Below are 72,089 nucleotides of genomic sequence, written 5' to 3'. Positions count from 1 at the left end.
TGCCACAGGACTGGAGAATATCACACAGAGGAAACCAGAAGGCTGGGATTGAGCTGGAGGGAATGCCAACATGTAAATAGGTCAGGAAGAAGGGGAGAGCCCAGAAAAAGACAGGGAAGATCCAAATTGGGAGGAGGGAAAGAAAACATGTGGTATGGCCCAAAAGCCAAGGGGAAAGAGTGTTTCACAAAGAGAAGAATCGATGGTGTCACTGCTACTGAGATCCTAAGATGAGAATTAAAATCCACTGTTGGATTTGGCCAGATGCACACACTGGTGACTTTGACATGTCATTGGAGACCTGGGGGTGAAAGCTGTATTGGAATGGGTGGGGAAGAGTACACTTGTCCTTCTGATTCAAAGACTAGCTCCTCCATTGGTTTACTACATAGAATGGAAGGTTCTCATGTACAGAATGGAGTTGTCTAAAATGTTAGGGGATTAAAGAATTTGTACCTTATTCTTTGAGTCACTTAGCATGGAGAAACAACTCCCTAAAAACTTTAATACAACCACCTGCACATAACTGGTTCACTGCCTTTTCTTCTGTGAGTATGTGGAAGAAATGTTTGTAGAAATCTCTCTGTTTCTCTCCATCCAGGCTCCAGGCCAAGTCTTCACAAATGATGGGGCACATTATAAATGATAGTCCCCTTCACCATGGAGACACAAGGCATGGGGGGTGGGCAGAGAAGTAGGATTGGGAAAAACAGAAGCATCTTGCTTACTGTCCAGCATCAAGTACAGGAAATAAAACCTGCTTCCAAGAGCAATACATTGAATTAAATGAGGTAATTTTGCTTCTGAACAATACTCCAAGGGGCATTCCAAAGTAATAAACCCGAAAGCAAAAACTATGAAACCAAGGGAGAAAAGGGGGGATATGCGCAGGAAAAGGAAGTATGCACATGTTACCACATGCATTTTTGTTCAGTCTGTGGGGCATGCCTGCTGAAAACTGTTTCTGGTTGTGCATGAAATTCACCACGGACACATGGGAGGACCAGATGTCACTTCTGTGCCTTGGCCTCAGGTACTGATACATCCAAAGCAAGCCAGGTTGGTAAGGCCAGGAAAGCAAGGCTGGGGGGTATTTTCTATAAACTTGAAACACTTCCAACATTTTCCGAAGTTGGTTGTGATGCTTACATCTTATGATTGTGTGCTCCCAGTCAAGGGCAGTCTTCCAAATATTTAATATCTGGTAAAGAATAAACCTTGACTAATTGGAACAAACAACAGACAAATCAGAATAGAGGCTGTCTGTACCCAACATTTTAGCTGAATACTTGGCTAGTTCTCCGTGTTTAGTGAAAAGAACAGGGGCCCTGTATCTGGTCAAAGCTGAGTTAGATCTTGGTTGTTTCTTAGAATCCCTTGTAGCTCCCTGTCTTTGAGCAAGTTCAAGCTTTGCTAAGGCTGATTTTCCTTGTATGTGAAAAAAAGAGAAGACGATTTCCTTGTGTGGTTATTTTGAAAATGAAATGAAATGCGTTTCAACGGTCTTTTGCTACCTATCCCATCATCCAAAAACCGAGGGGCTTAAACCAACAATGATTTATTATTTCTCGTGACTGGGTGGGTCAAGAATCCAGGCAGGGCTTGGCTCGGAGGTCCTTCTGCTCCACGTGGTGTGGGCTGGGGGTTGCTCACTCAGTTGCATCCATCTGGCACCTGGGTGGGGCTGGAAGGTCTAGGAAGGCCTCACACACACATACATGACTGGCTCCTCTACCTGGCCTCTTTCTTCCCACGAAAGAAGCTCCCTCTCATCTAGGGAGCTGAGCTTCTCTACAAATGATAGTTGGCTTCTCAGGGCCAGAGAGGAAGCTGTCTTGGTATCTTTTAATTTAACCCCAGAACTGGAAGGCATCGCTTCTGCCATACTCTACAGGACAAGGCAAATCATGAAACTGGGCAAGATTCAAGGGGGAGGGAGGTCGACCCCACCTCTTTGTGGGGAGTACATCATGTGTGCACACAGAGGCAAGGAATTACTGGTGATCATCATTGGAAGCTCTCAGCCTCAAGATGAATTACATGAAGGGACCTACTGCAGAATTTAAAGCCCCCTGCTTGAAATCCCTCATGGGTCCCCACGGTTTCAGGCTACTCCCTAGCATGGCATTCAAGGCCTTTGCTGGCCTGCCCCTGCCTATCTGGCTAGCCTCATTTCTCAGAGCTCCATTCCTTACAGCCCCTGCGCTGGCTGCACAAACCTCTTGCCATAATTTCTTCCACTTTCGTGTCTGTATAGGCTGCTCTCTGAGTGAAAACCCTCCCCGCCCAACTCCGGTCTAACTCCTGACTGTACTTCAAAACTCTGTTCAGTGATGCCTCGTCTGGGATGCCCTTCCACCTCCCTATCTCAGCCTCAGTGTAGGGAAGAAAGGTGGCAGATGAGGGACAGAGAAACAGGCATGGGAGGGTTTGCTAGAAACTCCAGATGGCTTTTTTAGTCTTCTCATAGCAGAAGCAACTCTTGTCCAGAGTGTGCTCTTGGAGAACACAGCCTTTCAGAGAAGCCCATCCTCGTCATGGCACCTGGTGTGCGTGGAAAACAACAGGGGGCAGTGTCTCCACAGATGACTGGGGTCTGCAGCCCTGGTTCTCTGTGGCCTGTGAATAGGGCAAAGGGAGATTTACTAGCTCTCAGGTAGCCTTTGGAAAGCACAATGGGTGGAATTGTGGCCCCCGGAAGATATGTCCAAGTCCTAGCCTTTGTGTCTGTGAATGGGACCTCATTTGGAAACAGCGTCTTTGCAGATATAATCAAGTTAAAGATGTAGAGATTAGATCATATTGGATTTAGGGTGGGCCAGTGATTGGTGTTCTTGTAAGAGAAAGCAGAGGGAGGTTTGAGACAAATAGAGAAGTCCACTTGAGAAGGGAGGGAGAGATGGAGGGATGCAGTCACAGGCCCAGGAGGCCAATGGTACCTGAAGCTAAAAGAGGCAAGGAAGGATTCTTCCCTCTGAGCCTAGAGCTTCGGAAGGAGTGCGGTCCTTGATTTCAGACTTCTGGCATCTAGAACTATGAGAGCATAAACCTCATTGTTTGAAGCCACCTGGTTTGCCCTAGGAAACTAACAGGGCAGGGGAGAAGTGGAGCCTGAAATAACTGTGGGCCCAGCAGAGGCCTGGATTCAGGACCAATGACCTAGAGACTTCTCAACTGGAGGCAAAGGGCCATGATCACAGACTTCAGGACATTGTGGCACCTTAATGCCTCAAAGGATGGTCAGGGACTCCTGTGCCCGAGGACATATCTATGCTGGGCTCCAGGGTTCCAGCCTAGCCCAGAAGTTCCCCTAGGGAAGATGTGCATGTTCCTTTCCAGTCAGGATGAGATGGCATCCACCAGGGAGGAAGCCTGTGAGACCCAGCATTGCCCTCCAGGGGCTCAGGTCGGAAGATGCTATTTTCAACTGGAGGAGTTTGAGAAGCCTTCAGCTGGTGAGTTCCTCCACCCTTGTAGAATGAGGCTTATGAATAAATTAAGTCAGGTATAGAAAATAAAATGATGGCCATTTGGGGACCACAATTAAACATATATATAGTGATATAATTATCTATCTATCTATCTATCTGTCTATCTATCTATCTCACGATCTCAACCCCTTAATGTAGTGACGAGAAGCAAAAGGAATTTTGTTTTGGAGCTATGTTGCAATCTCCCAGCATGTGAAGAAAGCATCCTCAGCTGCCCAAAGGTTATGCATGGGCTTGGTTCTAGGCTGTGGAATTACTTTCTGGGGCTTGCTAGGGAAAAGGACACAAGGGAAGAAGCGAATAGTCATGTGGCATTTCTGTGCTGGGACTTAGGCAAATTATGTAATCGTCTTTTGCATTAAAATCTGCTCCACTTCCATCTGATATTTTGCTGAGAGGACAAGTGAGATTCCAAAGCTCATTTTGCTGGAGTGCAAAATGCTAATCAGCTTCATGGCCAGCAGAGTGGCAGAGGGGGTGTGCCTCTCTGGAGAAGAGAGGGTGAGGAGCCCAGACTGGGGAGGGACAGGAGTCGTCTAGCTGACTCAGTGAACTCTGTCAAACATGCCTCCCTCCTTGCTCCTTTCCCCTGTGACCTCTTCTCAGTGGGCAAGGAGAGGACTCTGAACTGTGTTCTCTTTTACCAAGAAAGACAGTGTGCAAAAGGGTCATTAACAATAGGATCAAGGGTTTGGCTATGAGATGGCATGTGCGAGATACTGATTTGGGGAAACGTGTCCTTATCTCTATAGATGTGCCATTTCAAATTCCCGGTTAGATTTGAAAAAGACCTTGGAGATTGTCTAATTCCCCCTTCCTCTCCTGCACAGTGGCTCTGAAACTGGTCTAGCAGATGCTTAGCAAATATGTGTTGAATGAAAGAATAAATAAATGAATGAATTTAGTTCAAGTGCTCAGTTTATAGGTGAGGGAATCAAGGCTCTGAGAAATCAAGAGATTGGTCAAGGTCATGCATCAAGCTAATGGTAGCTTCAAGCCTCTGAGATCTAGTACTCTGACCACTTGGCTGAGAATTTTCTTTCCATTCCATCTCGCTCCTAGGACAACTGTAGCCACCAGAAGGACGCTTCAATACTCTTGGAAGTTCTCTGGCTGAATGTTGCTATGATACAGTCTTGCAAAGAGCTGATTGCTCAGTCGCAAGGGCAAGTGCTATTTATGTTGGGTGAGTTAGAAGAATTGTTGCCTTGCAGATATCATTTGTTAACTGCCTCTTTAATATTTGTGAGGAGGATGCCTCCATAACATTTTCTGTGTGCGCATATTAACTGGTAAATTTTACCTTTTATGGGCTGTGATATCCTTTTGCTATTTGATTTAGAAATCTTTCCCTTCCTTCCTCTCTACCTACATGAAGGAAAAAAAAGCCAGCAGAGGGGAATATTTAGAGGGTGACATTTCAACTTTGCCACTCATTATGATAATTGTGACTGCTTTGCTTTTAATACTTCAACATTGCCACATGACCTCTGTTTTTCAAGACTCAGTCAAATTTATTTTATTTTATTTATTTTTTGGCAGTTAAGGGGTCTGTCGCAGCGTCAGTCATGACCCATAGAGGATAATCACTATCGAGCTTCCCGGCAATGCTGGTGCCCTGCCCCACATACTTCTTATTGCTTTGGTAAATGAGGTGTCTTCTGGGTCCTCCTATGGGACATCACTGGCTGTGAGTTTCCCAGCCTTGAGTGTATTAGTAATCTATTGCTGCACAACAACACCACAAACTGAATAGCTTAGGACAACCTACATTTATTATCTCAGAGTTTCTGAGGGGCAGGAGTCCGAATATGGCTTCACTGGGTCCTTGGTTCCAGGTTCCACAAGGCTGCAGGCAAGCTGTCGGCCTCTTCTAGGACATTTGGTAGTGGGCAGAATTCAAGTCTTGGCAGCTGTGGGACCGAGGTCCCTATTTTCTCGCTGGCGGTCATCTGGGCCTGCTTCCAATTCCTGGAGGTCTGCACTTCCTTGCTGCCCGGGCAGCTCCCTTTGTCAAGCCAGCAGCGGCACCTCTCCCTTCGAGACGCTGAGACGATGTTATATGATCAGAATCTGTTATATGTTAACAGAATCACTGGAGTGACTGTCCCATCACCTCTGCCAGCCATACACTGTTGGCTAGAAGCAAGGTGAAGTTTCTGCTTGTACTTAGGGGAGGGGATTATACAAGGGTGTGCCTCACTGGGGTCACCTTAGGGCGTGCCACCGTAAGCAGTAGAACTGCCCCCCCCCCCACATGCCTGATTCTCTGAGCCTTTTATGCCTTCCTCTGCTCGCTGCTGCGGAGTTCTGGCATTTGTGCCGCACTACCTCACTTTCCCCAGGTTCACAAGAGCCATCCAAGATGCACCTCTGTGCCATCCCCTACCGCTCTTGCCAGGGTGTTAAACCATCTCACCATGTCAATAAACTCTTCCTTATCCAGCTCTGTACCCCGTCCCCTTCGGACATATTCAGTGTTCCAATCCTCTGCCTACCTTCCTGGCTTGTGTTGGTGCGTTTTGGCCACTTCCGGCATCTTCTTTGGTGTGTGCGCCTCTTGTAGCAGGCTCAGCCCTTCCCTGGGCTGACAGTATGGTGGCTGGATGCCACTTATTGTTCTGGTGGCCAGCAGAGGAGGTGGGGTGAGATCGGGGAAGGCATGTGTTGTCTTGCAAGTGAAGGCCTCTGTATTCAAGCTGCCTTGTAGCAAGGGCTGGGGGTGTGTAATGAGGGATGGGCTACTTCTTCAGGCCCAGAGGCTTCAGGAGGATATGATGGTTCAGGGTTTCTGGGTGCACTGGTCCAGCTGTCACCACCCAAGTGTAAGGTCCCATTCCTTCCCAGTCAGAGCACAAACCTGGACGCAGCAGCCTTGCTGCGGTTGGGATTCCAACCTTATAATTAAGTCCTGGGCCTGATGCTCAGTTTTTTTCTGCCCTCTGCAGAAAGAGGGCAGGAGATGAGATTCCTTTTACTTGATGCCAGGGAGGCACTATGACCCTCACTCCTTACCTTTTCATGATGATGAGTCACCTCAGCCTTTCCTTGTCTCTCCCTAATGCATTTTTAGCAAGGAGCAGCAGCCATCTGAATCCACTGTACTTAGAATGACTACTTTTCTGGCCCTGTGCAGGCTGAATGCTTTATATATTCACCAGCCAGCACATTCCCTTCTGGAGGGATCCCATCCAGTTTGGAGCAATTACATGTTTAACAACTGCAATTCCAACATGCTGGGGCTCCCAGTACTCTCCACTGATGACTGCTGATGGGGTACTTTTTGTCAGCTAGCTAGAAGGGGGTCCAGCTCCCCAAATTTCATTTTAGAATCAACTTCCTAGGACACCTCCTGACAATAAGTTTCAGTTCATGTTCCCCAGAAATAGACTCTGATGTGGAGATATGCATGCAGAAGTTTTATTGGAAAATGCATTTGGGAATAGCACCTGTAGAAAAGCTAGGGAGCAGAACTGGGCACAGGGAGAGCATCAGCTATGATGTAGATGTACTAGAGTACCTCCTGATCATACAGCACTCCGGAGCTGGGGTGGCATTTATGATTGTCCTGCCTTGGAGAAAGGGAGTCAGGCCTTTGCACCCTTGCATTGACCAGTCATAGGATATAGGCTGGCCCTGGGGAGTGGGTATAAGGGGGAAGGGTGAGGCAGGTCTTTTGACCAAGGACAATCTCTAGAGGGGGGTGCCTTTGTCAGCAGTCAGCATCCAACATTCCCAGCTGCTGGGGTAATGGGTCCTGAAGGGGTGATCTGGGCCATATGCCGTATTAACCACCATACCCGTGGTTCTCACTGCGGGTGATTTTGTCTCGTAGGAGATTAGTTTAGCGTTGTCTGGAGACTTTTTGGTTATTACAACTAGAGGGGTGTTTGCTACCAGCATCTTGTGGGTAGAGACCAGGGATGCTGCTAAACATTCGATAGGGCTCAATTAAGGCTGTCCCCCACCATAAAGAATGATGTGGCCCCAAATGTCGATAGTGCCAAAATTGAGAAACTCATGCTATGCCATGCTTCCTTGGATTCGCTCTCAAATAAATTACTTGCACCAAAATCCTTGTTTGGGGTTTCTGTTTGGAGGACAATGGGAGGATATTAAAACTAGGGCAATGGAGGATATTAGAGCTCTAAGAGACAAAGTGATTTGAGGGGGTTGCACATCTTGGGCAGGGGAGGACAAAGATGGGAAATCCCAGACTTTCTGTGCCCTGAGCCCACATTCTTCTCTACGTACCATGCTACGTACCATGGAGCTGGTGGGAGGACCAGTCTGCAGGTCTTATAGCACGTGTAGGAGTTGGTGATGGGGGATTTCAGCATGTCCCTGGGCTTATCAGCAAATTCTGGTTCCTTGAGAAATTTGTTGGCTATTCAACAATCCTAAAGCCTTTCTCAACTGGACTACAGAATGTGGACAATGACGTGAATGACTATTTCTCAATTCTCCCAAAGTTGGTACGTAGTTAGCACCATTATAGATGGAGAAGTTAATATAGAGAAATTAATTCACTGCTACAGTGGACGCCTTAGGACATTAAGCCTTAATTCTCTTACAGAAACCTGATGGAGAATGACTATGTGGGCAGAGATATTCTTCTCAAGTTACTGAGCTTCCATTTAGTAAGGTATTTGTTCCTCCAATCATTCTTCCTTTCACCTATTCATTATTTCATTTAACTAGTAGTTATACTCAGTGAGAGACAACCCTATCTCATGTCTTTTAAAAAATATATTAGAATAGAAAGACTTGAGCTATCATTGTCAGAGAGATTCTATAAATGGTAGAAATGAGAAATCCAGAGAGGCTGAGCAATTTGCCCAAAGGTTTTGGAACTAATTCAAGACACAGTCATGGTTAGAACCAGGTTCCAGAAGGGGACAAGTATGCCGAGAGAAGATTGCGTGCGGTATGGTCTTTCACCATAAGGACAGAAATATGTGACTCACTTTAATTTGCACTTTATTAATATGTAGTCATATTAATTCTCTCAGCACACTGCCTGAAGGTACAAGGGTGTAGACTTCCCCTCTGTGTGTAATTCTCTAGAAAGCTGTGTGCCACAGGGAGCTTTCTAACTAGTAGGTGTCACAGGCCTGGATTGATTTAATTTGAGCCAGGGAGCAATGTAAATCCCAGAAGTTCCTCTTCCAGCTAGAATTGAAAGTACCGGAATGTGAATGCTACCAAATCTCTGGGAAATGAAAGCTCTAGCTTGCCATTTAAGCGAACAATCTGTGAAACTACCTGCTTTCCCCAAACATTGAACCAAGCCAACATTAACTTTTGCCAACCTTAATTGTAAGCAGAGAAGCCATTGTCATGAGTCCATAAATTGAGATTCTCCTCAGGCTTGGAACTGTGCTTAGAAACCATGTTGCTTTCCTGCTCTGCCCCAGGCCTTGTACAAACTTCATTTTCTCATTCTTCTGGGACCGAGTGACGCTCCTTTGGTTGCCGGTACAGTGCTGGGGAGAAATCTGATTTTGTTTTTCCTGACACACACACTGAATTCACTCTGTTTAATTCTGATTTGAGTATTGCCAATTCTCAATCCTGTAATACTGTCAAGAGTATTATACAATCATTGCCGTGAAGGTGGCCCTCCCTGGCATTTGGCCATATGCCTCACACCAGAGATTCACATGAGTCGCAGAGAAACTGTTCCCAGTACCCAGTACCCAGTATGGGAACTTGGAGGAGTGTTTCTTGCTAAAGTAACCACTTAGGCTGGGTCAATCATTGACTGCAAATTCACTACCCATGTACTTAAGCCTAAACTAATTAACCATGTGATTTTGTATTTCCATGTTTACATTTTTAAAAAGTTCTTATCTTCATGAGAACTCAAGTGTGCAGGTGAACCCTGCTAGTGTTTGCTTACCAGCAAAAGAGTTTATCGGCTCACGAAAATGGGAGGGTCATGGATGAACCTGGCTTTCATAATAACTGGAATCAGGGACTAGAAAGTTTTCAGAATTTAGTCCACTCAATACCTATACATTAGGAGTAAAAGCTTCCCTAAGCTTGGTGCCTGCTTAACTATGGAGGTGGTATCACTAGGCTCATACTCTGGATTTTCCCTCTCCTTCAGTTTGCAAGGAGGGCACTTATTTCTGATCATAAATTCCGGGAGAACCAACTCGGTGTTGTTCTCAGTTCGGCCTTTCTATTTCTTTGGTTCTCACTGAAGATCGCCCTTCTCTGTCCCTCCATGTCCCTGGGGGCAGGCCTGTGGTCTTCTAATACTGTCCAGGACTGGGTGGAAAAGTCTGCCTACCTCTGAGTTTTCCTATTTCTTATATATTCCCACACTCTCCAGTAGTTCCTGTTGTTAGTAATAAAGGTGATATTTCAGCCTCCCTAGGTCTGATCTCATCCAGCTCTCAAATCATTTGGAACCTTGGTGGGGAAAGAAGTCTCATTTACCCAGCCCTCTTCAATCCCATTGTTATTCGCTTAGCAGGAACCATTTATTGTGTGATCATTATGTATCAGGCACAGGCCCCATAGAGACAGAGAGAAAAAAGATGGTTCTCGCTCTTGGTGGACTGTCAGTCTAGAGAGAGCTCCTACTGGTGCATCTCCAAGGCCCTGCATGCTTGATAAATATTTGTGGAATGAAAGAAAGGGTGAAGATGCTGCATGTTAACGTGGTAAGTGCGCAGTGGAAGCAGTGTGTGTTACAGAGATCTGCCTCCAGGACCGGGCCACTCTTTCCTCCCTCCTGGGAGTGCTGGCTGCTGGTGGCTCTCAGCTGAGACTCTCTCCAAAAATTGCCTTCTGTGGAAGAAAGCAGCTTCACTCAAGATAATATTCTGTCTCCAAGGGCAGCCCATGACTGGGCAATACAAGCTACTAAGGCTTGGTCCCCACGTTTCAAACTGGGACAGATCTGAATGGCCAGGTCAGCTTCTTCCTCTGCCCAGTCCTGACTCCTTTAGGTGTCGATGCTGGGAGCATACCCCAAAAAACTTCCTGCATGTCAATTTCCATCTCAAAATCTGTTTCCTGGAACCTGATCAATACACAAATGCAAACTGTTGTGGGATTACAGGGGAGGGGTTATTTGGTCAATGGTAGGCATTTGGAGAGGTAGAAATGGTACTGGGATTAGAGGAGAGGATGGAAAGCCTGGGCAAAGGATGAAGGAAGCTTGCTAGGAAAAGGAGGGAAGGATGTGCTTTGGGAGAAGAGGTGGCTGGAGCACAGGTGGGAGTGTGGAGCTCCTGAGACAGAGGGAGCTCATGCCTCTTGCTCAGAAGAGATGCTTCCCATGCTTATTGCTCTCAGTTTATACTGTCCTCTCCAAGGAAACAGCCCAGCCAGAGAGATGGAGGGACAGAGGCCTTCATGAGATATTGCAGAGGTAGTGGGGGTTGCCCACAGCAAGGAGGGAAGAGAAAATGTGCAGTCAGAGGTCTGAGGACACTGGAGAGGCCAGTGTAGCATGTGAGTGGGGATTCCTGGGTGCAGAAGACCAGAAGGTGCCAGAGTGTTGGGACTGACTCTCTGGAGATCTGCCTACATCTGACTGACTCGGGAAGGGTTTGTTCTAGCTCCCAGAGTTCCCTGATGTCATGGCTGGGTATGCACAGGCTGCAGGGGGTGGAGAGAGGAGCAGGACGCCTGCTGTGGTCAAGCATGACTGGCCAAGATGAGCATCTGCTCCTTCTCTGGCGGGTGCCAGGGCAGAGGGATGAGGCCAGCGAGGAGCAAGCTGCTCAGAGGGCAAGGGAGACAGGGAAGAGTGAAAGCTGAAGAGGTGGCCCGAGGAAAGGATCAGGCAGAAGCAAAAGCCTCTGACTTTATTTTCTTGGTTATTGATGTAAAAAATCAGTCCCCCCGCCCCCACCCCCTGGAGCTGCAAAAATGAAAAGCAAGTAGCTTTAGCTTCTGTAAATGGTGAAAGGTTTTGATCATGCTTATTGCTTCTACCTAATATAAGATTTGTGAAATTAGAATCCAATCCAAATAACACTGCATATCTAATATATGCCAGGAGCTATGCTAAGCAGCCTGGCTTCATTTGCTAGTGATTATAATCAAAGAAGCAGTTCCTAAAATAATTAAATTTAATGAGAGAAGGATAAACAGAAATGCCATTCGGTTACCATTCTGTTGGTTGCTCTTACCTTGCTGTGGAAGTTAGCTAGGTTGGTTCTATAGCAGTGAGTACCTATTCATTTCATAAATTTATGAAACAAAATGTTATTGATGTCTTGGTGACAGACGCACGTCAGGTGCTAGAAATATACATGCCCAGTATAATAGAAATCAAGGAGACAAGGCTTTTAACACCCAAGAACAAAATAATTTGGTTTTGGATATTAATTCCTTTGGATTTGAACATTTTTAGAGTTAACTTTCAGGAGGACTTGATCTTTTTTAGGAGGATTTGATTTTTGAATGTGTATTTCTTCTAAGAATTTGATAATGGGATATCTCTGGGTTATAATCATTCATTATGTGAGTGTCTTCATGTAGTTCATTATTGGTGCATTATAAGGGTGTCATTTAATCTCATTGTTGAATCTTGGATATGCTGTGTTGGACAGCATGACTGCACATATTGTGATTTGGAAAATGGAACAGAGAGGGAATTTTTAGCCTTGGGTCTGGCGTTGATTGAATTTGGTTCTGTTCTGATACATTTCAGAGCCTTCTGGAAGCAATGTGTAAACCACTCATCTGTGGTCCCCAGGAGTGCCATTTGGTACTGAAGGTGCAGTCTCCTGTTATGGTGATCTCCTCCTGAGGGCCACTGCTACACTGTAGTTGACTATTGACTTAACAATGAAGCAGGCTGGGGGCACTTGGGTGGCCCAGTTGGTTAAGCATCCGACTTCAGCTCAGGTCATGATCTCACGGTCTGTGAGTTGGAGCCTGACATGGGGCTCTGTGCTGACAGGTCAGAGTCTGGAGCCTGTTTCGGATTCTGTGTCTCCCGCTCTCTCTCTGCCCCTCCCCCGCTCATGCTCTGTCTCTCTTGCTCTCAAAAATACATAAAACATAATTTTTTTTTTCTAAACAATGAAGCAGGCTGAGTTGAGAGCAAAAAGCTAAAGAAAGGGGAGAACATTTCTTCCCCACTTCTGATGTTTCCTTCTGTGTTAAAAGAACTTTAATTGGATTTCTGCTCTCTCTCTGCTGCGGGGGAGGCAGGGTGATTTGTCTGACTGGGAGCTGTGGGGAGAATGAACTGGGCATGTCTGGGTCATATGTACCTTTCTTCCCCTTGGGAATGAGCTTCCCTCAGGCAGCAGGTATTCCTCTCAATTTTTCTGGGGGAAGGTTTGTCCTAACCACCCCAGCTGCTGCATTAGGATGGATATGTCCACTTGGTTCACTCGGTTCACTCACGTTTTTTTCTAACCCATTTCAGAAACTTCTGGAAGAGAAACCTAAACTATCTACCACTGGTGGTGTCCACCACTGGTCTCAGGAGATCCCAAAGGAAGAGAGTACAGCCAGCAGATCCATTTGGCTCTCACAGGAAGCTTCATTTTCCCATCTTTTTAGTTATAGAGGGAGTATTCTGAACTCTCAGCTAGAACTCTTATTTTCCAATTTAGAATTCAAATGTGGAAACACGGAGCTATTTATTGCTCCCTCAAAATGTCAACAATGGTAGAGGAAATTTGTGGGTATATGGAACAAAAGTTCAGCCTCTTCATTTATATGCTATATTTGAGTGTAGGGTGCTATTAACAAAGTAGAGGCAAATGAAATCAACTTTACATCCTTCATGGTTCAGTCTGGTGTCATGTCCTAGTGTCCCTGTAGTCCCCATTCCCTGGACTCAGTTTGAGGTTCTTCTCCTCTATATCACTTTGTGCCTGCCTTTCTCACACAGTACCCACCATTGCAAATTGAAAGGAGAGAGGGAGGGAAGGATGGGTAGAAAAAGCCAAAGACCATAGGATGGTTCTGAGAGAATTTTGGCCAGGCCAGTGGAGGGATGCTGAGCCACAGTTGCTCATTAGAAGAACCCCACACTGCGTAGGAATGGGCTGGCTCTGGTACCCCAGTCATGCTTGGCCACTGGCTGGGAGTACCCTTGGGTTTCACAGTATCCATGGAGGGAAACTATGTTCCTTGCAGTAGTTCTCGTTCTCCCAAAGGAGATTGGAGAGCTGTATTGCCATGGACACTACAGGCTCTTTAAAGACAGGGACTGGTCTTGCTCTGTATCCTTGGAGCTTAGACAGTGGGTGGGTCTGGCACACAAGGCAATTGATAAATATTTGTTGAAACATTGTCAGGAATGGATTGTAGAGGGATTTGAGTTTGACAGGCTGTTTGAATTAATTTAGTAAGAAATTTAAAATTATTAAAGATTTTATAACAGAAGATCAGGGCTGTACTTAGAGAAGAATGTAGAGTGCACTAAAGTGAGACTCTTTTTTGTACGGAGATGTGTCTGTTGATAGGCAGAGAAAGGCAGTCACCCTCAGCAAAAGATTTTGGAGGTGATGTTTTTGGGACTTGGAAAATTATTTGGACTCGGGTTATGGAAAACAAGAAATTAAAGATGACAATGAGTTTTCCAATATCAGAGACTGGATGTATGGGAACAGAGGAGGAAGAGGAGCTAGAATCTCAGAGCTAAATGCTGAACTTGGTGTTAGATTTGCTGAGCTAGAGATGCTCTTTTTTTTTTTTTTCAACGTTTATTTATTTTTGGGACAGAGAGAGACAGAGCATGAACGGGAGAGGGGCAGAGAGAGAGGGAGACACAGAATCGGAAACAGGCTCCAGGCTCTGAGCCATCAGCCCAGAGCCTGACGCGGGGCTCGAACTCCCGGACCGCGAGATCGTGACCTGGCTGAAGTCGGACGCTTAACCGACTGCGCCACCCAGGCGCCCCTGGAGATGCTCTTAAACATCCAGTTGGCAATGTCAAACTGGTAGTTAGGATCACCTGCCCGAATCTTGCCAAAGAGTTACAGGTTAGAGACATATATTGAGAAAAAGAATCAATGAGATTAAGGTAAAAATAGAGAATGGCGTTCAAGGATAAATTTAAATGGACCTGTTGCACATTTTGCAGGCAGCTGCTATGCTATTTGTGCCTCCTTTTGCAGGTCTGAATACACCAGACAGAATGATACCATTCACTTCTATTCCTTTGATTCTTTGGTGGGAGAGAGGGATTCCTCTTGTCTTTTTTTATTCTGAGACTGTGAGCTTTCCAAGACTGTATTTCTGCCTTTGATACTCGGAGAACAAGCAGAGTGATTTACACAAAGATTGTGAATTCCTATAGGGTTGAGATCTCACTTACTTATCTCTGTCTAGAATGGTATCTGGACAACAGGAGGTGTTCAGTTAATTTATTTAATTTGCATAATGTTTGATAGTTTAGTAAGTCATGGAAGATACATTTAACACTTAATTCTCATAAGAATGCTAAGAACTATTATTACCCCATTTATGAATTAGGACACCTTAGAGAAGGTAAGTAATTTACTTGAAATCATATGGTTATGGTAAGAGCCTGTATCAGTCAGAATAGGTTAAGTTATGCTTAGTAACAAATAATCCTAAAAATCTCAGTAGCTTAACAACATAAAAATTTATTTCTTACTTCTGTAAAATCCACTGTAGGTCTGGGAAACCTGCTGGAGAAGCTCTTCTCCGTGTGATGGCTCAGAATTTCAGCCTTTATAAAATATATCTATGTTGCTTTTGCAGTTGCTGCAGAAGAGAAAAGAAAACATACAGAATCATGCACTGGTTCTTCAAGGCTTTCATCAGGTAACGAATCATTTTGTTCCACCCACATTTAATTGGTCAAAGAAGTCACATGGCCTCATCTAACTTCAAGGGAGAAGGCAAGGGCAATCTCCCCAATGTTCTGGGAAGGAGAAATGGAAACATAGGTGAGTAGCTCTATTTTCTACCATAAAAGCAGAATTAGGTCTTGAGTTTAGATCCCTTCCTTCCTTCCTTCCTTCCTTCCTTCCTTCCTTCCTTCCTTCCTTCCGTATTTATTTTTGAGAGAGAAAGAGCATGAGTGAGTGGGGAAGGGTCAGAGAGAGAAGGAGAGAGCATTCCAAGTAGGCTTCTTACTGTCAGTGCAAAGCTTGACACGGGCTCAGTCTCATGAACTGTGAGATCATGACCTGAGCCAAGATCAAGAGTCAGATGCTTAACAGACTGAACCACCCGGGTGCCCCTTGAGTTTAGATTTCTGATTTCAATGGCAATTTCTGATTAAAATGGTCACACTTTACTCTGTTTCACATTTTTTAATTTTTTTTTATTTAAAAAAATTTTTTTTTCAACGTTCATTTATTTTTGGGACAGAGAGAGACAGAGCATGAATGGGGGAGGGGCAGAGAGGGAGACACAGAATCGGAAACAGGCTCCAGGCTCTGAGCCATCAGCCCAGAGCCTGACGCGGGGCTCGAACTCACGGACCGGACCGCGAGATCGTGACCTGGCTGAAGTCGGAAGCTCAATTGACTGCGCCACCCAGGCGCCCCTGTTTCACATTTTTTTAAAAGAGAGTTCCACACCCAATGTGGGGCTGGAACTCATGTTCCCAAGATCAAGAGTCATCCGCTTCACTGAGCCAGCCAGATGCCTCTCTGTGACCCATATTTTAATTTTTACTAAGTATATACAGAAAGCTATCCACATTTATTCCAGTTTCTAATGTTCAACCTACCCTGAAAAACAATTATGCTCTCTATCCTTTTCTTCTGTTTTCTCTTGCCTACAGGCCTGACCTCTTAACATTGGCTCTTAGAGTATAAAGCCTCAAAGGACTCAAGATATCAGAGAGAGACCAATTCCTTTCTTAAGGTTAGATATGGGGTTTAAATATGTGTAATGATATTTGAGTACTGGACCCAGAAATGCTAGATCTTGCCAATTCAATTAATCCTCTTCCCAGTGATGTTCTGAAGGTGAGAAATATCTAAATGATACGACCTTGTTATGACTTGGGACAGTGACTCCTGCAAAGCTCTGTTAGAGCTCACACATTAGGCTTAGGCTGTGGGGTTTCCCACCTCAGAACAAGTTCAAATCTATATGTTGGGATCTTACTTCACTATGTCCACTCTCATGGGGTCAGGAACCATGGTCAGCATGCTTATGTGAGGAGAGGAACAATATAACTGTGACTCATGACCAGGCCAGAGGGGGGCTGGGGGGGACACTTTGGGATTAAGTGAGCTGGACAGACAGATAGATGCACAATGTATTCTCACACAGGGAACTCCTCATCTACTAAGTGTGGCCCAGAAAAGTCTGAGAGCTTGACTCACCAGGTTACCACTCCTAGAGAAGTGTTGCTCAGGCTGCTGAGCATCTCCTCTGACCACTTGTATTTTACTTATAAGGAAATTGAGACCTCTAGACATTTAGGGTTCATGACTCCTAAGAAGTTGAGCTGCTTCAACTCCAGCCCAGGATGGCTTCCCCCCTTGACTTACAACTTTGGAAGGACCCTGAAGCAAAATAAAGACTCCAGGGTCTATCAACGGGATGATAACAAGAGCAAGCGCTACTGATAACAAGAGCAAGCTAACAGCTACTGAGCGCTTTTATCATGTGCCAGGCATAAGTGCTAAGGTTATTTTATTTAACCTCACACTATTATGGGATAGGAGCTTTGTATGTTCTTTCTTTCACAGATGAAGAATGTAAGGTCCATAGGGCAGGGATTTTTTTGGGGGGGGATAATTTTTTTTTGTCTGTATCCCTAGTGCCCAGATCAGTAGTAGGTATAGATTAGGTGCCCAGTATGTATTTGTTGAATAAACAAGCTCAAGATCACTGTGCTGAGTGAAGGAGCCAGCATAGGAGCTCAGGCAGTCTGATTTTGAGTCGCCTATTATAACGTGACCTTCTGTACATGTCTGCCATTATGGGTTATGGTGTAATAGTGTTTGCTGATCATTGTCTTGCTGGTTATTGTTTTGCTGTCTCTTTCCCCCACATTATGAGTACCTCGAGAGAAAGGGATGATGCCCCATTCTTCCTGCACTTAACTCACCCTGCACTGCTGGGTAAACAGCAGGAGTAAATTATGTGTTGATTGGTTGCTTGGCTGGCTTCACACCCCAGAGGGTGGTGGGAAAGGCAGCCGTAAGTTTATGGCGGCTGGTTTTAACTTTCCCAGGCGGTTCCATCTCCCCACACACCTCCTTTAAGGAGACCCAGCCAGTGTTCCACTAGGGGGACCCAAAAGCAAAGGAAAAACCTCTCCTGCCCTCCAGAGATAATGCAACCCAGCCCACAGCCCTCACGAGGGGTCAGCACTGGCTCCGCCAACCTCAGGGCTCACATCCCTGTATAGCTCTGGTTCTGCTCTTGCCTTGCTTGATGCAGCTTTTACAGTCAGGGCTTTGGGAGCAAATTCCACTCCTGTGGGGCCAGGACTGCTCAGTTCCTGGGACCCCGGCTGTTCCTGCGGTGCTGACATATGGGTTTGTCCTAGGAGTAGAGGAGAGGGGTTTTAAAGGGCTGGCCACCTGGTGATGAGGCTGCCCTGGTGTCACACGGGAAGCCCCGAAATGCAGATCTAGTAAATAAAGGATACTTCATCTTCTGCTCCCTTCTCTCCCTCTCTAAAATCAGGGGCCCCCAACCACTTTGATGGTTCAGTGTGAGGCCATTCAAAGCTCAGTGCTTCCTTTTCTACAGCAACAGGAACTGGAGACGTGGTTCTCACTAGGGCAGCCTGAATTGTTGAGACAGATAGAATGATCTATTTTGACAAGGCGTCTTAGAGGGATGGATGTATTTGTGAAACGTTGGACAGTTTCATTTATTATTATTTCTCAACTCTGTGCTGTGGGACATTTTTTCTTTTTTTGAACAGCTTGCAAATATGCTACCAGCATTTGGGAAAATTCTCAGTTACATGTTTTCTGTAATAAAATCTGATTTTTTTCTATATTTCTTTTCTATGATCTCTAAATCGTTTGATTTACTTTTTATTGTAGAGGTTTTATTTCTTTTAAGATATGATCTTTTCCTTGAGGAAAGATCTACGGTGAAACATCTATAGTATTCCAGAACTTAAAGAAGTTTTAGAAATACTGGCATAGATCCATAATGGCACAGGCATAGAAGGGGTTCCTGGACTCTGCACCGAAAATGGGGCACATGAAATGAAGGGGCATGAAAGCCAGGTGGGGCCAAATCATTTCACAGACCTTCAGCTCGAGAGGAATCTTTAGAGATTTTTCTCATTTAGAACTCTTATTTGACAGACGAGAGAACTGAGGTCCGGAGGGGCAAATGACTTGCCTTGTCACATAGCTGATTAATAACAAAGCCCCAAAGGCATCTGGTCATCACTTTTCAATATCCCACAGACTTCTTGTGTGAACTGAAGGTGAAAGTGTTTTTTTCCCCATGGCCGTTCATTTTATATTAGTCTGCCAAGGAAGTGTCTGGAATAAAAGAGGTAAAGCAGAGAGAGAAGAGACAGAGGGTTTTGACCATTGTGTGATAAAGATGTTCTGGTGACTCAGTGCCCTGTGGCCTGCAAATGATGCAAAGGGGAAAATGATGAGTAGGTCTGTCCAGGAGAACACAAGGCCCCCCAAAACAAAACAAAACAGAACAAACCACCCTCTGGAAGGTTGTGTCCAAGGACAGGAGGCACACTCAACAAACTTGGTTCAATAACCATGTAATGAAACTGTTTGGTACCAGACACTATGGAATGTTCTAGAAAACACCACCTAGCATTGTCTATCTCCTTTACATTCTCTAAGCACTTTCCCACATACACTCTCCTCATTTGACACTTCCTGTATCAGCCAGGGTTCCAGGTGATTCCGGTTCACCTGGGCATTGAGAGGACTTTTTTAGAAAGGGGCAGGTGGGGTCCCACCATGACAGGACCCAGAGCGGCTCTGGGATGAGACAATAGGGATGAAAGGTCTCTGCCTTTGTTCTGCCTTGTCTTGCACTCTTTCCAGTATGTTATTTTGCTTAGGCTCCCTGTTCCAGACTGAGGGTGTCTGATTGGCTGAGCCTGGAGCACATGGACACTCCTTGACTGGGGGAATACTGAGGCATCTTGATGTACAGGTCCTTGAAGGCTGTATCCAAAGCAAAATCTGAATGCTCTTGACAGAAGAAAGGAGAATAACTAACAAATGTTCCCTGTAAATGAAATGATTACCTTCATGGCATAAATGAAAAGGCTGAGGCCCAGAGAGGTGAAGTGACTCACCCAAGGTCACATAGCTATATATAGCAGAGCAAAGTTACATCTCCAGAACCTGTTCTTTCTACAAAAGGGAGTGGGTGAAGTTTGTATTTAATGCAGTCCTTTCTCCTTTCTTACTGCTCATGTCACCCTGGTTCCTACCCCTCCTCCAAAGGGGTCTTATCACTCTCTCAGCTGCCATCTGTGGACCATGAGGCTTGATGCTTTTACTCCCCTCCACTCCTGGATCCCCAAATTTCCTGGTACCCATGTGATAAACGGAGGACTACTTCACACTGTGTGCTAATAATTGAAGAAATCACACCCAGGTGGGTCTTCTGACACTGTGAAAGCCCTCTCTCACTTCTTATTCCACTGCTGTGGATCTGGAGCTTATTGTTGTTGCGGGGGAGCTCAAGGAACTGAGGAAGTCACCTATGCAGGTTTCACTGAGATAAGGTCTGCCTACAGGTGGGGCCTGGCCACAGATTCATGGCCCCATCGCAATACCTTAAGTGAACCTTTAGGGACAATGGTTCAAAACTATATGGTTCTCTGTTGTCTACAGAAAAAAGCCCACGTTCCCTTGCTTAGCTGTATGATGTGCCACTCCTGGTGTCTGGGGTGCTGGTTACGGAAGGACTCTGAGTCTCTGGGAACAGTGGGAAAATTACATGTTCCACTAGTCTGCTGAGCGTGGAGAATGGAGAGGGGTGGCGTGTATAAAGTCGGCTTGATGTTCATACTGAAGCCCTTAGTGTTCTTTCCTCAACCTACCATTCCCTTCCTCCTCAATACTTTCCCTACCCTTTGGTGCTGTAGTCTGAAAATGGAAATCAGCTGACCTGTTTCTTCAAATGAAATTGCATGTAGAAGCTCAATGTGTAAAATAAACGAAAGGCTGAGATGAAGGGGGAGGGGGTTCAGAGACCACTGTGGCTCTGAGGGTGTGCTTGGAATCCCCGGGAACCATGCCTCTACCCACAATCCACTTTCTGCTCTTCCTGGGACATACTCCATCCTTGCCCCTCCCTGCTTTCTCTCTCTCTGTTCCTTAACCTGGAATGACATCTTGCCAGTTCTTTAAGATCTCAGAGGTCACCTCTGCCCTAAAACCTTCCCTAATGCTTCTAGCTGGATAGATTCTCTCTGAAAGCCAAAGCATTGTTCTTGAACTTCTCTCATGGATTTTATAGTTGCTCATTTGAATACAGGTTCCCCTGATATGTTATAGGTGCCTCTGGGTAGTTCCCTGTGTGACGGGTAATCTGAGGTCTGTGCAGTCAATTTTGGTAAAAAAAAAATGCTAGCATTGTAATGCATGGATATTGTTTATTTTGTTTTAGAGCCTTTGCAAACTCTTTGTAATATTCTACCTCCTACATCCATCATCTACACTTATTCTTTCTGGACATCTTTTTGTTTTTGTTTTTGTTTTGCTTTTGTAAAATTGGGGTAGTGGTGTTACTGGCTCCATGGAGTTCCTGTGATGAGTTAATTTAATTTATGCTAAGTGCTTACTACAGCATCTGGCACAGAGTATGTGCTTGGTGAATGTCAGTTATTACTATTATTGTAATTATTATTACCTCAACATCATTAGGATAACAACACTTCTCCACCTTGATATCATGCCCAGGTTCCTTCCCAAGGGGTGGCCTGCATTTGCTTGTCACCGAGGCGCAGGAAGAAGTGAACCTCTCGACTCTTGGCTGGGAGTCTGGGTGGATGAAGTGAGAATTAGTCATGGCCTCATTCACAATCTGAGAACATTCACACTTGTCACACCTGCTTGGAGAGGCTTGGATTCATCCAGCAAATTTTGCATTTTCAGCCCTGGTCTGTGTGCTGGGAACAGCTCAATTTTGAAAGTCTTGCAAAGGCCTCTTCGAAGTGGCCCAGTGACTTCATTCAGGACCTGGCCCTGCTGGGAGTGGGGACTCTAGTGAAAGGCATGAGAAAGCTGTGTCAGCTGCAGCCGTGTCTCCTCAGGAGACGTTCTCCCAGGGTGCCTGTCCTTGTCTGTTCCCAGAGTGTGCCTTTAAACCCAAGCTGCAAAAGAGTGTCCTTTTGCTAAAGAGACTAAGAATCTTTCAGGAACCTGCTCCCTGGAAGGCACATGTTGGGATGCCAGATCCTTGGCTAAAGTCATTAAGTGAATTTATACTTGATCTGCTGCAATGGAAGTGTCCATCCTTTTTTTTTTTTTAATGTTTATTTATTTTTGAGAGAGAGAGCATGTGTACATGAGCAAGGGGGGGAGGGGCAGAGAAAGAGGGAGACAGAGGATCCAAAGCAGGCTCCACACTGACAGCAGAGCGCCTGATGCAGGGCTTGAACCCATGAACTGTAAGATTGTGACCTGAGCTGAAGTTGGGCGCTTAACTGACTGAGCCACCCAGGCGCCTCAGGAAGCGTCCATCCTGATGGGAGGGCTTTGGACTTGGGTTTTGGAAGTACTTTGTTTCTCCTTTGTCCTACCTATTGGCCTTCACAACTGCTGGTCAGCCTGCATTTCCTGAATTTCCATGTTCTTTCTTACCTTTCTGTCTCTGCTAGAAAATGTGCCACCTCTTCTGCTGCCATACACCCTTAGGCTTCTTCCCCTCAGAAGTTTCTCTTGACCCCAAAGGCTTTTGGATATTCTTTTCCTTCGATATCACATACCTGTCTACATCATGATTCCTGTAACTCTGGGCATCACAGCCTGTTTCCTTACCTGTCTCTCCTGCTGTAAAGTGGGCTGCGTGCCCCGCCCCTGAACTGTGTTATTTGTTCATGGCTACAACTCTGGGGACCTGGCCAAAAAAAAAAAAAAAAAGGGCACAAATGAATGAATGAAAACAATGAATAAATAAGTGGACGAGTACAAGAATCAAGCACAAATTATTATTTCTGTTGATCTGACCCAAGCATGAGAAGGTGAGGCATGACAGAGGAGAACATATCTTCAAATACTGTTCCATAGTAGCACCCTTTCAGTGAAGAAATTGTGTGCCGCATCTCAATTTTTGGAACAGATAAGAACTTTTCTGCCTGTAGGAGGAGTGAAACCCTATGGTCTCTTTCCTCTTCCTCCTTTGGGGGTGGGGCGTAGGCTCCTTGGGCAGAGTTTGAAAGCCATTGCCCCTAAAAGGATGACGCTGTTTTGAAAAGAACTGAGCAGAGGGCCCACAATCCACCTGGGGGCCTGATTTCCTTATTAGTTGTGGCTAATAGCACGTATTATGCACATAGTCTGGGCCAGTCCTATGCTAAGGGCTTTGCTTATATCAATTTTTCATCCACATAATAATCTTATGTGCTATTTTCTATGCTCACTTCTATTTTAGAGAGGAGAAAACTGTAGCATAGAGTTAAGTAACATGCCCAGGTCCCATGACGACTGAGCAGCTGAGTCAGGAATCAAACTCTGGATTATCTGTCTCTAGGGGCTGAACCCTGAGCAGGCAGCCGCCTGCAGGAAAACAGCGGAAGTGCCCATAAGAACCTAAGCTGTCCACTGAGTGTGGTTGCAGCTGGGCACTGTGCTAAGCCGTTCACAAACTTTAGCTCATTCGATCCTTACTGCACCCCTCTGGCGTGGAGGTGTCACTGCCATGTTATCACTGGCAGAGGAATCACCTCTATCTACCCTTCGCAGTGGGTTATCAATGTCACCTATTGCCAACAAGGGGGTCAAGTAAAAAACGATTAGCCCAACATTTGCATACATTTTGTAGCAAGATGACCTTTTTCTTTTTAAAGAGAAACACAGATTATTTGAAACCAATGATGCTAATTAGGGTTGGCTGCCTCAGCAGGATAAAATAAATCAACCAATCCACTTTTTGGAAGCAGAAGGTGGGAAAGAGGCTACTTCTGAGCTGACTGTGCACCAAGAGACAGATCCTTGTTTCATATAAATTGTCTATGAAAATTCCTCTAGATGAACGCAGGAGGGAAATCTGGCACAAGTCCTAGAGCAGGATAAAGATGTTTGAAAATCCTTTCAGAAATCATAACTTAGATGCTTCTCCCATCTGTCCCATTTCTGCCAAGAAATATGACCCTCTTTCTTATAGGATTTTCAAAGCACTAGAAGACTCCAGAATGGTATACAGAGTAAGAGGTATTATTGCTTCACGGTGGACAATCCAAAACCTCCTGGACCCTTTTCTGACTGCTGATAACCCTGTGGTAAGAAGTCTAATGAGACATGCTCATATATTTTCTTTAAATTTAAATAAAAAAAATTTTAATGTTTATTTTTGAGAGAGAGAGAGAGAGAGAGAGAGAAAGAGTGCGAGCGGGGGAGGGGCAGAGAGAGAGGAAGACACAGAATCCGAAGCAGGCTCCGAGCTGTCAGCACACAGCCTGATGCAGGGCTCAAACCCACATATTGTGAGATCATGACCTGAGCCGAAGTTGGATGGGTTCTGGGCCCATTCACTGAGTGGGCCACCCAGGCACCCAACAAGACATGCTCATATTAATAATGGCTGTCCCTGTCCTGTCTTCCTTTAGGGGATCTCTGTGTACTTTGACAGCAGAAAGCTTCATCCAGCATAGTCAGGAAGGGAAGGACTAAGGACAATGGTATTCTTTGTAAAAATCAAGAGGATGAGATTATAAGCCTGTGGTGTTCATTAAGGCTGTTCATAAATATTTTGGTTCTGTTCTGGGTCACGGTGGGATTGTACTTCCCATGAAAGCTAGGCATGGCCCTGTGATTTGCTGTGTGCAATAAAAGGGGAGTGAAAGTGATATATATCAGTTCTGGTAGAAAATGTTAAGAGCTAGTAGGATTTGCCATGTTCTTTTTCCCTTTGTCACAGCGTCAGGCAACATTTGAGAGAGTGGATAATTTTTTTTAGACTGGGTATGATGGTTAATTTTATATGTCAACCTGGCTAGGCAATGGTCCCCAGTTGTTTGGTCAAATACCAGTCTAGATATTGCTGTGAAGGTATTTTTTTAAAGATATGATCAACACTTAAATCAAGAGAATCTGAGTAAAGCAGATTATCCTCCATAATGTGGGTGGAACTCAACCAATCACTTGAGGTTCTTAACAGCAGACTGAGGTTTTTCATAAAGGAAGGGATTCTCTTCTAGATTGTAACATAGAGACCCTGCTTGAGTTTTCCAGCCTGCTGCTTTGTGGAATTCCTACCCAAGATTACAAGCATCAACTCTTATCTGAATAGACTATTGGCCTACTTTACAGATGTTGGACTTGCCAGCCCCACCATCATGTGAACCAATTCCTTAGAATAAAATAAATCTCTATGTATATATCCTATTGGTTCCATTTCTTTGTTTTTCTCTAATACACTGAGTGAGGATGAACTGGAGCAGGAACTCAGCCAACTCATACTGGAAATGTAGAGTGTAAGAGATAAACCTTTGTTGTTAAAAGCCATTGTTTGTTACAACAGCAGAACCTACTCTATTCCTATTGATAGGAAAATTAGATATCTGTCCCATTCATCTACATTTTTTCTTATACTTTTTAAAAACTTATTTATTTATTTATTTAGAGAGAGGGGAGAAGGGGCAGAGAGAGAGGGAGAGACATCCCAATCAGGCTCCACGCTGTCTCCTTGCATCAGGGCTTGATCTCACAAACTGTGAGATTATCCCATCTCTAAATATTGAAATGAAATATCAAAACCAAATCTACGTAATATTAGCTGAGAGAAAGAAAGGTTGGAAGGAAATTCATATTAGCCAATGGCTTACTGATGAACCAGGTACTGAGCCAAGTGCTTGGCATATAATATCTTATATATTTCTAAAACTAACTTGTAAGGTATGTATAATATTATTTGAGAGATGAGAAAACTAAAGCCAAAGACACAGAGTTAGTGAATACCAGATGTGAAATTCAGAGTCAGAATTATGTGTTCTAAAACTCAAGGATAATTGTATCAATTAGGATTTTTAACAACAGAAAAGGAATTTATTACAATGGCATCAGGTACTCACAGAATCGATGGGAAGGACTGGAGAACAGGCTCATCAAAGGACAGATATTCAGGGCACCAGGGGTCTGGAAGCAGGAATGTTTCAACGGCCTCACTAGGAGATGATGATGGAAGGAATGCGGGTATGCTTTTTCTGGTGTTTTATATTTTGTTCCATTTCTGATCAAGTTCAAAGTCCTGAGTTCAGCTGGCCTACCCTGGCGTTATGGGCTCACTCCCTGGCAACTGCATTGACAGTTCCAATAAAACCACTTGCTATTGGAGATAGGTAATTCCTCATAAGGACGTTAGGAACTGTTGTCACACACACACACAAAATGTGTGTGTGTGTGTGTGTGTGCGTGCGTGTGTGTGCGTGCGTGCTGGGGGGTGGTGAATATTAGGCAGCCAAAAAGGAGAGCAATTACAGGTATCCTCCGCTTTTCGAAAGTTCCCGCTATGCCACTTCGCTTTTAGGAAGGACCTGTGTTAGTACCCGTTTTCCGTAATGGAAAGAAACCCGAAGGAGAGTTTCATTTTTACGACAAAAGACGAAAAGCGAAAATCGTGTTCAGCGTCGGTTTTGCAGCAGTCGTCGTACACGTAGAGGTAGACGCAGCTGCAGCTGCGCTGAGAGGTAGGGTCTTGTCTCGGCGTCCAGCCGCCCGAGCTCTGACCTGGTCTGGTGAGCGTGTGTGTCGTATCTCAATGTATTTTTGTGTATTTATTAGCAAGATGCGTCCTAAGGTGTCAGGAAAGTCTGAGAGAGGTTGTTTTTGGGGTCTGAGAATGCTCAAAAATGCTTCCATATAAATTAATGGAAACTGCTTCTTGGTTTTATGCCATTTGGGTTTATCAAAGAGTTCTTAGGAATGCTCCACACTTGGGTAGTGGGGAAAACTAGGTTTGGCTGGCAGAGAGCCCCATTTTCTGTCTGTTGTCCTGATGTAATATCAAAGAGACCACTTCCATTCTTTTTTTTTTTTTAATTTTTTTTTCAACGTTTATTTATTTTTGGGACAGAGAGAGACAGAGCATGAACGGGGGAGGGGCAGAGAGAGAGGGAGACACAGAATCGGAAACAGGCTCCAGGCAATGAGCCATCAGCCCAGAGCCTGACGCGGGGCTCGAACTCCCGGACCGCGAGATCGTGACCTGGCTGAAGTCGGACGCTCAACCGACTGCGCCACCCAGGCGCCCCGAGACCACTTCCATTCTTAAAAATGTCCTAGTCTGGAGGATAAATGATGGTGTCACCAAATAGCATCCCATATACACACATACGCTATTACTCATCTGAAGCCATAAGGGGCTGAAGTGGAGCATTTCCCTAGGCATGGAGGGCTGTTACAGGGTTATTTTTCTCTGGATTTGTTTTGGTTCATCTCCCAGTAGTGTATTTCTAAATTCCTGAATCATTTTTATCTGATTGGTTATTATCTAGTTCTACTGGCTAGAAATTATACATGCCCTTTGCTGTTGAAGACTTGTGCTGTTTCTAGGTGACACTCTTCTTTCTGATGAGAAGGACCAGGGTGACAGGTACTGGAACAACTTCCAAGCTTTGTGCAGGATTGCAGTTGTTCAAGGGGCTGTACCAAGGGCATGCGTCAACTGGGATATAATCATGAGCAGATCTTATAGATTCCACTTCCTTGGCATCCTTTGAATCCGTGCGTTTTACCTTCATCGCTAACATCTTGGTTCAAGCCGCCACTATCTGTCATAAGGATTACCACCTCCTGATTGGCATAGGACCTTCAGTGTTGTGTCTGGTCAATCCATTCACTACATAGCAGTCAGAGTGATCTTTCTAAGGTGACAGCCTGATTACATCAGCTCTCTTGCTCTGATGGCTCCCTACGGCTCTTGATTAAAGTCCAAATGCCTTCACCTGGCCTGCCTAAGCTGGCCTGGCTTTCCTCCTCGCTCAGTGCTCCCCACAGACGCTCTTTCCTCCTGACCCTCTGGAACTCAGGTCTTTCGAAGATTTTTCTCTCTTCTGTCTGGACATCTACTTCTTTTTTCTCCACCAACTCCTAGTTACCCTTAACTCTTAGCTTAACACTAGTCATAGTCATGTTATTAATAGCTCATCTAGACAGAGCACTTATCTATATGCCAGATGCCATGCTATGGGCTTCACAGGGAATATCTCATTTGATCCTTTCAGCCACCCTAGCAAGTAGGTGATACTATTATCATTAGCATCTGTCTGTCAGATGGCTGGGGTTCAGAGAAGATAAATGCCTTGCCAGGATATACAGCTAATATAAAAGGTAGAGCCAAGATTTGAACATGGAAAAGCAGATGCAGAGCCTGTACCCCTGTCCCTGTGCTACAGGGCTTTTTAAAGATTTCCTCCAGGTGGCCTCTGCCTCCCCGATCTTCTAAGGTGCCTCTTCTCAGGTGCACCTGCATTAGGCGCCTCTTCTTGGTGCTTGTGTACATAGCACAGAACTTTCTCTGGTAAAGTCCTCATCAGCCTGTACTATAATGACCTGTTTATTTGTTTTTCTTTTTTTTTTTTTAAATTTTTTTTTTCAACGTTTATTTTATTTTTGGGACAGAGAGAGACAGAGCATGAACGGGGAAGGGGCAGAGAGAGAGGGAGACACAGAATTGGAAACAGGCTCCAGGCTCTGAGCCATCGAGCCCAGAGCCCGACGCGGGGCTCGAACTCACGGACCGCGAGATCGTGACCTGGCTGAAGTCGGTCGTTTAACCGACTGCGCCACCCAGGCGCCCCTTGTTTTTCTTTTCTTCTGGAGTGTTAAGACCCATGAGGCTAGTGTCTTTTTCATTCTTTTACTCAAGTAGGCAGAGGTCTTCTCACACAGTGGGTTCTTAATAAATGTTGGTTGAATGGATGATTAAAATTAGGTATTGGTATTAGGTCTCGAAAAGTTACAAATGCCCCCTCCATCCTACCTCCCAGCTTTTTCCTCAGCTTATTGTCCGTTGCCATTGATCTAAGAATTATTTCTTCTACTGAATCGGCTTTTTTTTTAAAAGTCCATTTATTTATTTTGAGACAGAGAGAGAGAGAGAGCATGAGCAAAGAAGAGGCAGAGAGAGAGAGGGAGAGAATCCCAAGCAGGCTCCATGCTCAGTGCAGAGCCCAATGCAGGCTACAACTGTGAGATCATGACCTGAGCTGATACTAAGAATTGTACACTTCACCCACTGAGCCACCCAGGTGTTCCTGCATTAGCTTTTAATATCCCCTCCTCTGGGCCTTTGCCCGTGAGATTTCCTCCATGAAAAGCTCTCTCCATTCTCCCTGCTGCTAATTCATGTTCTTCTCACTTTAGATGCCATTAGGGCAGAGTCTTCTTTGATTTACTCCTGTGGCTTCTCTTACCCATTCCCTTCCATTGGGGACTTAAATGACTGGCCCTGGGTATGGCATAGACCCATGTTGTCCCCAATATCTGTCTTCCCTTCATCATTAAGGAGATGGGCATATTGCCAATGATTAAATGGCTGCCTTCCCCAGTCTCCTTATAGCTGGGAAGGTGCCTTTTGATTGACTGAAGTTTTGGCCAACAAAATCAATTTTGTGAGCGAATTCAAGAAATGTCCTTACAGGAAGCGTACGGATCTTTTTTCTTACTTTTCCTCCATTCTGTTGTCAAAGGTGTAAGCTGGAGCTCTAGCAAGCATCTTGGATCATGGGAACAAGCGCTACGTTCCAGAGATGGTGGTGTGGTGAGCTGGTAGGAGCCTGAGTTCCAGACAACTTTGCATGGCTTCCATACCATCCCGAGACTGTCTACTCTTGACTTCTTTTATAGCACTGAGCAATATGCACTCCTATTTGTAGCTTCTCTGTTATGTGCAGCCACACCCAGTCTTGTCTCAGACACTGGTCTGTGGCAGTCTCCACATGCTGAGCAGTCATAAAAAGCTGGGTGGCATCTCTAGGTGGCAGTTATCAAGGGGAAGGAAGTAGGTTTCTCGCAATTATTTAAGACTTTGACTTCTGGTTACGAGTCTACCATGCATTGTCTACATACCCTTGAACAAGCCACATCACCTTTTCGGAGCTCAGTTCCCCCCTGGGAATGGTTGGTTGGTTGGTGGATGAGATTGGACCATGACCTTTAAAAGGTCTGTGGTGACAAAGGCCATGTCTCCAAGACAAGAACTGCTAAAGACAGAGACCTGGGCCGATGCACATTTTTTTCTGAGACCTCACGTGCCTTGTTCCTTGCTCTTGTCCCGATGTGCTCTCTGGGTCCTAGCTTCAGGCTGAGCTGTGTGATTTGGGTTGGAGCAAATGTTAGTGCTGTTTGTGTGATAGCTCTGACTCTGCTGTTCAATTCTCAAGGGCCTCTCAGATCTCAGAGTCTGCTCTTGCTCTGTTGGCCTACCTGGGGCTCCCTGTCTGTCAAGTCCAATAAAAATGTTTCCTTAAAAAATCCTCTTTTCTTTAATAAGCTCTGAACAAAGGCTAAGCTGGGAGAGCCACCCTGTTCCAGTGTTCGCACACGTCTCCTTCTACACATAATCTTTGTGTAAGTTGCTTGCTCTTAAGATTTTCCTGACCTTTGTTTGCTCATTTAGGCTGACTTCTTAGGAGTAAATTGTGTGTGTGTGTGTGTGTGTGTGTGTACACGAGTTTGTGAGTATTTGGAGGGTGTAGGAAGAAGGGAGAAGAAGGAGGGCAGGTGTGAGTATTCTGAGGTTAAAATCTAGTTGGCCCTGGTCCAGAACCTTTCTGGAGATGGTCTTGAGGCTTACACTTAACACTTTATTTCAGGTGTCTCTGCATTAGGAACCACACTATCCATATGTACCTGGGTCATCAAGCCTGCATGCTAATGGCACTTACTCCTCCCATTCTTGATCACTGCCCCCTAAACAGTGAGTATAGGGCCACTCACTTATACAGCATAGACCATTCATACACATGTGATAGAATATGATGTGAATGGCATCCCCTAGAATGGTGCAGTGTATAACTTGTACAACTGTATGTGATGGCTCTGGCAGCTACCTGTCAATCCAGAGATGTCTAGATTTTCTGCCTCTGAAATGCTATCTAGGCAAAAAGGTCTGACTTATTTGATGGGGTTTTTATCATGCTGGAGGCTATATTGGCAAGTTTTCCTCACCTGAGTCATTGGGGGACCCCCAGAACAAGGCCAAGAATTCAGTTTGGCCCTTTGTGATAGAAACCATCAATCAATAGTTTGTCTTAAAGGTTTTATGTTCTCATGTTAAAGAAGATGAGACATAGGTGTGATGGGCCTGGTATGGTGTCCTTATAGGATCATCTGGGAGTGAGAAAGCATCCTTCTATCTTTCTGCTCCAAGGCTCCCACCTCAAGGTCATCTCATGGTTCAAGATGGTCCCATCTCAAGGTCATCTCATGGTTCAAGATGGTTCCATCTCAGGGTCATCCATGGTTCAAGATGAGTATTGGAGTGCTAGCTATTACAGCAGCATCCCAAGTCCTGCCAGGACAAAGGAGGGAAGAAATGGCAAAAGGGGTGAGCTTCCTGGATGAGTCAACTCCTATTAAGCAATCCTGCTGGAAGACCCTATATTTCTGCTGACTGTCTTTGGCCAAAATTAGTCTCATGGACACATATAGCTGAAAGAGAGGTCAGGAAATCTAGAATTTTAGCTGGGTACATTTCTGCCCTTAATAAAATTGGGACGTTGTTCTAATGAGGAAGGGGAAAATGGTTATTATGGACAAGTGATGGCCTCTGCCCAGGGGCCCTTTGCATATCTCTTTATAAGACTATTTGTGTTAGAATCACCCTTCTTAAAAAGCAGCTAGCAGGCACAGGTGATTGTGCTGGGCATATAGTTAACTGTTCAGATGCTCAGAAAATGCCAACTGGGTTATTGAATTAGAACATTTGTTAAACCATTACACTGATTGAAGGGCAGGGGAAAATTTGAGCTCCTCTTTTTGAAGACTTGGGTAGTTGGGGCCAGAACAAACATTCCCAGTAATGTGGGCCTGGCTTGCAGGAAGTCTAACTGTTCCAAAAACTCAGCATGGGTCAGAACTTGATCTTTCTTTTGTTGCTGCTTCACATGACAGTTCTTCATTAGTACATTGGGTAAGGTGGCTACTGGTGCCATAAGAAAGAGGTTTGTGACTCAAGAAATGACTTCTTGGCCAGAAACATATTTAGCTGAATTAATGAGGCAATGACATTTTTTTTCACCTATATTCCAAGGCATTACTTGCCAGTGATTGCTCAAGGAAACTTGGCCTTATCATGGCATGCCAGCATGTACTGAATGTTGCAAAATTTTAGGGTCACCCAATAAATGGAAAAGTCAGACCATATGTGTTAGGTAGATCATTAGAAGTTAGCTGGGTTGATTTATGTTTTCAAGTGTCAGTCCTTACAGTAAAACAATTATTGAGCATATATTGTGTTATAAATGTTTGGGGGGAGTAGCTACAAAGATAAATGATACTTGGTTTTGCTTTCAGAAACCTTGCCACTTAGTGTAGGAGATAAGATGTGATGGCACAATTAGATGAGGTAGAATGTGAGGAAGGCTCCAATGAGATGCTGTGGGAGGCAGAGCAGCGCTGTGGTGGGTTTAGATTGGGGCTGGCAGGGAGGCTCCAAGGTCAGCTGCATGAACGAGTTAGAGAGGGACCTTGAAGGACAGGGAAGTTTTGGACCCAGGGAGACAGGTCGGGAGAATGGAGGTGCATTCACTACGAAGGGAGCAGCAGCAGGAAACGTCTAGAGAGAAGACAGCCTGGGGCATCTTCAGACGCTTCTGAGGAATACAGCTGTCTGCACATGTAAATATATACTCTGGGGAAAAGGGTGCCATATGTACATAAGCTTAGTGGGATGGTAGGATTTTAATTAAATATTAGCCTATTGAAGGCTCTGAAAGGGTCCTTTTTTAAAAGGCAAATTTCTGTCTAACTTTGTTAGGCAAGTAAATGAATTTATCCATATAGAAAAGACCTTTTTTTTTTTTTTTTTTTTACCCAGATGTAGAGTGTTGGAAATGTGGTTTAGCAGTGTCTCCAGGAAGAAGAAATGGTTTGCTGGGAATCTAGCTGGTCTCTGTTGACAAACAGCCTACTCAGCTTGATATACTGGCCCAATAGCAGGGTATGCTTCTAAAGCCAGTGTTCTTTCTTTCCTACCTATTCTACTGCTCATCCAAAAAGAAAGTAAAAAGAAATGGTCATAAACAATTTTTGCTCCTTTTTAAAATGTTTACTTCTTTATTTTTGAGAGAGAGAGAGAGAGTGAGAGAGCACGCACGAGCGAGCGCACAATTAGGGGAGGGGCAGAGTGAGGGAGATACAGAATCCGAAGCAGGCTCCAGGCTCTGAGCTGTCAGCACAGAGCCTGATGTGGGGCTCGAACCCATGAACTGTGAGATCATGACCTGAGCTGAAGTCAGACGCTTCACCCACCGAGCCACCCAGGTGCTCTGATTTTTGCTCCTTTATGCCCTAAAAGTATTTTGAAGAATTATGTACCCCCTTACATATTTCTTAAGTTAACTTACAAGTATTTTCTCATAAATTTAAATAATTGCAGAGGACACAACTATTGTACGTATACATATGTATGTTGTGTATAATGGTGTGTGTATGTTTGTATACATGTACACATATACATTATAAATATTGAACATATTGTAAATAATATAAAATAATGCATTACTCTTTTAAATTAATCCAATGGCATAGATCCCACAGTCACCTGATACCCACTGTCCTCTAATGAAACAAAGAAATGCACATATGAACAGGCTTTTACTTAACAGCAGAAAATTCTCTTTCACATATTTCTACCTTAAAAATCACATTTCTGTTCTTCTTCCATCACAATAAGAATTTTCTTTCATTGTAACATATTTTCATGTTGGAGGTCTTTTATTGATCAACCTATAAAATTTTTCTGCAACAAAAATATGTTGAAACATTGAAACAAAAATTATTGCCTGTGATTCCAAATGCTCTAAGTTTCAAAACAAATTTCTCTTGGATTGAGTTATCATTATAATTATTATGGGTTCACAATTGATCAAAGTAACATATGTGTGTGTACTCTACATTTTAATAAATACTGGTCATACGAGTAAAATATTATTGGAAGTGCTTCTCTCCTTTTTTTAAAGTTTATTTATTTTGAGAGAGAGTGCACGCATGTTGTGAGTGGGGAGGGGCAGAGAGAGGGAGAGAATCCCAGGCAGGTTCTGCACTGACAGTGCAGAACCCAATGCGGGGCTTGAACTCATGAACTGTGAGATTATGACCTGAGCTGAAACCAAGAGTTGGATGCTTAACCAACTCAGGCACCCAGGCACCCCTGGAAATGCTTCTCTTAATGATAAATACGGGGCAGAAGTTATATTTCCCTATTCAGGGAAGCTCTGAAGATGTCAGAATGTTGAATTGTCCCTTTTTTAGCACCTTGTGTTTGCTGCATCCGTCGTATGGCTGAAAATCGTGTTTTTTTTGTTTTGTTTGTTTGATTTTGCTGAAGGGGCGAAGAATGGAGAGGGAGAGTAAGAAAGAATAGACATGCTGCTTCAAAGTGCTTTCTCACACAGCTCAGTTTTATAAAAGAATGCACATTTGGAAATTGGGGATCTGAAACTTGCCTCTCCTAAAATGAGCTCATTTGTGCCCATATATGCCTCGTGAGGTTGTCGTGTGAATGACAGTCTGAAGACCACTGGTAACTGGAAAAGAGAAATGACCCTAATATCAGAATACCTCATTTTGCTCACAACTGGCTATATTCCCGTAAATAAATCACTTAACCACAAGGGACTCAGTCTCCTCCTGCTTCAGACAATGCTGAGGCCCTTCTGGCACCCATAGTCTGATTTCCAGGCATCCTTCTGGGGGTGGAAATGATTGTCTAACTGAAGCTGTATGTGTTTCTGAAGATATCAATCAAACCATCTTTTCCAGGCAATTAGATTCTGTGGCAGTCTCATCTCAGCATATCAAACAGATTTATGAAGTTAATCTTTGACCTTTGCAACAACTAGAAAGGAACATAGATGAAGGGGAACAGAGCTTTTGGGCATTTCTCTTTTCTTGTTGTTTTTTTGGCTTGATTAGATAGCTGGTTTCCACAGCCTGCATGACTAATTCTGTGCTTCAATGACTCTCTTATAACCTTAGCATGTAAAGATGGAAAAATTCCCCTGACATTTTCAGGAAACATTTATTACAGACTATTTTATATGTCTGGTCAGAATGGGCTAACTGATTTTTCACAAGAACAGAATTTGGCAGAAAGCCTGGCCTCCTTTAGTCCTGTCTTGCCAAAAATCACTCTGGAGCCAACCTGTAGGGCCTGTGATGTCTCATGAGGCCAGACTTGAGAACGGGCTTGGGTCGGACTAACTCTTCCACCTAAAATGGGAAACAAGATCCATGTAGAGATAGAGGACCTCTCCCCACCTGTGTTTTTGGGGAATGTAAGGTAAATCCCCGTGGCTTTATCCTCCTGGAAGGGGAGTGATGGAATATTACATCTGGAAGCTTGGGAAAGGGACAGAGAATAGAGGAGCCAGGCCACAGCCCATGCTCAGAACTAGCAAGAAGAACAACGGAGGAAGACGGTCACCTATCCTTCTCCTTCAAATCTCCTGATCCCGTGGCTTACCTGGCCCAGCCTCTGCATCACCTCTTATCCCTTCTGCTATGGCCACTTTGATCTCCATCTGAAGATTCAGCCCCATTCTGGCTCTCAGGGCAAATGCCGATGAGAAGCAGGAGGTGTTTCAGCCACAGGAAGGGTTTAAACAGGCGGTGTCAGAATCAAATTTCAGTTTCAGATTTACTGCTCTGGCCACAGCTGCGTGGAGGATGTTCCGGTTACACTGTGGTGATAAAGTTGTCATTCTGCTGGAGAGACCCAATGAGTTTCACATGTGTGTTGCCTGTTTTATGCGGTGAACACTGACAGTACCTCTGGCTTGCGGCAGAAGGCTGTTATCACCTTTACTGAAGATGAGCAAACCAGCCTGAGTTGCTGGAAAATGGATGTTTTTAAGAAGGTCTCCACTAAGCCAGCTTGGTAGGCCTTGAGCTCTGGACCCAGACAGTCCAGATTGGACCCAATCAGTCCAGGGTCTGATTGCCTGCTCTTCTGTTTGCTGTGTGACCTTGGCCAAACTGCCGAACTTCTTCTCTACGCTTGTTGCTTATTTGTCAGCTGAGGAGGATAATTGTGTCTACTGCACAGGATTATCATGATCATTATGTTCCTGGCCTGTATAAATATTATGCTACCTATTTTCTTTCCTGAACCAGTGCTGAGGAAAGGTGGGAGAACCATGGTTCAAAGGGGGGAATAGGAAGGGTGGGCATGTAGGAGGTATGGGTGCAGGAGGGTATGATGTCTCTGAGTTGGATGGGCAGAGATGCTGCAATTTTGCCTAAGAATAGCACTGGTTCTGTGTCATTTCTAGCTCAGACATCCTAACTGATGGCTCACAGTCTGGTTGGTAGTTGGTAATTTGTTTGATCCCCAGGATTAGCTGAATCTGAGTAATAGCTGGTGGGTGTATTAGTCAGTGTTCTACAGAGGAACCAAACCAATAAGGTGTATGTGTGTGCGTGCATGCATGCGTGTGTGCGTGTGTGTGTGTGTTTTAAGGAATTGGTGGCTTGGCAAGTGTAAAACCTACAGGGTGGGCCAGCAGGCTAGAGACCCAGGTAAGAGTTGGGGTCTGAGTCCAAAGGCTGTCTGCTGGCAGAGTCCCTTCTTGCTAGAGGGGGGTCTGTCTTTGTTCAACCAATTAGATGAAGTCTACTCACATTATGGAGAACAATCTGTTTTATTGAAAGTCTACCCATTTAAATGCAAATCTTCTCCAAAAGACACCTTCACAAAGACATCTAGAATAATGTCTAACCATATATCTCGACACCATAGCTTAGCCAAGTTGACATAGAAGTTCATGTCTGACACCTGAGCCAAACCATTCATTCACTCATCTTCCTGACTTGGAGGTGTTTGAGTCTGTGATCCTTAGTCCAGCATTGCTCTTCATGATCACGTGTAAGACTTCCTCATCATTGGACATTGCATGATCGTTTGATTTGCTGGGAACAAATGAATTTCTAGGAAAATATGCCTACTGTGCCTTTCCTAGTCTCAGGTGTCTCCTCTGTTATCATGAACTGGCTAGAGAACAAACGTAAGGCACATTGGGGTCTTAGACTTGGATGGATGTGCAGGAGCTCATATGGGCTCACGTGTGAGGCCAGTTGGGACTGTAACAGCGTGACCCCGAGAGAAAGCCTGACTTAGCAGATGGGTGCAGGGGAAAATTAACCTGCAGGAGCAATGGCCCCAAGATGTCCAGTGAATGTGGTGAGTTCTCGTGTGTTTGTGCAGGTGTATGTTTGGACAGGGAGGTTCCATCTGAAAGTGAGGTCTCCCTGCTGCCGTGCGAGGGTTCAGGAGCCCTTAGGGGTTGTGGGCAGCAGGCTCTGAGCAGGGCAGAGTCAGCGTGAGCCACACTGGTATGGGTTTTTATTCCCAAAGCTCAGGGTCAGGGAAAGGTTGAATGGAGAGGGGACCTGGGCCTAAGGAATGGCCACAATAAACTACGGGGGCTGGAGTTAAGCTTCTGTGGTTTAGGGATCATGTGGTGAGCCCAGGTTCATCCCAGCATCATCTAGTCAACTATAGGCAACAAGATTCACCTCAGACCTTGCCTGGTGTTGCTGTGGGACTGCTGGCCTGATCTAGACAAGAGCATGAGGGTTTGAAGTTGACTGTGACAGGCATAGCTGTCATTGTTGACTGTGGCATCAGGCAACAGGGCCAACAAGTCTGTGTGTGTATGAAGAAAAGTGTGTCAGGACAGTGGTGCCCTGCACCCCCACTGTCCTTGGGTGAGGCCGGAGAATGAACAGAAGCGCATATACTGATGGGGCGAAGGGTGAGTTGTCCATGAGGTGGTGCTCACAGCTTGTCTTCATGTGCGCCCATGTGCCTTTTTTTCCCTTTGATTAAAAATGCATACTGTAAATTATATCCTGTTTTAGAATTCATGGAAATATGATTTGTCTTTCCTAATCTGAAAAGCAGATTTCATGTACTTTTAAGATTCCCAGAGAAATGTCTACATTTGTAATAATTCACTTCTTTTCTTCTTCTGGGATGCAGTGACAAGGAGAGGTAGGGTGCATGTTATGATCTCTCTGCTCAAACACCCCTGGGTCTCACTCCATCCCCAAGAAGCTCACAGTCCAGCTGGAAGTGAAGATCCACCCACTCTCTGACACAAGGTAGACGGTGAAGTAAAAACAAGAGTGTATCATTGTTTGAGGGAGGAAGAGGTTAATTCTGCTTGGAAGCTCCTTGAGGGACAATGAGACATCAGTGGGGCCCAAAGAAAGGATAATACTTACGGTGGAACATATGTTTTCTGAAGTCTGTGAAGTAGGAGTAGTACAAACAACCCGGGTTGTCCAGTGATAACAGCGCTCAAGGCAGATGAGAAGACCTTGTTTTGTGAGTCTGAACTGAAATGGAACAAGGTGAGAGGGAGGGACAGGACTTTATAAAACATAGGAAGTGCTTCCACATGCTGAGAGAGGAGCGATCAGGTAAATACTAAAGCCAGGCTTTGGCAATCAGAAGGAAGTAGTTTCTTTTGAAGTTATCTCAGGCGAGAGTTAGTGAGAGGTGAAGTTAAAAATGCACAGCTTTGGAATCAATAAATAATTAATAGCACATTTGTATCCTACTTTATGGTTTAGAAAGCAGGAAAACAATTTAGGAAGTTTTGATATCTCTGTTTAGCAGACGAGGGAGCAGAGGCATGACAAAGTTAAATGACTTACTTAAGATCACAGTAATAGTAAATGGCCAAATCCTATTGAAGAATGAGCTCAGGAACAGTTCTTGATCTAGTTTTAGCAACGGGTGAAACTAATCTTTCATCAGGAAACATTTATTGAGGAACTACTATGCAGATATTACGTATTTGATAGTTTCTGGTACAGTTTCTTTCATCTGGGAGCTCATAGCCTAGGGAATGGCTCTGACGTGGGTGATTTGGGGTGACATTTGGTGAGGTTTAGAGATATTTTTGGTGGTCATGGCTGGCATTTGGTGGGTAGAGGCCAGGAATGCTGCTATACAACCTACAGTGCATGGGGCAAAGAACTATCTGGCCTAAACTGTCAATAGTACTGAGGTTAACAAACCCTGTTCCAGTACATGATTCATTTATGCATTCATTTTATCACATATTCGACAAGCTTTTGGGGTACCTATAATGGACTGTTCTAAGCATGGAGGGTATGGTGAGAAAGAAGACAGAAAAAGCCCTTGTTCTCATGTCATTTATATTTGGGTGTAGAGTGGAGGGTGGAGAGGAAGGAGAGTTGGACATTAACAAGAAAATGAATTAGTAACAAGGAAACTATCAGGTGGTACTGAGCGCTCTGTGGAAGGTTCAGATGCGTTGGTACAATTATAGGTAACTTGGAGGTTGCATGAAAATGGCTCATCATAGGAAGCCTTTATAAAGCAGTCATATTAGGGGTGCCTGGGTGGCTCAAGTGGTTGAGCATCTGACTCTTGATCTTGGCTCAGGTCAGGATCTCACGGTTCATGAGTTCGAGCTGTGCTGACAGTGCAGAGCCTGCTTGGGATTTTCTGTCTCTCTGCCCCTCCCACACACTTGCTTGTGTGCGCACGTGCTCGCTCTCTCTCTCTCTCTCTCTCTTTCTCTCAGTAAATAAATAAATAAATAAGACTTAAACAAAATAAAGCACTCATATTAATGACTGAATTTGAATGACAGGAAGCCATCTGAGGAAAGCGCATGTCACGCCAAGAGAATAGCAGGTGCAAAGGCCCTGAGATGGAAATGAAATTGGGATGTTCTTTTGAGGAACAGAAGGAAGGTCAGGGTGTTTGGAGTGTGGAGGGGGAGGGAAGTGACACCAGAGAGGATGGCAGGGGCTGTATCCTGTCAGGGCTTTGTTAGCCAAGAGAAAGAATTTGCATTCCCTTCTATGTGGCTTCCACGTGGCTATTCTCATGGGGGAAAATGATAAGGGTTATGAAGAAAAGGAAATAGTCTTGGGGACAAAGTGATGGAGGGGGTCAGTATTGAATTCGGTGGCCAGAGAAAGCTACTCTGAGACCTGGATGCTGACAAGGAGATACCTGTGGGAAAGCTCGAGGCACCTGAGGCTTGGGGTTATGGGCCAAATTGTATTCTCTCCTCCCCTTCCCCGCCATTCATATATTGAAGTCCTATCCTCTGTTTCCTCAGAATGTGACTCTACTTGGAGGTAGGGTCTTCAAACAGGTGATTAAGTTACAATGAGGCTAGTAGAGTGAGCCCTGATCCAGTGTGACTGGTGTCCTCATAAAAAGCGATGCCCAAAGAGATACCAGGGGTGTGTGCTCACAGAGGGAAGTCCATGTGCAGACACAGCAAGAAGGAGGCCATCTGCAAGCCAAGGAGAGAGCCCTCAGAAGAAACTAACCCTGATAACACCTTGATCTCGGACTTTGAGCCTCAGAACTGTGAGAAAACCAAGTTCTGTTATGGGAGCCCCCCAATCTATGGCTTTTATTATGGCGGCCCTCACAGACTAATACACCTGGAATTTGGTTTTCTTATCTTTTGCAAAAAGGATGCTTGTGGATCTTTAAGATTTTTCCAGTTCTAAGAGCCTTTGATTCTAGGAAATACATGAGCTCCTCCTCCGGGCTGCCTGTCCTCTGTGTAAGCCTTAGCTACCTGTCCTTGATTAGAGAATGGCAGAACAGTTGTGGGGAAATGGAGCAGCCCTCGGGAGGAATTTGGAATTAGATATGGATTTCCCATCAATTTCAAAGAGCCCCCGGGCTGGGAGGATTCCAGTCACTCTTCTCCCACAGGAAGGGCATTCGAAACCCCAGATGAGGATCCATGGGATCATAATGACATATGTCTCCCTTAGGGACAGGCAGAATTCAGTGCCAGAGTTTCCAGAAAGGAGATGGAACTTGAGGAATTTTCCCCTTGGAAAGAGTTCACTAGAGAACAGGGCCCTATGGAGAACTGGAGTTCCTTTGGTGCTGACCCCATGCACCATCCAGGCCTTGCAGGGACCCTGCCTTCTGTGCGAAGGAGCCACGTTGGCTCATCTTGTCCTTTTAGGCCCTTATCTTGTCTCTGAGAAGGGAGGTTTGAGAATATGACTCGTTTTAGGACTCAGGAAGAGAGTGGGCAAAGCATTTGCAAACTTGACGTGCCCTGCTTGCTGAAACAAATCTGGCCCAGTAGGCAGCTCCTTTGTTCTCTAAGCGAGAGCACTTGAAGAATGGCAGCTACTGTTCAAGCAGTTACTTTTGTTTCTAACTTTTTCCTTACAAATTGATATACATCAGAACATATTGAAGGGGCAGACTGTGCCTTGCTGCCCAGCCTTTCATAGTTAACCATCTGTTCAAATATTATGAATTCAACAAATATTTACTAAGCAATTCACATTGCTTACAATTTTTGGAGGGCATGGGAGTGGGGAGGAGACACAGACACTAAGCCAGTATTTGTGTGTGTGTGTGTGTGTGTGTGTAGTGTCTAAATAAAGTGGCTGACAGGGAGTAGTTGCTCATTAAATGGGTGCCAAAGAATGAATGAATGAGGGAACAAATGAATGGACTGGACAATGTACACTTCAGGTTCTCTGTCTCAGCTTCCATGTAGTAGTGTAAAACCCTCCTGGAATGTAACTTTCTCTGCTCCCCGGAACGTAGGCTTTCTGATAGCAGGGGTTTTTGTTTGTGCTGTATCCCTAACACCCAGAGGCCACTGAGGACATACTCCAGTAATCCAGGTAAGAGCTGATCATTCTGGGCAAGCAGAGGACACAGAGAGATAGTTAAGAGGCAGAAAAGTTACTGCACACGGTAACTGATCTATTGTGGGGATCAAGAGAAGACAGTTTAGGGAATCTCCTAGGATCCTGCAACTGTGTGGATAGGGTGCCAATAACAGTGACAACGAGGAGTTAGGGAGGACCACTCACCAGTTACAAATAGACATCCGGAGTTTACGAGGGAAATCGGTGTCGCTGATATTAACTTGGAATTGTTAGCATAAGGTATCAGTTGAAGCCTGAGAAAGAGGAGCAGAGGCCTGATGATAGAACCTTGGGGAAATAGTGACATCTAAATGAGGAGGAAGACTGGACATCAGGAGGTTATCTGAGAGTTGGAGGAAAATGAGGAGAGAGTGGTATCTCCTAAAATCAGATTGTGTCATGTCACTATGCTGCAGGCAGCCTGGGTCCTGCAGAATAAAGCCTTGAGTCATTAACATGTATACCTGGCATGTCATAGGTGCTCAGGAATATTTTGCTGAATAGGGAAGTGATTTTTTGGATACATTCCTACAAGGCATTAATGGGAGAAGATCGGGCATTTGTTTTTATGTATTCCCCCTGAGTTGCAGGTCACTAATGGAGTTAGACCACGTTGGGTAGCATGATATAGAAGCATTAGTCCTCCAGGGGCGCCTGGGTGGCGCAGTCGGTTGAGCGTCCGACTTCAGCCAGGTCACGATCTCGCGGTCCGTGAGTTCGAGCCCCGCGTCGGGCTCTGGGCTGATGGCTCAGAGCCTGGAGCCTGTTTCCAATTCTGTGTCTCCCTCTCTCTCTGCCCCTCCCCCGTTCATGCTCTGTCTCTCTCTGTCCCAAAAATAAATAAACGTTGAAAAAAATTTTTAAAAAAAAAGAAGCATTAGTCCTCCAGATCTGAATGAAGCAAGGGGGAGATGGTGAGAATCCAAGACTGTTAATTTGACCAAGGCATTCCAATAGGTCAGCAGGCTCTGGGATTTGGCAGCAATTTTGTGCATTTGGAGACTCAAAGAATTTACCAACCCCCTGAGAGCCATTTTTGCAGACTGTGAGACTTTTAGGTCATCTTGTCTGATGCATTTGGCCACAAATGACCTGAAGAGGCTTACGTCAATATACACCATTTAAGTATTATTTTTGTCATCTTGCCATATAGTTTAAACTAATATTTACTGGCCTCTGCCATGTTCCAGATGCTGTGTCAGGCATGTCAAATACAAATCTCTCATAATGCCAAACACCCATTTTACAGATAAGAAAACTGAGGCTAAGAGAGGTCAAATAAACTCAAGGTGACACAACTCATATAGCACATTTGGGATTTTACCTCAGGTTCTCTGACTCCATGTTCGATTTTTTGGTTTGTTTTCTGGTCTATAAAATAGAAATAATAATGTCTGCCCTGACCAGTTTCTAGGGTTTCAGGGAGGATTATATGAGATCGTGTGAACAAAAGTTCTTGTTAGGATTTATCATTAAATCAGTGATGCTTAGCTGGAGTTTGCTTTTAATGCTTCCCTTGAAGTCTTGAGAAACATGGAGGTTTCTGGCATCCTAGGATGCTGGTGGGGAAGTCTATTTGGTGGGGGGTGTGGGGCTGTCCAAGCACCTCTCACATTCCATCCTGGAGGAAGGCGTCTAACCTGTCAAGATGCAGGCCATTTGCTCCCCAGTGTCCTCACTGCTAAAACTCCAGTGTAAATGATGGCAACCATGTGGTAAATGCCCACAGGCCTGCTGCTTTCCCCATATTATTTTAAAAAATTAATTATATAAATTAATTAATAAGTACTTGATAAAAATGCATTTACATTTTTTATTTACAACTTTTAAAATGTGACTCCCATGTTATTTTAAATCTTGCCGTAAGATCATTTTGTTATTTTCTTTTTACCAGAGAAGACAGTGAGGTTCAGAAACTTGCCCAAGGCAACACGGGTGATGAGGGACAAGTCAGCTCTTGAATCCAAGTGTGTCTGATTCTAAAGAGCAAGACCACCCTACCTCGTCGTTATTCTTTATTCTAATGGTTTATGGATGTGGTTCTGGGTGATTCTTCCCCCTGATGCATTATCATGACTTAGGATCTTTCCAAAAAGATCAGTGTCCTTTCCTTAGGTGAAAACTCCGTGGTTTACAACTGTTTTATATACATTTTAAAGCACATTTATAGCTGGCATGGCTTCGGAGCTAAATTTAATTCCCTATGTGTTGGCTGTTTGCACTTATAATTTGAACAGGAGTTGAACAAAAGCATTTAATGATTGGAAATTGAATTGGTGACACATCATTGTGTCTTATCCTCCCCCGCTTTGATCAGACAAAGCTCAGTCAAGTAGACGTTTAAACATGAAAAAGGCAGATGGAACAGTAGCGTAGAACATAGGCCAGGGGGTGGCAAACTGGCCCACAGGCCAGAGCTGGCTTTCTGCCTTTTCTTCTACAGTCCTCAGGAGCTAAAATGGTTTTCGCATTTTCAAATCGTTGGAAAAAATTGTGGAAATTTTTTCTCTTTTGTTATGTACATATCCCATAATGTTGTGTTTTTGCCTCTGGCCCCATAAAACCTAAAATATTCACTATCTGTCTCTTGCAGAAATATTGCTGACTCTTGACATAGGACTTTACCTCTTTGAGGTGAAATAGGAAGGACGTAATGTCTCCTTTATTCCGGAATATTTTATATTCTTTGTTTTGTTTTGCTTTGTTTTTCAAATTTTTATTTAAATTCTAGCTAGTTACCATACAGTGCAATATTGGTTTCAGGAGTAGAATTCAGTGATTCATCACTTACATACAATACCCAGTACTCATCACAACAAGTGCCTTCCTTAATACCCATTACCCATTTAGCCTGTCTCCCACCCACCTCCCTACATCAACCCTCAGTTTGTTCTCTATATAAAGAGTCTCTTACGGTTTGTTTTCCCCCTCTCTCTCTTTTTCCCCCTCTCATATGTTCAATTGTTTTGTTTCTTAAATTCCAAATATGAGTGAAATCATATAGTTATTTGTCTTTCTCTGACTGACTTATTTCACTTAGCATAATAGCTCTAGCTCCATCCACATCATTGCAAATGGGAAGATTTCATTCTTTTTGACGACTGAATAATATTCCATTGTATGTATATATACCACATCTTCTTTATCCATTCATCAGTTGATAGACATCTGGCCTCCTCCATAGTTTGGCTGTTGTTGATAATGCTACTATAAACATTGGGGTGCACACACCCCTTTGAATCTGTATTTTTGTATCCTTTGGGTAGATACCTAGTAGTTCAATTGCTGGGTTGTAGGGTAGTTCTATTTTTAACTTTTTGAGGAACTTCCATACTCTATATGCTCTGGAGTGGCTCCATCAGTTTGCATTCCCATCAACAGTGTAAGAGGGTTCCTCTTTCTCTGCATCCTCACCAACATATGTTGTTTCCCCGAGTGGTTCATTTTAGCCATTCTGACTGGTAAGAGGTGGTATATCATTTTGGTTTTGATTTGTATCTCCCTGATGATGAGTGATGTTGAGCATCTTTTCATGTGTCTGTTAGCCATCTGGATGTCTTCTTTGGAAAAGTATTCATGTCTTCTGTCCATTTCTTCGCTGGATTATTTGTTTTTGGGGTATTGAGTTTGATAAGTTCTTTATAGATTTTGGATACTAACCCTTTATCAGACATGTCATTTGCAAATATCTTCTCCCATTCAGTGGGCTGCCTTTTAGTTTTGTTGATTATTTCCTTTGCTATGCAGAAGCTTTTTATCTTGATGAGGTCCCAATATGCTTGCTTTTGTTTCCCTTGCCTTTGGTGATGTGTCTAGCAAGAGGTTGCTCTAGCCGAGGTCAGAGAGGTTGCTGCCCGTTTTCTCCTCTAGGATTTTGATGGTTTCCTGTCTCACATTTAGGTCTTTCATTCATTTTGAATTTATTTTTGTGTCTGGTGTAAGAAAGTGGGCCAGTTTCATTCTTTTGCATGTTACTGTCCAGTTTTCCCAACACCATTCATTGAAGAGACTTGCCTTTTTTCTATTGGGTGTTCTTTCCTGCTTTGTCAAAGATTAGTTGATCATTATTTTATATTCTTCTTCTTTTAGTTCAATATCACAGACATTCTTGAGCAGAGCTTTGTGCACAAGCTATAGGGAAATGGAAGTAGATAAGGCAGATCACTCACTGGGGCCTTAGACTCCATGGCTTTTCCTCTTTCAGAGGAAGAGGGTTTTGTTCTGGAAGGAAAGGAAAATATTTCAGGGGCAACTATTCTGCAGTGAGCAGAGCAGACTCCTTTGTGAGTACCTGGCTTCTAATCACAGGCCCACCGTGAGCCTTGTCTGAGCTGGGTTCCATTATTGCGCAAATGTCTGAAGAAAGTTTCCATTTTGTTGAGAAAAGAAAGACTTCCTATTTTTTACAAGGCAGAGAAATTAATGGGGGAAAGAAGTTCTCCTTTCTATATCAAGAATGAAAGGGAGCTGTTTGAACAGACTTCAGGCAAGAATCAGCACTAACTGGGTGCTTGGCTGATAGCTGGGCTTTGTGGCTTCCTGTGCTATTAAAGCATTCCGGCCAACTCCTCCTGGCAGTCTGTCTTCTTCTGAAGGCTCAGATGTCTGACGCTGGACAGTGGGATGAGAGCTCAAAGGGAATATGCCCAGAGCATGAGCTCCTTCAGATCTCTGCTTCCAGCCAGAGCCAGGTGACAAGAGCCCAATCCGTGAGCCAACAGAGCAATGCCTGGCTTCCTCCCGCAGGCGGGCAGGTGAAGAGACCCCGTGCTCTGTGCTGCTGGTATCTGTGAACCCCATGGGCTGTCTTCTTCCTTGTAGAGATACAAAGTTGAATTTTTTCAGAGCACTTTTGGAAAAGCAAGTGCATCCAGGCCCTTGCCTTTCTCTTCTTTGTCGGTTCCAGGTCCTCTTCCTGTGGGACCCCACTCTTGTCTCTGGGCTGCCTTCTGTGTGGCTACCTCCCAGTCCTGCCTTGTCTTTTCTGCCTCAGAGTTCCTCTGTGTCCCTCCTCTGCCACTGCACTGGGCTCTTGGTATTTGGTCTCACCTGTTACATTGCCTGGAAAGGCAACATGGGGATGTTGGGGGTTCTTTTGCTTCCCTTTACTTCCCAGGTATGGAATTCACAAGACAACAAATTTGTCCCCAGGAATGTCCTCTTAATACATCTAGGAGTAAATAGCTTCGATTTGGGTGTCTTGGGCTACCCCCGAAATGAGGGTATAAAACCAAGGCACAATAATGGCAGGGACAGTCCTTTTTTCTGGCTCGGACTTGCTTGGTTAAGTGGAGCCTCCAGGCCCCCTGAGAATTGCATGTCTCTGGGAATCTTGGTTTAGGCTTTGCATTCCTGAGATGATACCCTCAGCCTAGACCTCTGAGGCTAAGTTTGATGGCTTTACCATCAAAGCCACTGCTGGGCCAACGCTGCTCAGCCTGCTGGGCCTGCAGGGCTATAGCTGGGGTGCAGAAGCCTTGCTGAGCCCCCAGCCTAGTGGGGAGACCCCCCCCTTCTCCACTCTTGGGTCACTCCCCTTCAGTTCTGTCTCAGTGTAGGGCAGCTGCATGTTGGACCCAAGTTGTGTGCCTGTCTTGCTAGAGATGGTGAATCTCTTTCCCGGGAGTTTCTCTGTCCCTCACAAAATTGACTCAGAGCTGCCTTCCCGCAGCCCCATCCTCCAGGTGTATGCAGACCTATAAGAAGAGAAGAGCATAGGCTCAGTCTAGAACCCCTGCTACACACACACACCTCTGTCTTTTTGCTTGCTGTGGGAAATGGACTGCCACACCCTCTTCTGCACGTTTCTGGTGTTATGCTGGTGTGGACAGTCAGCAAGCTCAGCTCGTTTTTCTCCTGTGGTGCCGCACAAAGCACGTTTCAGTGATAACCACTCTGTCTCCAAGGCCAGTTGTCAGGGTTCTCTCGAGAAACAAAATCAATAGCATACATATATAAGGAGATTTATTATAAGGAATTTGCTCATGTGATTATGGAGGCCGGTGAGTCCCAAATCTGCAGCATGGGCCAGACGGTAGACCAGAGACACCACCCAGATAGTGCTGGGTGTTGGGACTGCAGTGGCGAATAAGGGTTCAGTCCTTGACCTTGAGGCACGTCCAGTCTGATGTATGCAATTATATTATCCTTTAGGATTTACAAAGGGCATTCACAGATGTGACCTCATTTGAGTTTTACATGGACTCTTCACTTAGTGTCATTCTGATGTCCATTTTAGAGATGAGGAAGTGGAGGCCTGGAGACACTAAGCAATTTTCCTCATATTGTATCACTAATGGGTAGCAGAGCAGAGACTCCAGTGCTTCTTTTTAAAATTTGAAAGCCCAAGCCCTTAGGTCACACATACAGTTAATGACTTAGGAAAAGCAAATACCATGTCAGATCTGATATATCTCTTATTAAGTTGCATGGTGATGGTGCACAACATTGTAATTTTTCATGTACCTGTCTCTTATTGTCTAGACTATCAGCAGGGGTGGACAGTGTCTTACTAATGTTTAAATCCTCAGAGATACGCAGAATGCCCAGTACCTAGTAGGTGCTCAGTAAACAGTTGTTGAATAAAGTGTTACTGAGGGTCCCTCATGAGCCAGATTCATTCTGAATTTCATTATGAGTGGGAAACCAGTCCGGGAGTCCAGGTGGCAGCTGTCAGATGAGAGGCAGTGCTGGGGATGAGGTGAGGGGCAGGCTGGAGGGCCAGTGAATGCCTTGCAGTGAGCGTTGATATTCAGTAATCCAGGCTTTGATTTCCATGCATGAGGTTCAATTGCTGCCTTTGTATGAGGATTCATCAGAAGGAGACGAGGCTTTTTCAAGTGGGTTTTTAAATGAAATCTGTACGGGAGGGATAGAAGCTAAGCCCATGGTTCCGGCTCCCTTTCCTGGACAAATTTCAGAGGAGATTCCTGCAGAAGTCAGGGGTCGTCAAAGCAGAAGCATTCCTGTGATTACCAGTGCCAGCCTGCAAGCTGGAAGGACATGTGCTGGCAAGCACTGGGGGCCAGGAGCAGCGGGGGGTTCCTTTCCTTTGATTTCCTTCCAGATCTTGTCAAGGTAGTCCGTGGCCACGAGCCTGGTGACAGTGGGGCTGTGGGGGTGGAGCGGGGAGGAGAAGGGACTCACTTTCCTACCAGAAAAGCTTTTGTGACTGTTGGAAATGTGACAGAACTGTCCAAAGCACATGGCAGAGCTAGCCATGCAGATTGGGGGAAATTGAGCCGTTGCTTCTACTGTTCTGTGACAACATAAAGTTGTAAATTGTCTTCTACAGGAAAAACAAAAAGAAAAATCATGAGCACCATATTATGGACACGGATGCCACGTATTCAAGAGACCTGGGTTGCTTGCGCCCCAGTCCTCCCCTCTGGGCCCACCCTCACCACCTTTGACATCTATGTCGACAACCACAAGGATTTAAAGAGGGACGTTGTTGGATGCCTGGGTGGCTTAGTCAGCTAAGCGTCCGAATCTTGATTTCAGCTCAGGTCACAATCTCACAGTATGCTGCGTTGGGCTCTGCACTGTCAGTGCAGGGCCTGCTTGAGATTCTCTCTTTGGCCCTTCCCTGCTGTGTGTGCACTCTCTCTCTCCCTCAAAATAAATAAATAAACCTGAAAAAAAATCTTAAAGAGGGATGTTGTTGCCTTATCATGTCAAACAGCAGTTTCTCCTCTGCCCACGTACATTCTGTGGATCCATAACGTTGATGCTAATAAGATGGTAAACCTTCCTAATCAGTCACTAAGCAGTTAACTTATCATTGCACACAAAGCCAAGGCAAGTCTTTTTGAGGATCTTAATTTATTCAGTATCACTTACCACACTGATCAAATACAGAGGACAATGGCAGGAACATTTGAAGGAAATTCAAGTCATACATGTGTTATTAATTAGCCGTGTGACTTTGAACAATAAATACATCACGTTGGACATTTATTTCTCCATATTGGGGTGGATTTATGAGGCAAGACCGAAGACAAGCAGGCCAGTTAGGAGTCCTTATCATAGGTCAGGCAGTTAAGGGTGGTGTTCAGGCTGGTGGTCAGGCAGGCCTGGGTTCGAATTCTGGTTCAGGTTTTGCAAGCACTGTGGCATTGCTGAGTTATGCAAACTGTCTGAGCTTGAGGATCTCTACAATGGGAATAACAGTCATCATCCTAACCAATTGGGCACACAGGGCTTCCAGTAGTAAGGGAAAAGGTGTTGAGTGTACAGAGTCAAGGGCATGGACATCAATGGTAAGTCCTGCCCAGCAAGGCAGTCCCCCGGGCTTTCGAACTGCCCACAGAACACCAAGCACAAGAGATACTTACCACAGGGCATTTTACAATTGCTTGTAATTAAAAATATGTCTTAGACTCCTCTTAAAAAAAAAAAGAACGGGACGCAGCCCTCTTTAGGGTAGTCTTTGAGTTTCCGACTGAATGTCAAATCAAACATAAGGTCTTCCACCCAAGTACTCTCTCTTGTTCCTGAACCACCAATTTCCTGGATACAGGGTTATGTTGGAGCTTCTAGGCAGGGTCTAGTTTAGTGGGGGACAAGAGGGGGCCAGGCCAGAGAACTGGTTGCATTTATGTGATGAAGAGCCTCACTTTGGACTTACGATCATCCTTGCAGGTGAGCTGATGTGAGCAGTCACACTGACAAGGGTCAAAGAAGAATGCATCCTCAGGTAACTGTCGATGTGCCACCTTGCTTTGGCAATTCGTCACTTTTTAATATACTGGGATCTTAAAATTATGGCACTGTCTGGGGCCTCCTTTGATTTCCAGTAGGGTCTGGGCTTCGACGTGCATGCCTGTGAAGCTTCCAGGTGCCATTCGTTTAGCTCAAACGTGTGCAGCTAATGGGGCCTGGCCACTCGGGAGGCAAATCTGTGCCTACTCCCGAAGGCTATGGATGTTTAAATGAAATTGCCCATCATACTTGCTTCGCTGGGTCTTGAGCTGAAACACGAATTATCCAGCAGGACCAGAGAGAAGACCTGGGGATATGTGGGGGAGGGAGTTCTTCCTTGGAGCCACAGAGCCATATGGGGAGGAGGTTTATGGAAGCAGCCGGGCACTGTTGACCACAGAGGTGGTGGCAGCTGGAGGAGAACGGTGATGTCCAGGCTGTTTCTCTGCCATCTGTTGGGACCAGTGTACTTCTTATGACCCAAATCCTGGAAGTGTTGCAGGCAGGCAAGCTGATTAATTATTTCCCTGGGGTCTCCCTAGCAGAGGATAGAAATGATGCTTGGTGGGCGTGAAAGAGAGGCCAAACCTTTCAACTAGTAGGGAATTTGTTTCCTGCCTAACTGCAGCCACATGTGAAGGTATAGAAAACATATGTGCCTCTGATAAAAGATCACATTTAAAGACTAGAAAGAAACCAGCACAACAAGGTCCTGTTTCTCATCAAACACCAAGCTCTGTGTTTCCAAATGCTCTGTGTTACTAGAGGGTGTTTAAGAAGCATTCCAACAGGGCTGGGCTCCATTTCTATCAGCACCTTGGGTGTGTTTCTGTTACCCACTGTTGCTCTCCAGCGTAATCAGTCATTTGCCATGGCGGTTCCTAAGCCTGGTGGCCTCTGTGGTCCACTGAGTCAGAATCCACAGGAGTAGCCAACAGAAACTGGAATTTTTCATTAGTCCTCTGGCTGATTTTTATGCAGGAAGGCTTTAAACTCTCTGTGAAATGAGGGAGGGACAGGTTTGGAGAGAATGCATAAGGGACTATGCTGACCTGCTGGTAGCACAGAGAATATCACATAAATATATATATACATATATATGTATATGTATATATATATATATATATGTATGTATGTATATATACATATGTATGTATATATATACATGTATGTATGTATATGTATGTATATGTCTATATGCATATATATATGTATGTATACATATATATATATATATATATATATATATATGAGTTTTTCCTTACACACAAGGAAGGAAAGGGATGGGGAAGTGAACAAATGATGGTAGGGAGGAATAAGAGATAGGCATTCATAAGAGTGGAGTGTCATTATAGGAGCAAAAAACCCACCAAGAGTAGTCAGCCTTCAAAATAATAAACTACCAGTAGATGCCCATCTCTGTTAATGGAATCATCATTTATTTAGTCTCCCAGGCTATAAACCTTAGAGGTATCTGTGATTCCTCCTTTGCTCCTCTTTTCTCCTTCCATTCCAAGTGATCACTAAATCTTGTTCATGGATTGTGTTGCTCACAGCTGGTTGCTTTGCTCAAAGCCAGTCCTTCTTCCTCCTGTGTTAATAGGCCTCAGGGTTAACTTGAGAATTAGGAAGAGAGTCCAGCTGGATTCTTGCAGTAGCTTCTTCAGCGGTCTTTTGGTCAACAGACTCTCTTCTTTCACTCATCTACCATGACTTGGGAATGATTGTCCTCTAAAAATTCTAGGAAACTTATTTTTCTGCCTAGGAAAAAAAATCTCTCTGTTTGTTTATTGCAAACAGGATAAAATATAAACCCCTTAGTATGGTTCTCAAATTGGTCCTGGAGTTCTTCTCCAAAGTCATCTCTGTAGCAAATTAAAGGTGGTGGAAAATTCCTTGACACTCATCCCATGGAAAGGTGGGGTCTGTGTGCCCTCCTTTTGTTTCTGAGTGGGCTTTGTGACTATTTTTACCATGGTCACATGTTGGAGGTGACCCTTTGCCTATTTCTGGTCCATGCATTAAGAAGATGTCAGTTTCCATTTTCTGCCACTTAGGATATTTTATTATTCCTTTTTCAGAGCGCCCTGAGATGCTGTGTAAGAAGTCCAACTACCCTGAAAGGGCATAGATGTTCTGTTGTTGATTTCAGTGGTGCCTACCTTTTCTATCCACCTTGCATACTAATATCTGAGTGAAGCCATTTGGGCTAGTATAAAAGACCGATATCAGTGAGTGACCCTAACTGATGTCATTTGGAGCATAAGAATCTCCCAGCTGAGTTCTGCCCAAATTCCTGAACCACAAAATTGTCAGGTATAGTAAAAATAATTGTTTTAAGCCTCTAAGTTTTGGGGATAATTTCTTGCTCAGCAACAGACAACAGTCTCCTATCAATCTTCCCAAGCAACCCACTCCCTAGTTACATGGAACCGCCATCAGTTTCCTAAACACATTAAAACTCTCATGCCAGGAGTGGCCTTCTTCACCTTCCTTACTTGGAAAAATCCTGCTCATTCTTCAGATACAGCTCACATATTAGCTCCTTTCTGAAGTCATTATTGAACAAATGAATGAAAGAAATCCTTTCTATTCCACACTACGTTGCCACAGGTTCTTGAAAAGTACCTTTTAATTTTTTTTATTTATTTTTTTTCTTTTCAACTTTTTTTTTTTTTTTTTATTTTTGGGACAGAGAGAGACAGAGCATGAACGGGGGAGGGGCAGAGAGAGAGGGAGACACAGAATCGGAAACAGGCTCCAGGCTCCGAGCCATCAGCCCAGAGCGTGACGCGGGGCTCGAACTCACGGACTGTGAGATCGTGACCTGAGCTGAAGTCGGACGCTTAACTGACTGCGCCACCCAGGCGCCCCTGAAAAGTACCTTTTTAAAAGCAACATGGAGGGGCGCCTGGGTGGCGCAGTCGGTTAACCGTTGGACTTCAGCTCAGGTCATGATCTCACAGTTCGTGAGTTTGAGCCCCACGTTGGGCTCTGTGCTGACAGCTCAGAGCCTGGAACGTGCTTTGGATTCTGTGTCTCCCTCTGTCTCTGCCCCTCCCCTGCTCATGCTCTGTGTCTCTCAGTCTCTCAAAAGAATAAAATAAAATGTTAAAAAAAAGCAACATGGAACTGCACTTAAGTGTTGGGCGTCTTTGAAAGTCTGGTAATTCCTGGAGGGTAGGAGTTGTGTCTTCTTCAGTTTCGCATATCCAGGGCTAAATATAGTGCCTAGTACATAGAGGGTACACAATAAATGTTTGTAGAATGATGGGAGTACCCAAGAAGCAAATAAAACCATGAAAAGCATTTTGGTCTCTGTATTTTTTGAAGGTTTAATCGTGCTTTCCTGGGTTCTTCCAGTTAGAGTTACACATGAAATAGACTATTGGCTCTTTTGGTCTTTTGTGAAATCCTGAGTGCTTGGCAGCTTGACGAACTAGATTGGCTTGTCAGTGTGTTGGAAAATAATTGTCCAACTACCTGGAAGAGGGAGGCACTCATGAAATATAAGTCTGATGGGTTGTGGGTGGTGAATTGACATTTTCTGAGGTTTAACGAGGCAACAAGATTAATAAAAAGAGCTTTGGTGAGAGAGGAGAGATTGTTGCTGGGCCTGGCCTCAGTTCTGTCACTGAAGGATCTGGCCAGTTTGCTTTATCTCTTTGCGTCTTAATTTCTTATGAAAAGGAGCACTGGGTCAGATGACATGTCATGTATCTTCCAGCTCTGACATTCTGTAAACCCAGCACTAACCTGGACTATTTCACTTGTATTATCTAAATGGGATAGCTGAGGGGCACCTGGGTGGCTCAGTTGGTTAAGTGTCCGACTTCGGGTCAGGTCATGATCTCACTGCTTGTGGATTCAAGCTCTGGGTCGGACTCTGTGCTGACAGCTCAGAGCCTGGAGCCTGCTTCATATTCAGTGTTTCTCTTTCCCTCTGCCCCTCCCCCACTTGCACTCTGTCTCTCTCTCAAGTATAAGTAAAAAACATAAAAAAATTTTTTTTAAATGAGATAGCTGAATCCTGCCTGAATCTCCACCTCCTCATCCCTTTGCTGACTCCTTAACCCTTTGTGCTTTGATGGCCCTCATGGGGAATCACATGCTTTAGAAGATCTTCCCTGGGTGGAAGTTTCTGTGTGGGTGTAGATCAGCTCTGTAGACCGGGGTTGTCCCTGTTAACGGACTGATTTCCCTATAGATTATTTGAGGGATTCTTTATAGAACACCTTTAATTCCCTCATATATCCCAAGATGTACCTCCCAGACTGGCTTGCCAAGGAGTCTGAAATGCTAGTTTGAATTTTCCCCTTAAGGCATTGAAGGCTCTTCGTTCAAATGCAAACATAATTAAAACATTAGCAGCCATTAAAACCTTATTTGAATGAGCTTATCACATCAGCTCCCTCACTCTGATTTCTCTAGAGCTTTTATATCTATTGTCCCGTCTAAATCTGCGCAAGAATTTATTTTGCAGATGTAGAAATTGAGTGTTTTAGCAGGGGGAAATGCACATCATCCACTCCAGTTTCCTGATTCCTAATCCCACTATACTTTTTTACATTGCTTTTACAAGCAGGGTCCCAAGGAAATGAAAATAAGGACAGGTATATTTTGATGGAAGGAAGAAAAGAAATGGGAAGAAAGTCCCCTTACCCCCCCCAAACCAGCACGCTCCAGAGCTTCGGGAATTGCTTAGAATAGCAGCAAGCAGGATCAGCACAAAAGCACTGTCTGCCTACAAGAGGGTCATAAAGGGACCTTAAGAAAGATGAATGGAGGTATCTAGAAGACCCATTTGGCCAGTGTGGTATCATGGACTGGACTTTGGCAAAGACTATTTGGCAGTGTGGCCTTAAGGAAATCATTTAACTTCTCTGAGCCAAGTTTCCTCCATGTTGAAAATAAGGATCATAACACCTGCCTTGTAGAGTTGTTGTGAAATGGCAATGCCATTTATTGAAAAATATTGAAGTCTTCCCACTCAGAAATTGGTACCTTCCACTGGTATCAATATTGCTTTTATCGTATCATCATTGAGACTCCTGGTAGACAAAAACTGCTAGACTCACGCCCCAATCAACATAATGGTTTATTTCCTAAAGGCAAGTAGACAGGATGATTAATTTGAAGGATCTCTTAATGTGTAGGGATGCATTATTTCACTCAGATTTGGGTCTCATCCTTGCAGAGGTATGTTCTTGGTATATAGTAGTGTCTTGTATTCATTTCATAGAGTGTTGATGATGAGGGCTTTTACTGAAGGCTCACATATTAATAAATTATTGCTGCCAACCATAAGCTGGAAAATGCACCGGTCTCATTTCTCCAGGGGGAAAATCACACTGAAGATTTAGCTGACCTGTATCAATACCTTGATTGCACTACTCTTCTGTTTCTTACTTTGGGTTTGCTTTTCCCTCTGCCTAGAACACCCTCCTCCCAAGCCTACTTTTGCTGGGCTCTTTTCCAGCTTCAAGTCTCAGTGTAAATGCCACTCCTTCTGGGACACCGTCCTTGATGACCTGGACTGGGGTGGGACTCCTGGACTCTTCCCCTGAACTTCTGCCATCATGACACTCATCATACCCCATGTTAATTCCTCTTTCTGTTGGTTTTCCCCATGAAAATGTAGGGGCTGTGAGGGCAAACATGTCTTCCTTCTTCATCACTGTGTCCCTTGCACCTAGTTTAAGCCCCAGCAAATATTTGTTAAATGGATGAATGAGGGTATCAACTTGTTCCAAGAAAAATTAGGGTCAATTTATAAAAAAAAATGCAATAGAGTAAAGAGAAGAATGGATGTTCAAATACAACCAAGTATAGGAAAACGAATGTTCAGGTCAGGAAATGGGAGATAGGATCAGGGAGAAGGAATATGCAGAAGCCACAGGGCAGGAACAATTGAAAGGTGGCTAATGTGGCTGGTGGAGTGGGCAAGGAGGTGGGTGGTGGGACATGAGGCCAGTGAGGAAGGCAGGGGCTAGACCACGTAGGAAAACATAGCTTGGATTCTAAGTCTGGTGAAAAGTCATTGGTTTATGGAGGACATGGAGGGAGGAGGAAGAAAGAGGGTGATTTACTGGTGAAAGAGAATTAAATTTTTATTTCCAACAATAGAAAGAAAATACATAGTGTGTAAGTTGGGGGACCATGAATACTAGGACTGGGGGTAGGTTAGGAGGAGGACAGATCATGTGCTTTTTGTAATTTACTTAAGTACTGCTTGGCTTTTAAGCTTCTATGTGCGTGTTTTATTTTTTTATATATTTAATGTTTATTAAAAAAGAAAAAAAAAGAACAAAAGAAAAGGTGAGCTGCCTCATGTTCCCTGTCTCTATCCAGAAGAGGGGTGGGTTTACAGTGAAGTCAGTGGAGCTTAATTTTCTAAAATCTCATCTGCCAAAGCCTAGAGGGCCCCTGCAATGTTCGCTTGCCATTGATTTTTACAAAATTTGCAAAATTAAGGTATTTGGACTCAGGTGGATAAGATCATTGTCTTTTCCCACTCTGATTCCCCCCTCTGTCACATTTCCCCCTATAGGACATTGCTTGAGGGGTCTCGTGCATTTTGAGGGTCCAGTTAAGGGAACTGAGTTGGGGCTCCCTCTTGCTCTGTGCTTACTGCGATCCATTTAGGTAGTTCTCAGCCACTTCTGTGTGTGATTTTGTTTTCACTGGCTGTCCCACCATTGAGATGGCCTCCAGGAATACCCTACCATCTGGGCTGATTCACGAGGTGTCTTGACACAAAATTCAGGGGCATAGGTGGTCTCACAATTGAACTTGTCCTGGGGTTTCTTGCACAGGAGCTGTATGAGGGTATCTACATTTAGTCACTATGCAAGAAGACTTAAAATCTTGAAGTCTTACAACTCATACATGAAGTAAACTTAATAGAGGTTTTCTCAGATTTCAGCACAATCCCCAAATGTATAATATTACCAATGCTGGGTTGAGAAGCTGAAAGGAACTTTTCTAAACTATCAATAAAAATACAATTTTCAGTCAGCATGCCAGATGAAGACTGAATTATCTTTCTTTTAAAAATTTTTAAAAAAATGTTTATTTTTGAGTGAGAGAGAGAGAGAGAGAGACAGAGCATGAGTGGGGGAGGGGCAGAGAGCGAGGGAGACAGAATATGAAGCAGGCTATAAGCTCTGACTGAGCTGTCAGCACAGAGACCAACCTGGGGCTCGAACTTATGACTGCGAGATCATGACCTGAGCTAAAGTCGGACACTTAACCGACTGAGCCACCCAGGAGCCCCCTGAATTATCTTTCTATTCCCTGTACAGATAATATTATAAAATAGAGGTGATTAAAGGTATGCAACTAAAATATCTAGGAGAAAAACTATTATAGATATATGCCAGGCAATTAATTAATGAAAGCATGCTTTCTTTTCAGTGGGTTTTGTGAAGTTTGTAGTATTAGCTTTTGAAAACTTGCACTTTTCTGTAATTTCTTTTCTAATGCTAATTAAATATTTTTGTACCTGATTCTGTATCATAATCTTGCATTCTTTTTCCTAAATGGTTTCCCTAATTTTTATAAGCCTCAGGTCCCCAAAACCTGATCTGCCTGTAAAGGAGTTTTCCCTATGTCAAATGTTGTAGGGATTAGGAAAATGTTCTTTGAAGGGTCTGATTAGTGTGAATGGTGAAGAAGAAGGCTTGGGGGACCAGGAACACTTATTGTAGGTCTTAAAAACCTAGGCTGGAGACTTTTGTTTTTCAATTGAGGTGAAATTCACATAACAGAAAATTAGTCCTTTTAAAGTGTCCAATTTAGTGGCATTTAGTACATTCACTGTGTTATGCGACGGCCACCCCAATCTAGTTCCGAAACATTTTCAACACTCCACAGGAGAGCGGTATCCATTAAGCAGGCACTTCCTGTTCCCGTGCACCCCTCAGCCCCTGGCAACCATCAGTCTGTAGTCTGTCTCTATGGATTTACCTATTCTGGATATTTCATCTAAATGGAATCATTCAATATGTGATCTTTTTTTAATTTGGCTTCTTTCACTTAGCATAATGTTTTCAAGCTTCATCCACATTGTAGCATTATCAGTACTTCATTCCTTTTAAATGATGTGCTGGAGTATATATGTGTGTGTGTGAATATTGCGTGTGTGTGCATGTGCGTATGTGTGCACGTGCATGAATGTATATTTCGATAGAGCTCATTTGGAAACCATTTTCTAATTTAGCTTAGTTGAAAACATTTATGCAGAGCCTATCATGTGCCAGGTACTGAGCTAGGGACTGCTCTATTTTCTTTATAACCACAGTTTCTGGATGAAAAAAAATGAACCTGAGGGTTCTCCCCTATATCCAGGAGCCTGTGCCAAACCTCGTGAACCCTAACATCATGAGCTCAGGCTTACAACTTACTCTAGCCCTCTATAGAATTTTTTCCCCCAGGAAATTTTGTCATCCTTGTACCCATATTTGGGGGGGCGGGGGGAGGGGGGAGAAGGTAGCTAGGGGAGGATGTACAATTTATATCAGGATAACTGCCCAGGGTTGAATTGACATAGGAAAAGAAGGCAATAACCTATAAATTTCATGACAGCATTTGGAATTTCCTCTGACTCATTGCCAGGATAGCTCCCTGTTGGAGAGGTGGAGAAGGGGCTCACATTGGCAGCCACATAGCCAGGCACCGTGCTGTTGTCCTCCCTTGTGTTAACTTTATGACCTTTGCAAGTGACCTTGGGATTTGTTAAAGCATGCATAAATACATTAATATATGGTATCATGGACTGAATGTTTGTGTCCCCGCCCCCCAAATTCATATGTTGAAGCCCTATTCCCATTGGAAGGTGGGGCCTTTGGAAGGTAAGTAACTAAGTTTAGATGAGGTCATGAAGGTGGAGTCCCCTTTATAAAGGAACCAGTATCCTTATAAGAAGAGGTCACGTGAGGACACAGCAAGAAGGCAACCATATGCAAACCAGAAAGAGGGTCTTCACCAAGAAGTGAATGTGCTGGCACCTCGATCTTGGACTTTCCAGCCTCCAGAACTGTGAGAAATAAATGTCTGTTGTTTAAGTCATCCAGTCTTTTGTCAACGAGCAACGCATAGTAGATTGATACTGCTCTCATTTGCTCTTGGATTTTCTGTTTGCCCTTCTGTGAGTACCACCTGGGAGGTTGGTGGCCCAACATCTCTGAAGCTGGTGGGCAAACGGGAATCAGAATCCAGTGTGGACTATGACCTGCCAGGTTCTTCTTGCATCTGCCTTCGTCAGTTCGTTCTTCCCCAGGCAGGGAAATAGCCGATCCACTGAACAGCCAACCCCTGTGTGTTGAGCCCTCTCCGTGAGCTGAATCCTGGGCTTGGCACCAGCAGAGCTGTGTTTCTTGAAGCCGCACAAATACTCCAAAAAGAGGGATTATTATCATCTCCATTAAAGACAATGAAATCAAGACTCAGGGAAGTGAATGAGTCTCTAAGAGCTCACAATTAGTAAGCAACAGAGCTGGGATTCAAGCCCAAAGCAGCCTCCTTGCAAGTGTGATGTTCTTGATTTATATCCTAGCTAGGGAATGCAGCCTGCCCCCAGAACTGCCAGGGGTTAAAAGAAGATATTCTTTCGATTTTGGAATTCCTCGGGCCCAAAGTTGTTGCTGCGTTTTGTATGCAAGGGAGTTTTTAATTTTTTCTTTTAAATTTGGGAGATGTTTCCTCATACAAGGAACAATAAAATTTGGATTTAAGCGTCAATTAATGCACTGAGACAGGGAACCCCAACGTACAGCTGGAGAGCGGGAAAGCTTGCCAGGAGAGGCATTCATCTTGGAAGTAATCGTGTATTTTACTTGGCTTTGGCTTTCTGGAACGAGATCTTTGAAAAAGGGCTTTTAAATTTTACATCACTTTCAATTCGGTGGTGTGGACTCGGCCTTTGCGTGAGCCATGGTGGGGACATTTATCTCAATAGAGAACAGAGAGTTGATGAACCATAAATTCTCCCACTCAGCACCCTGTGTTGGGTTTTCGTTTCTCACCACTCAGATGGGAGCTTCTCTTCCTTAACTAGTCACTCAGGCTGCGGCCAGCAGGGGCCTGGAGAGGCCCTGGGAAGACCAGGAACCAGGCCCAGGGGGCAGCACCAGCTCTTCCCACTGGGCACATGTTGCATATTTCCTGCTCTCTCAGATACCGTCTTTCTGCCCTGCTTGGGCAAGTTATGCAAGGGGAACATTTACTGAGTCCCCCACTCTCCTGGGTCAGCATCATGTGGCAGATTTATGAAGAGGGAAGGAGCATTCTGGTTCCTCTGAAATTACGCACCAGTCTGGACCCCATGTTTCCCCCCAGAAGGTTGGGGCCATCTCTGTGCAAACTGGTATGACACCCCAGTAGGCTCCTTGTTGGAGTTTTCATCTCTCCTGGAATATTTTCTTCCCTCCCTGCCTTCAAGTACCTGGCAGTCTTCTGTTTACTCTCCTATCTGCTCTTACGTTATGCTTACACTTGCTCTTCCCTTACTAAAATGTACTCTGCCAGAAAATTCTTTCAAATTGAAATAGATCAAGTTTAAACCAAGTTTGTCCAAAAAATTCAATAATTTGGACTCTGCCTAACAGCTCTGGCCTTGATAAAATAGCCATGTCATACTCTGGACAGCTTGAACACTGAGTGAGTCATTTTCTTGACCCTGTCACCTCAGGGCCTTTGCACATGTTGTTCCTTGTGCCTAAAACGATTTTTCTTAGCCCTCCTTAACTTTTGCCTCGCTGCCACTATTTAGTCTTCCCTTCCTCAGTGAAAACTTGTTCTGACCCCCCCCCCCCCAAGGCTAGGCTGGGAGCTCATTGCTCTCTGCCCTTCCTACTTAACGTTTCCTGTTTTCTTGTTAGTCCCCCTCAGTAAACTGGGAGCTCCTCAAGAGGAGGGAGTATAACCCTCCACCTCACAGAGTCATCCATTAAATGTTTTTGAATAAAGGAATAATGAATGATACACAAGTGATCACTATTTTTGTTTCTTTCAGAAATCTGTACTTCAACAGGCTTAACTCTAAAGTGACTTTGAGATCAATAAAAGAAATCCACATTTCCCTAGTTTGCATTTGACTCTTTAGGGAGGTGGGTGGTGGCTTCAGAAATGAGATTCCAGCGAAGGAGCTGTCCAGAACCCATAGGCACTACAATGGGTTTTGCTTCAAAGAGGTCAACTTTGATATGACTGACCAAATCAAGAAAATTAATCCAAATTTTAGGGTGGAGAGTGTGGACGGTAAAGACGTTTTGAAGGATGTGCAGAATGCAAACAGGGCTCTTTCTGCTGCATTTGTTGCCACACAGTTGGGCATGGACACTAGCACCCCTGTGACAGTGGCCACAGGGAAACCCAACTGCTCCATTATTGTGTGTGTCAGAGATGCTGATCAACTCTGCTGCTTGGTTGCCTTTTCTGCCTCCATTTCTCACAGGGCATCGCTTGGGAGAAGCTGGGTCACATGGGAAACGCTAGTTGCAAGGGGGTTGGGAAATTAAGCCTTTAGCTCTCTAGCTGGGTACATGGGAGGGTGCCATACATGGTGGCTGGAGGACTGCGTGTTCAGTCTGTAATATCTGTCCTAATGTGACATGGAAAATCCAACTGAGGATGCGGAAGTTAGCATAATTACCTTTAAGCTAGCCCCAACTCTGTGTTTATAAAACAGTAGTTACTATTCAGTGTGACCCCATTTTGATCAGAGAGAAAATGACTGTATATGTGTTTGCATAAACATTGACAAAAGTATACTTGTCTAAGCATCTTAGGTTAGATCATGAAGGCTGCTCTGGGTTTGAGCATTGACAAAAACAAAGACCAGACTTGGCTGGGTTCCTTTTACTTCATTCTGCCCAAATAGTGGCCTAGTGGTCCAAAGCACATGATTGAGATCCAGGATGCATGATGGTGTAGGGGGATGTGGCTTCTAGGGAACTCTTTAGTTCCTCAAACAGAGCATGGGCTTCAGTCAGGTCAGAGGATCCTAGAACCACTTAACTTAATCCTTTAAAGACAGGCAGGACTGGGGACAGGCCAACCCATGTTATCTAATGTTTACCTGAACCTAATGTTTCAGGTTCTTAATTTCTTGCTACATCGCAGTTATGTAACTAAAACTCTCTACTTTTATTTCTTGTTCTTGGGCCTCCCTGAGTTTTGAGTACAATATTCCTACTATGACTTTCCACTGCAAACACTGATGTTCTCAAGTGGGACATGAAGGGAGGAGGGAGAGACCATTATTGTCCAGTTAGATGTTACAGATGAACTTTTCAAATTACCTAGTATAATATTCATATAATCATAAAGCTTCCGTCTTTAGCTTTCCCAAAAGGTATAGTTTTAAATAGTCAGTGATCGAGAATTTCAACAAAATAAAAACATACTGGATTATTAAAAATCTTTTAGGGCCAACGGGTGAATTTCAGATACCAGCATTACTAGGTTTGGATGGGATGGGAGGAAGTGGAGAAAATTCAAGGCCGTTGGGCATATGAAATGTTACATTCAGGGGCACCTGGGTGGCTCAGTCGGTTGAGCATCTGACTTTGGCTCAGGTCATGATCTCACAGTTCCTCAATTCAAGCCCCACATCAGGCTCGCTGCTGTCAGCACAGAGCCCACTTCAGGTCCTCTGTCCTCTACCCCTGCCCTGCTTTTGCACCCCAGCTTGTGCTCTCTCTCTCTCAAAAATAAACATTAAAAAAATCTTAAAAGAAAAGAAGCGTTCCATTCACACTCACTGAAATGATGAATGATAAGAGGAACTGGTCTGAGAAAGGAAGAACATTCCTCCTCCAACTCCTCTTTTAAGGACACGTGGTGTCCTGGCCAGGAGCATGGGTTCTGGCCTGGGCCAGCAGGCTTCAAGTCCTGGTTTATCACTCATTAGTCTTAGGGTCTTGGAAAATTTACTTAATCTCAAGGTGCCTGATCTTTAGAGTAGGGTTTAATAATAGTGTTTTCTTCAAAGGGTCATGATGAGGACTAGATGAGGTAATTTGTATGAAAGTGCTTAGTCCAAAACCTGGCACACAGTGAATATTCCATATATGCTGGATATAATTGTTACTGTACTAAGGCCTTTGGCAGGGGAAAAGATTTTGTGCTAGGGACAGGGGCATGGTACAGATGTTCTGGTGCTTAGAAAAAATAAATGTCTATCACTTATAAGACCAAGTTGAAGAAACACACCAAAAAAATCCACAATTGATTGTGATGGCTGAAGATACTCCAAGGACCATGGTATTTTGGAGGAACTTATCCAGTCATTCTAATAGTCATTTTTCTCCAAATGGATTTGAGGCATAAAATGGAGGATATGTGTACAATATGTTTGATAAAACTGATATCTGACATTAAGACAAAAGAAAAGAGGAAGGATGTAAGTTACAAAGTGCAATAGATGTGATTGAATTTCAACATTCCATCAGGCAATTTGTAGAGATAAATGGAATGCCTTAGCTATCTTCAGTTGAGTTTTTATAGGGTGAGGGTAGAGCGGAAAGGGGTGGGAAGAAGGTGAGTAGGACAGAAGAATGTTCTGCCGTGGCTGAGGAAGCAGGAAAAGCTTGTAAGGCAGGGGGGTTAGTAAAAGAGGCACAGGCCAAATTAGTAGACTGAGTGATGCTAATGTGAATGTGATTTTAAATGTAATGATTTTAGCTGAGTATTTTGTAAGACTGTTTGACAGCAGTGATGAAGTCTCATTCTGTCTTTGCCCTAATTGCATTCCTCACCACAAATACTCATCTTCCGTATCATGGGCTGATCCATCCATCCATCCATCCATCCATCCATCTGTATTTTTAGTCTCCAGATAAAATAGAGCATAACACAGAAGGATCAGGCAGCATTTGCGCCCAAACCTAGCATATGGTTCCTAGCTAGGCCATTGGGAGTCACCCTTTTGATGTCAGGAGATGAACTCTGCTTTGAAACTGTTGTTTTCCACTCAAATAAGAAACTTCTCTGCCTTTCATCATCTCCTTCCTATGATAGGTGTGATTAACAAAAGTTTGATGACTAATGGAATAAATACATGTGATTGAACAATGAACATTTACTTGATTAATCCCCTTCCAAGGCTTTATCTTCAGACCCCGTACAGTGGCCCTACCACACCACTGCTTGCTGAAACACATCTGAAACTCATCTTTTGAAGTCACCTTCAAACAGTTTGTTGGTTGGATCTGATGATTTCTGGGGTGTCAGAGGTCTTTCATGGTTCGTTTCAATTTGGGGATCAGCTAGATGTCATGAGATGGCAAAGTGAAACCAAGAATTGCAGTGTGCCTTGAATATTTTTACCGGTCAGAAATTGTAAGATGGTGAATGGTTTTATGATTACATATATATATATATATTTAACGTTTATTTAATTTTTGATAGAGACAGAGCATGAGTGGGGGGAGGGGAAGAGAGAGAGAGGGAGTCACAGAATCTGAAGCAGGTTCCAGGCTCTGAGCTGTCAGCACAGAGCCCGACGTGGGGCTCGAACTCATGAACTGTGAGATCATGACCTGAGCCGAAGTTGGACGCTTTACCTACTGAACCACCCAGGTGCCCCGGTTTTATGATTTTAATGATTAATATTACACTGTTCAAAATTGTTGCTAACATGAATGAAGCTATTGATGGACTGGAGTAAATCAGTCAAGATGTGACATATTCCTGGTGGAATTTTCCTGGAATAAACCCCATCCACTGAGGTTCTCTCCTTACCCTGATCATTAATCTTTTCTAACTTCTAGAGGCCACCTCCATTCCGTGGCTTGTGGCCCCTTCCTCCATCTTCACAGCAAGCAGCAGTGTCTCCTCAAATTTTTCTCTGACTGTCCTGCTTCCTTTATTCCTTCATTCACTTATGCAGGCCCTTATGCTGGGCCCAGCTGGATAATCCAGCACAATCTCTCTCTCTCTCTCTCTCTCTCTCTCTCTCTCTCTCTCTCTCTCTCACACACACACACACACACACACACACACACACACACACACACGATTCTTAATTTAATCACATCTGCAAATTTCCTTTTGCTCACAGGGTAACAGATTTAGAGGTTCAGGGATTAGGACATGGGGAGGTGATGTTGCATTATTCTTTCTACCACTCCAACCTAGGAATTTATGTCCCTTTCTGGTTTCCCATTACTTAATAAGCCACAGCAATAATAACCTGAGCCATCAACTCTGAGAGAGACCATGAAATGTGGGGGAAATGTGGATTTGTGTCCTGGTCTATTAGGTCTGTGCTCTTAGCCTTTGCCTCAGATATTTGATTTTACCTCTTTTCAGGTTAATCTTTTTCTCCTTCTGAGAATATGCATTGTTAAAGGCATTAAGAAGATTAACAAATTTTCTGGCACTGGAAGGAAGCCAGAGGATGACAAGGATTTGACCGATATAGCCACTGAGGTTTCAAAAGATTGAACAACTTATCTAAACTAGGGAGTAGTTGAACTGAGCTTGAATCCTTATTGGCTCAATAGTTTCTTTGATTTTTCTTTTCCTAACCTGGGAGTACACTTTTAAGGAAGAAAATAAGAATTACTACTTAAGCAGAGACTAAAGATCTAATTTGATATCAGTAATAACAGTAGAAACTTTTGAAAAATAATTTTCTACTTATAAATCAAACATTTAACTGCAAAATTAAGAAGCAGGAAACAAACTCATCAATATTAAATATGTTTGAAATTTCTAGAGGAAGACAAAAGGTAATATTTCTCTTCTATACCAGTGTTTTTCAAATTTCAGTTCCTCTTTTGATGAACATAAACATGTCCACTCTACAACAACTGTGACATAGTCCCCCTGTCTGCTTGTGAGTCATGACATCTTCTGTACGTTTCCAACAATCAAGAGGATATTGTCAACTTCTGTGGCTTACAGTCTTGAAGTTTGTATTATGGAAACACACTTTTTTTCCAACTGTAAAATTCCACTCTAATTATTAGATATGTTTTTTTTCAAACTACTTAATAGAGAATCCTTTCCCACTCAGGGCTGAGATATATGTTTCTGTATGATTCAACCATGTATGGTGTGGAGGTTCTGTGCTTGGCTCAAATGTAAATATTTTGAGGGTTGAGAGTGTTTGATCTCAGGAAAATATAATTTACTGCTTCTGGAGTAAAAACAAAATTAATAAATGATACAGCACACAAACCCATCTTGGCCTTGCACTGCTTAGCAGTGTTTTAGTGAATTACATTTGAATGAATGAGAAACATATGGATGAAATGTCCCTTGTGGCTACTCCTGGATTCAGAGATGGAAGGGGGAATATGCTTAACCAAATGCACCATATTTTTCTGAACACCATAACGTATTTGGACCTATTCTCTGGAGCCAGTGGGAGACTGGTCTTTCTCTTCTGTCCCCTACATACTGGCAAGGCTGGTGGAAGCCTCGCCATGTCAGTCTTTGGCTGGGGGCTGGGGGTGGGGTGGATTGGCTAGGGGTTAGAATCTGACAGATGTGGGGTTCTCGAGGCATGATAGTGGAGAGTGTTGAGTTAGAGTTGGGCTCTATTTCTTCCTTTGATATAGAATTGTGCTCAAGAAACTGTTCTGGGAAGGTAGATTTCCAATAAACCTGCTGGACAGAGGGAACTTCTCAGAATCAGAAGACAATAATGGAGACTCTATAAGCAAAAGTTCACATTAGGTGAAGTGGTTGACCAGTTGATTCTGCGAAAGACTGGGAATCTAGGTGGCAGGCCCTTCACACTGTCTCATTGCTTTAGTGATGGAGGAGAGCCCCACAACTCTCTCTGCTTCCACTGAGGTCAATATTAAGGCTTTCACGCAATTCTCTCTCCTCCACACCTCGCAGGAAGCTAATCGAGGCAACTGCTGTTACTTGACTCCAAAAGAAAGAAAGTGCAACTCAGAGGAGAAAAATGAGCCACCCAGGGTTGCCTAGCTAGTCAGTTTCAGAGGTAGGCCCCCAGACTATTTCATCTGAACCCCCATTCCCACAATTTTTGCTCGCACCAGGCAAATAGTCACACAGGTGGCCCCATTTAGCACTTAAGATGTTTATGACTAAAGCCACAGGAAGCATCCCTGTTTTCATCTGCTCTCCCCTGAGACAGTCACTCTGGTCTGTTTCTTTCTCTTCCATCTCTTTTTTTTACATGGTGAGTCACCTAATAATACCAGTCTCAGTGAATAGGTCAGTGTGTATAATCTGCTTTATTCCATCAGAACGGATTTCAGGGTGAAAATCCCATGCAAGCAGGTGAACACAGGTACCTGGCTTAGACCTAAACTTCTCTTGGAATGACAGTGGATTTTATCTGAAGTCTCTGCTTGGTTCCTACCTGTTTTTCTCCAGCCGGTTGCACTCACCTTCATGGACTCTGAAAGATTCCTTCTGTAGTGTGAGGGTGTTCTCTTCAGCTTTAGGTTAAAAGAACCCTGTGGACCCCCAAAGCTGGTTACTTGCTTCGAACTGAGCCTCTGGCCAGAACCTGCAGATCCTGTCCTCTGGATTCACACATGCCAGTTGGGCCGAGACCCCTTGTCTCTTTTAGTTTTGTGACATTTAGTCTACTCTCTTGTTTGCTTTCTGTGACTTCTGCTTTTGCTCTGGCTTTTTTAAGACCTGTTAATGAACCTCTGTGCTCTCCTTTCTCCGGTGGTATCACACCTGGCCTTCCCTTACATCTCGTCACCTGTGCAGGGAAATGGGCTTGGACTTTTAAATTTCTTCGTCTGTAAGTGGGCCTAGCATACAGCATGGAGGGAAAAAAGTGAGCCAACAGTTCAAGTATCTGTCACTTAGTCATCATTTGAATGATAAATAGAATTTCTTTCCCTTTTGCCATGAAAGACAGTTGAAGGAGTGGCACAGTGAATAGTAGATCAGTGGTTCTCAGCCAGGGAATGATTTTGCCCCCACCTGGAGACGCTGAATTGGCAATGTCTGGAGACATTTTTGTTTGTCACAACTGGCAGGAAGGTGCTACTGGCATCCAGTGGGTAAAACCAGGGATGCTGCTAAATATACTGTGATGCACAGGTCAGCCCCTCACAGTGAAGAATCTTCTAGCCTAGAATGTCAGTAGTGCTGAGGTTGAGAATTATCACCACAGAGGATAAACTGTATACTTTGCACTCAAAGATATATATGAGTACTCCTTTGACCTTTGTAATATTGATGTTGATATATGCCGATAGCAATGACTATCCATGATAAAATCAATGTTAATATCAATATGATGTCATACAAAAACCTGAATGAGCAGCTTGCCAAATACCAGGCAGATGTATTAATGGGTTTCATCATTACAATATCCCTTTTAAATATAGTTACTTTTATCGTCCTTTTTTAGGTGTGATGAAAACAAGGCTCGGAGAGGTTGAATCCTAAGTCATGTCTGCTAGAATATGTGTCCAGACCTAATAGATCACCTTAGTTCTAGGTGGCAGTAGAAGTTCTGAGCAAAATGACCAGCAGGAGGCAGTCTAGGACTTCCGTGGATCCTGTTCAAGTTCACTGCTGTGTGATGTGGAGAATCAGAGGTCATCAAATCTGTCCCTCACTCTGTGGTGAATTCTGTCCTCTTCTACTGGATTTCCCCCCTCCCAAGGGCTGGTAGGGACTCTCCGGTTTGGGAGGCGAGTCAAGAGATCCCCGGGTAGCTGTAGCAAAGTCCAATTAGAGGGTGTTTCTACTGACAGGAAGGAGTGTCTCCTTCCTTTTTCTCTGGTGAAGGAGCTGGCCCCTTCGAGGCTGTCCCACGCGAGTGCACATATTGCTGGTAAGACCAGAGGATGGTAGCATCTCGGCTCGTTAATACAAAGGAGATGGGGAAGGGGTGCACAGAGAGTTCCCAAGGTCTTTGAATGCTTTCCTCCCCCGAAGTCTTGGCTCTCTAACGAGCCATTCAGGAGGAGGGAAATCTGCCTGAACGTATTTTTGCATGGGAGGACTTCCCGTGGCAAACAGGCTCACGTGGAGCGGCAGCCTCTGTTCATTGTGCTCAGGCCTCTGGCCATCTGGACCACCCAGGGGCCAGTGTTTTCCTAGGGAGGGCAGGATGAAGGCGAGGGGATTGACACCGCAGCCCCAAGGTAATTACCAGATGGCAAAACGCTTGTTTTCACTGGATGATTCAGAACAACCAGTCACCCCAGGAAAGCTAATCTGATTTCATCTTCAGCATCCAGCTTTTCCCCTTCCAAGATGTGTTCTTCTCTTTTCCTTGACAGGCAGCAGCTAAGACTGCCCCTTAAGGGCTCCAAGACGATTGTCTGAATCGGAGCTGCTGCAGGTTCTGGTCAATATCCGCCCCCCACCCCCACCTCCGTTGTGATCGGGCCAGTCTGGGGTCCCATGTGCACTCAGGGGGGGCAGCACCTGGCTTAAGCACGCACCGGCTGGGTGACTGTGGGCAAGTTACTTAACTGTTTAGAATTTTACAAAATGGGGATGATAATTCCTGCCTTACAGGGTTTTAAATAAAATATCTCATGTGAAGGGCCTGCCCCAGTGTGCACCCTCAGTGGACGTTAACTCCTCTTCCGTTTCGGTGCCTTAATAACAACCATCCGACACTTCTCTGATGTGAAAGCTCAAACATTCGGGTGTTAGAACGCTGCTATTCCTAAACATTAATGAATCCATTTATTAGTGTATCAGACCAGGTGTGTATGTGTGTGTGTGCAGTGAGTGTGCGACGACCACTGTTCTTCCAGCTCCTTCTCTGCTTCGAAGTCCACTGCCCTTTTGCCCACATCCCTTCCCTGCCAGCCCAAATTGGGTTAAATGAGGGAAATGGATGTGACGATACCCTACACGGCACCTTGCTCAGAGGAATGTCTGAATAGTTTTCTTTTAAATGTAACATTTGAAAATATTCCTCCCTTAAAGCTTGTGTTCTACTCAGCTTTGGAATCCCTGACATTTCTGCTCCTCTTTGTAAAAAATGAGAAAATCGACGTAGGTATTAGGGAGATTTTATTGCAAATTGCTGCACGGGTTCACTCTTCCTCTCCTGCTCCTCAAATTCACATGCGCCTTCCCAGCAGCTGAGTCCTTGACCAGCAGAGGGCACCAAAGCCCAAGGCATCGGTTTCTCTCCCAGACCCAGCGGGTTCCTCCTTAGTTCTGTCTGCGGGATCCAGCTGAGGCCTGAAGCCAGCTGACTTGGGTCTAACCCTGTGCGGTAGCCACTCATTCCCTTCTTTCTGATACTTAGTCTGGTGGGTGAATCATTTAGGGGGCAGAATGACAAAAGGAACATAAGTTTTAGAGCAATGTCTTGAATCCTGGTTTCCTCCGTTCCTGATCTGTAAGCAGGAGGGAACAATAGCAGCGACCATTTGTGGAGTGCTTATTAGATGCCTCACACTGTTTTAAGGTCTTCCTGCAGGAGGAGGTAGTGCCTGAGCCGAGAGTCTCAAAGAATAAATAGGGGTGAGCTAATTTCAGCCAATTCTTCTTGAAAATGAGATAGAAATAAGGCTAGAAGTATTGCCTGGAGTCTATGAAACCCTCCACCTACATTTAAAAAATATGACTTAACACTATTATAGAAAGAAATAAAGCTCCCATGATTTTGCCCCTGTGATTTAAACCTATATTACTATGCTATTTTTGTGTACTATTATTGGTTGTCATGCAGCTTGCTACAGATTTCCCCATAATTGCAAACACAAGGCTTACTGCATTTTACATTTTTTAAATGTAATATTTCAACATGTTAAATGAAGCATAGTGAATAAAGTCATGGGATCTCGATCAGTCTGCCCTGGCTGAGTGTCTTGATTCTTGCCCCTTATAAACCCAGGGAACTTGGCTGCATTATATAACTACTCCATGCCTCAGTTTCCTCACCCCTAAAATAGAGCGAGTCATAGCAGCTGTCTTTTAGAGTTGTGAAAATTAAATAACGTAATACATGTAGAATGTTGGCTCTTGACTGGGGGTGATTTTGCCTCCGGGGGGGACTTCCGGCAATGTCAGGAGACATTTTTGGTTGTCACAACCAGAGGGCAGAAGTGTTACAGGCAGCTGATGGGTAGAGGCCGGGAACACTGCACACTTTCTACAATGCACAGGACTGTCCCCCACGGCAAAGAGTTCTCTGGTCCAAAATGTCAGTAAGGCCAATGTTGAGAAATCCTGCTGTAGGCTGGGAAGCAGTGTCTGGCACATGGCAAGTTCTTACTAGATTTTAGTTATTATTTCCTAAGCCTTCCAAAATCTGTAACCTGATACTCAAGGAGAAGAGTGATTACAGCCAACCTGTCTACATTTGTCTCCTGTTTCTCCTTTATACAAAGCACGGAGTCTAGCCAGCTGGGCCTATTCACTGAGCTTTGACTATGTCATGCCCATGCCTAAGCCTGGATCTTGGTCCCTCTACCTGGATCTCCTCACCCACGGTAACTCCTATACTTGCTTCCAGATCTGTCTTCTCTGTGAAAGCCTGACAGTGATTTCCTGTGCCTGGGGCCCTACCACTCCAATATGGTTATATACATTTGGTTCTGCAGGCAGGTTTTAGTCTCCGTGTGAAATCCCTGGCCACTCCAGAAGGAGTTACTCTGGGCCAGGAACTCAGTGTCAAGGCCCTGAATACATGATGTCTAACAAGCGACAGGCCTATCCGGGAGAGGCGCACCCTATGGCTTGCTCGATCTGGGGTACTGCTTAGATGCTCATTAAGCACCTGATGGGGGCCATGCAATGAATTTTGGGAATCTGTCCTGCTCTGGAGGGGTTAAATCTGGACTCTGATCTCATTAGCAGTGTGATCCTGTTCAAGTGACTGATCAGATGACACTCATTTATAATGAGCATGATAAGAGGTATTTCAGAGTTGGCGGGGATGGGTTGAATACTTAGT

The sequence above is a fragment of the Lynx rufus genome, unplaced genomic scaffold, assembly GCF_022079265.1.
Source record: "Lynx rufus isolate CCGP_SWC_20201006 ecotype Redwood Valley unplaced genomic scaffold, mLynRuf1.p SCAF_12, whole genome shotgun sequence".
NCBI classification, from domain to species: Eukaryota; Metazoa; Chordata; class Mammalia; order Carnivora; family Felidae; genus Lynx; species Lynx rufus.
This window is presented reverse-complemented; position numbering follows the sequence as displayed.